The following is a 61,559-nucleotide window of genomic DNA, read 5'->3' on the forward strand; positions in this document are numbered from 1 at the left end:
TACATTATTGGGGCAATCAACTGCTCTTTGACTGGCTGTGAAGCATGCTTAGTGGGAAGGAATTCATGCCTGGTACTGAGAATCTAGTCAAATGCTATGGCTTGGAGGGTCACGGACCCTATAAGGAAGCTTCCACTGTTCTTTTGCTAAATAGAGATGTTAAATCCGTCAAAAAAAAATCCTCTGCATGTGTAATTTTAAGCCCTTGGATTAATGCCAATTTCACCCTTGGTTAGAGAACCTTCTTTTTACAGATGGTGGCAAATACTAGAGAGACTAAAGTCTCATCAAAAGGACAAGAAGAAGAGAGAGCCTGGGGGTCAGAATGGGACAAGTCGTCCTCGTCACACCTGCCACGGCTCGGGGACCACTGCAGAGGTCATCTCGGGAAGAATCTGAGTGGTGCCCTCACTGCCAGCCAGAGAACCGTCTCTGTGGAGGTGGTAGACACCAAGGAAACCCAGAACTCATCAAAGAAGAAAATAAGAGCCTGTCAAGAGCTCAACACGGAAGATTTCCACCCCAATCTTCAAGGCTCAGGGAACATAACAAAAGGGAGGGGGCTCATGGAAAGAATGTAAGGGCAAAAGCATACTGTAGAGCACTGTCCTCCCACCAAGAACCGACTGGTGCATTCGTGACCTCACAGTCAGTACCCATACTCCCGCAAGGCCAGCGTGACTCTGAGCTCATCAACACCCTGACACGGAGGGCAACGGAGGACAAAAGGAATGAGGCGACAAAACAGAAGGAGGACTACCTTGAGAAAGGAGAGTCCTTGGGTGTCTGGGATAGGGGAGAGGAGACAGAAAAGATCAAGGTGGGGGGCTGGAGAAAGCAGTTTAGGTGCTTGCTTGCAAAACCTGACAGCTCTGGTTCAATTCCCCAGTACCCATATAAAGCCAGGTGCACATGCATCTAGAGTTTGCTTGCAGTGTCAATGAACTGGCATGCTCTCTCTCTCTCTCTCTCTGTCTTTGCTTGCAAATAAAAAAAAAAAAATTAAAAGGACAATATATATGTACTTGCCTCATTGAAAAAGGATCAAGGGACTGAAGCATGATCAAATTACTGTATCTTCATATATTAAAATTCTCAATAAAAATACTAGCTAGTATGAACAGAACAAAGTCCGTGGCTTTGATATTAGCATGGTGATGGCTGGACAGATGGGAACTAAATGACGATAGACGGGCCTGGGAAGGTGAAGGTGGCCCTGTGTGGCCAGTTGACGGTTGGATGGGGAGAATCCACAGGGCAGACCAGGGAGGACGTCCCTGCGGCTGGAGTCGGCGGTCTCCAGGTGCGGGGAGAGACTTGTGGAGTCTTTGTTGACTCTTTTCCTTTCTTTTTCCCCTCCCATCACTCACATCCCTCTTACATTCTGATCTCCCCGTCTGCGCACTCAGCGAATTATGATGACTGATAAGTGGGGGAAGGACTGAGCAATTATATCTTCCTCCTCCTCATTTTTATACAAGTCTAAATAAGGTTATCACGACTGGAAAGGAATGCAAATGATGTTGTCCAGCCCTGAGGTCAAATGTATGACTGCCGTATAGTTCATCTAATTTCCCTGTGACGTACACTTCCTAGAAACCAAGGAGTTTCTCCTTGCTAAAGGACCACATCTGAAATCCATGAGGGTAGGGGAGGAGTGAGTCATGTTTTATTTTAGTAGCAAATTATTGATCAGCTTGCTGTTTTATCCATTCTTAAGAAGAGAAGGTATTGAAATACATATGAAGCTAAAATAAAAGTAATTGAAGGCTGGAGAGATGGCTTAGTGGTGAAGCGCTTGCCTGTGAAGCCTAAGGACCCCGGTTCGAGGCTCGGTTCTCCAGGTCCCATGTTAGCCAGATGCACAAGGGGGCGCACGCGTCTGGAGTTCGTTTGCAGTGGCTGGAAGCCCTGGCGCGCCCATTCTCTCTCTCTCCCTCTATCTGTCTTTCTCTTTGTCTGTCACTCTCAAATAAATAAATTAAAAAAAAAAAAACTAAAATAAAAGTAATTGATATTTAGATTTGGAATGTATACTGTGATCGATTGGCGAGACACTTCTAAGTATATTTTATGAAAGTTTACTTCAAAATGTGCTACTTTTCACAAAATAATATATAACAATGGCTGGAAGGGATCAGAATTGTGCTAGATAAGACAGAAAGTAAATTAAAATGTAGCTCATGAATATAAATAATCTGGTTACTCACAAATTATCCACAGGCATAGTGGAGGTAGGAGAATGGATGCAGTGAAGGCTATATGAATCTGGTATTATATCATCAGACCCTCTAAGCACACACAGAGTTACAGCATTGGACTTGGTCTACTACATGAGGCATGATTGACAATAGGTGCAGGCTGCTCTGAGAAAGCCTGATTTCTGCGTGCTTTTGGCGTGACAAGTCTTAGGAGGTTCAGGTAGCTGAATCATAGAAGATTAAGTCTTTTGTTTAGACACCTTACCAACCAGGCCACCTGTGTTGGAGGTTTTACTTGGTAACAAGATAAATACTTTGTCAGAGGTTGATACACTCCCTAACCAAGCTTGGTTCTTGTGTGAACTTTCTCATACTCATGGCTGGCCCGGGGCTATATCTTAAAGTACACAAGCTTTCTTTCTGTTGCCTTGGATTTAGGGACCTTCCCTTTTGCGGCCTGGGCTCACCCTCATTCAAAGCCATGCCATTACCTCACTTACTCCTCATACAGCCCGAAACTCCTTCCCTCACCACTTGCCACCCACCAAACCTCTGTGCAGGAGCTTAGCTACATGTCACATGTCGTCCAGAGCCATCAACATGCTATGTTTTATTGTTAATGGCAAAAGCAAACTTTTTTGCTTTAATAAAGATATTTTGTGAAATGTCTAGTGAAGGACGTTTTAACCGAAGTCACCCCAAATTCACACAATCAAGGCAACTGCTTTTGCATACTCTTGCTCACAGCAATAGCTACTTAAACCTCAAGAGAATATAAACCTGGCAGTGTAAATACTGTGGAAGATAATAATCATCATTTTAAATTATCAACATATCTAACCAAAAGTCATCAGTAAAAGAAAATTGCTGAGTGGAATCAGGTGTACTTGCATTTTAACTGGCAATTTTTGGACAATATTGACGTTCTTTCTGCCACTGTAGAAATGATCAATTTCCCTAGTCTGTATATTCTCCCCCTTATCAGGAAATAAAATAAGATAGGAAATGACGGGCACGTTAGCGGTTGCTCATTCAAAGCGAGAGAACGTAAGTGCATCACAGCTTACCTGGCCTGACTCAGCACTGAGCAAACACTTAGTGAACACCTAGTAGGAATGAAGCCCATGTCTTACCTGTTAGAGAAAGTCATGAAAGGTGAGGACCTCAAGGTCATTAACATCTAGCAGGGCAGATGGGCAGTGAACAGTGTATCCAATCACTGTCGGACCAGTAAGACAGTGTATGCATGCCTTCAAATTAACATGCCAGAACTTGACTGAAAATTTATTTCTACTTTTGGATATTATTTCTTTGTTTTGTAATGCTTATGGAGAGAGAAAACATTTTTTAAAATAACCTCCTTATTTTAAAAGTGGGCTGGAGAGATGGCTCAGCGGTTGAGACATTTGCTTGCAAAGTCTGATGGCCGTGGTTTGATTCCTCAGTACCCACATAAAACCAAATGCACAAAGTCGTGCATGTGTCTGGAGTTTGTTTGCAGTGGTGAGAGGCACTGGTACATCCATTCTCTTTCTCTCTTCTTCCTCCTGTCTTTCTCCTTGCAAATAAATAAATAAAAGTGTTATTATTTTTTAAATAGGGACTATGGGGATGGGGATATATCTTGGTGTTAGAGCATTTGCTTAGCAAGCAAGAGGTCCTATGTTCAATCTCCAGTGACACACACAGAAAAAGAGACAACACCAAACCAAAAATATCACCAAAAATTAGCACTGCAAGTAGGGGCTGGAGAGATGGCTTAGCAGGTAAGGTGATTGCCTGCAAAGCCTAAGGACCCATATTCAACGCTCCAGGTCCCACATAAGCCAGATGCACAAGGTTGCCCATGCTTCATGGCATGCCCTTTCTCTCTCTCTCTTTCTTTCTCTGTCTCAAATAAATAAAAACTTTTAAAATATCAAAAATAGGAATAAAATAAAAACAAAATCCACAGCTTTATGTCAATAAACACATAGGGATATTTTTAGAGTATAAAAAGTGACAAAAAAAAAACCCCATAGCAAACCAAAATCTACTACCAACAAAAAGTCCCACAAATAAAAACAAAATAAAGTAAGTAAAATTATTCATGTCCATGTATTAAGGAACAAGTTTAAATGTTTTCTAGTATAAAAAGTGGGAAATATCTAGTCACAACCCGTTGTTTATATTTTGACACATTTCTGCATGCATTTATTTCATTTACGTGGTAGAATCCCTATTTCACGTATAATTTTATACCCTTTCTCCATTTTGGGTCACTTCGTAGACATTTTCTCAGATGATAATAAGAGGTTCTCTTCGGCCATTCTCAGCATTCATACGCATGATCTGCCCTGGAATCGGCCCTGTATGGCTTCAGATTTTAAGAAATTTAATCATATTTATTTTGTAAATGTCTGCCATGAACCGAGTAGCCCTTTGCATTCCACCCCCAGATTTACAGATTTCCCTAAGGACTATTTTTTTTTTTAACAGTCCCATCCCTCCTCCAGAGTTTACAGTTGATCTCAGTTCTGTCTTGTGTTTAAGGCTCGCCTGTATGACCTGATCTCTTTACCTTCTCAATTCCTGCCTTCCAATCCCAGCCAGGCTCCAGCAATCCAGGGATTTTTCTTTCCTATCTTTGTAATTTTGGTGCTTGCCACTTTCTAGTCTTCCTTTCATTTTCACGTCTCCAACCTTAGCCTCAAGGTCCTAAGATGTATTGTTGATCTTTTCCTTTGCTTCCTAGGACACCATTGGCACCAGTCAGTTAGGCTTATTTCAATAGTGGATTTTACATTCTCCTAGTTGTTTGCCATGTGCAAGGCTTTCCTTCTTACACTGAGCTTTTGTTCTCATATAGATGAGAGGGTCACTCCCAATCCTGACCAACAGTCACTATGTTGTGACGGCTCACACTACAGAGACCTTATTGTAGAAGAAGGGGTAACACACTAAGTACTGGGAAAGACACTGTCTTATTAACTCTTCATGGAACCCCATGCATGGTGGTTTGAGTACAAAATGTCTCCCAGACCCTCATGTGGTTGTGATTAAGCCCCATAGTTAATCCTCAGCTGGTGGAGTCTTTGGGAGGTAAAGCCTTATTGCAGAGGATGTATTTTGGGGTGGGGGACCTTGGGAGGTTGCAGCCCAGCCTTGCTTGCCACACTGAGCTCACTCTCTATTTTTTCCCCGCTGTTTTAGAGATGTGATACCCAGCTGTCTGTGCCTGTCAGCTCCTCCCACACTGATGAAGCTTTCCCCTGAAACGGTAAGAGGAAATAAACCATTTCCTTCCGCACGCTGTTTCTGGTTTGTGTGTTTTGTCTAACTGCTGTACTGTGTCATTGAGGGATGCTTTTGGCTGAAAGTGGCAAAGGACCCGACGGAAGTGACAGTACTGAACAAGGACTCACGTTGTAAGTGGGTTCTGGCATCGGCTTAGGCACCCTCTAATGTTCGGGTCCTAGTTTGTCATTATACGTTTCTCAGCTCCGTGGTTGAGATATATCATGGTCGGAGAATTTTCTAAGATCACACTGTTACACAACCATTCTCAAAGTGACATGGGAGGGGATGGTGGAGGGGAAGGAGCTTCTCTTTGCATCCTCTCATCTTCTCAGAAACAAGAAAACCTTCACCAAAACTTCCCCAGTGGGGCTGGAGAGATGGTTAGTGGTTAAGGGGCCTGTGAAGCTAAGGACCTATGTTTGACTCTCCAGATCCCATGTAAGCCAAATGCACAAAGGGGAGACAAGTGCAAGATTGCACACGACCACTAGGTGGTACAATTGTCTGGAGTTTGATTACTATGGCTGAGGCCCTGGAGCACCAATTCTCTCTCTGTCTTTCTCTAAAACAAAATTTAAAAAATAAGAAAAAAAACCACAAAAAACTTCTCCAACAAAATTCTGCCAGGGCTCATTGCACACAACTGCTTTTATAAATCCACCCCTTGAGGCCAAGCAATGTCTAAATGATTCCCAATCTAAATCAGGAAAATGCGTTGCAGAATGGGGTTGCTTTTTTAAATCTAGTTAATCACCAGTATTAGCTATGTGGTATTACTAGGAAATCAAAGCTTACAAAAGGTGAGAAATATTTGCAAGATGATGTAAATGGCAAAAAGAGGGTTTGAACTTTATCACTCTAAATCGTTCAGAATCCTCTGCTTACTCACAAACACAGGCTCTCCAGAAAGATTTGGAACCTTACTCAATTCACCAAAAAAAAAAAAGATTTCGTAAGAAACCGCTTGATGCTTGACATTGTTTTCCTGCTGTGGGGCAGCCAAATCTACTACCTGCTTAGAGATACATGCCAGCTTAGGGAAAATGGCTAAGACATACCTGATTACTCTACAATAAGCTCAATTCCTAGGGCTGCATTACTAAGTATGACTTCGCTGAGGAGGGGTATGGGAGGTGGAATGGGCTTCACAGAGTGAAACAGCTCCAAAGCTTTTGACCAGCGGAGGGAAGGATGACGTCTCTTTTGAGAGGAATAGCTTGAGTGGTAGAAAACAGCCTAACCTGCCTGTGAGTGAAATAAAGGGAGGGTAAAATTCTAGGGAAATTCAGTGTCTGCAACAAATTGCTGAACTCTCAACACGTGGTTGAAGAACAGTTGGAGAAACATCTGATTAGGTATCACCAGAGGTCACCCCTAGTCTTAGGCTAGAGAGAGGAGAGAGAGCTCACAAAGCAATAACCTCTACTGATCACCCACGAGGGGGGAGAACTGAGCACCAAGGGAGGACAGAGATTCTAAAAGCAGTCTAAAACATCCCTTTGGTTTAATGGATTAATTAAGGAGTTGAAAGATCATTGTTAGCAGCACCGAACTTGCAATTACTTATTTTATGTAACTTAAAGCCTTATATCAATTTAAAAAACAAAACAACTTTGGGGCTGTAAAGATGTCTTAGCAGTAAAGGCACTTGCCTGTGAATCCTAAGGACCCACGTTGTGTCTCTCTCCAGATCCCACGTAAGCCAGACACACAAAGGTGAGACAAGCTCAAGGTCGCACATGTGCACCAGGTGGCACAAGCATCTGGAGTTCAATTGCAATGGCTGAGGCCCTGGCATGACAATTCTCTCTCTCTCTCTCTCTGTCTATCTCTAAAAAAATAACTGGGGGCTGGAGAGATGGCTCAACAGTTAAAGGTGCTTTGCTTGTAAAACCTGATGGCTTGGTTTGATACCCAAGGACCTATGAAAACACAGAAGCACAAAGTGGCACATGAGTCTGCAGAGCATTTGCAGTGGCAACCGGCTCTGGTGTGCCCATTCTCTCTCTCTCTCTCTCTCTCTCTCAGTAAATGAAATATCTAAGCAATAAAAACAAGAAATAACTTTGGTGTCTGACTGCTAGACAGATACAGGAGAACCCACCTCCTGCATTGATCTCCCTCTGACGAAGAGGGTTTGTCACCCCACAACCATAGGACCAGAAACTCAATTAGCAAGGCGAGGAAAGGGTGAAGTCGCTGGGGCTACAGGCCACAGCCAGGCAGAGCAGCATCTGCATGCCTCACACCCAGTCCCGGCCTGGCCGGCCCTTCCCACGGTCATCCCAGCTCTCCGGGCAAGGCTGTGGCGCTCTCCACACCTGCAGGGAGGAAGCATGGCTTGTCTCATGTCTGTCCTCTGAGACACAGGAATGCAGCAAAAGAAGCGGTCTGGGTGGTGTGTCTCAAGCTCTTCCCAATGAGTTCTAACCATATGAACATTTCCTATTCATGATTACGTCCAGTTATACATAATTTCAGTACTTTTGTTCTCAACATTCTTGTTACTGTGTTTAGAATTTTAGTGATTTCGGAGTCACAATTTCCAGTCAACATGAGTGCTTTGCCTAGAATCAACTTAAAGCAGTGGATGTCACTGTTTAAGGTAGGATACAATCTATGATGGAATCAGGACACACGAGAAGCTCGTCGGGCCTGTCCTGTGACAGTTGATTAGAGTGGAGCCCAGACTTAGTTCAGTTATTGTAGCTTGAGAAAATGTCAGAGTCCAAAATAATTTTTCAAGAGAGAAAAAGTCGTGTTTCTTCCTTTACTTATGTGAAGAGTCACTGGGTTCTGCTTAGACGGAAAAGAAAGAACATTTTATCCAGTCCCAAAACCCCCCAGGCGATGGCTGTCCAGAGGTGGAAGGATTACTGTGGGAACTCACGCTGTCATTGACTACAGGGGTAGAAGGAAGATGGGCGGTAGATTTGAGCTGATTTTTACAGGCTCCTCTGAATATTGCTAAATTCTTAAATTTCTGAGTGATGTCATACTCTCAACAAATTTCTTAAACTGTGCCTATTTATAAACAAGCCTTTCTTTTGTAATGATGTCTTTCTGAGTAAAAGGTTGAATCATACAAAGGATACAAATTAAAAAAAGGAAAAAAGAAGCTGTGTGGGAGGGGCCGAGCTTTATAAAACCAGTCATTACCTTGTCTAAACTGTGACAGCCAGGAGCCGCTCCTGTCAGGCAGCAGCTCGGCAGCAAGGTAATTCAGCATTTTCATGGCCATTTCGATGGGATCTAGGGTGTTTGTTTCTTCTTCCTTCATATTGACATTATCAATTTATTGTTGTAGGAAGTGTGTAGGCGGTGAGTACAATATATGCAAGTGTTTTCTCTTTTCGTTGTTTGTTCAATTAAAAATGCTTCAGCTTAATATTTGACTTAAACTTACAAGACTTAATTTTGAATCTCAGAAGCCAAAAATTCCTGTATGCCAGTGACGAAGCTGAAATGCATGTCCATTCACAATGCAACTTAATGTGATTGACAGGCAAGCATATTCACATTTTATACAAGCTATTGTTTTGATGCTGAATTGGACAATAGAAGAGGATTCAGTTTTTATCCAAAAGCAACAGTCAGAAGCTACAGGAATTAAGCAGCAGTTTGGGTTGGATCAATCCAATATCAGAATATGTTTACTGAATTTAGTTCAAAAACGGGTCAATTTTAGAAAGCAATATTAGTTAAATTAACTGATGGTTGACTCAATAGACAATATCATATAAGCAGATAATTATTTATTGTGAAAGCTATTAATTAAGATGCTTCCAATATGTGAAAAACACAAGTGGTTGAATATTTCATTGTGACTATTGTTTTTATTTCATTAAGTTTTATAATTAATTTCAAAATGTTTCACTATGTGGTCATATACCCAAAAAGTGTTCTAAATGCTAGAGCACACTCAAGTTTGAGATTCGGGCCATTGAGGAGAGGGACCGCCCCGGGTTGAGCACCTGGGGGCACCTCCCATTCATCCCCCTGCCAAGTTTCACTGCACACTGGCCAACCTGTGTTGCAGGAACTCACAGAGACATGAGGGAGCCCAGCCCAGCACACGACGTCCATGATTTCCATTCACTCATTTTAATGACGCTGCTAAGCATTAGGAGTATCACATTTGAAAGTGGATGACATCGTATAGCTTGCTACACTGTTAAGAAATTCACAGCAGGTGTGCCTATTCTGGGAGGCTGTGAAACTTACAACACTCCATGATGTCGATTGTGCATTGTTTGGGGAAAGTCATGTGTAAACATAAAAGGTGGGCTTTTGTGTTTTTTAGAGGATTTTTACCATTTTTTATTTATTTGAGAGAGAGAGAGAGAGAGAGAGAGAGAGGGAGGGAGGGAGAGAGAGAGGCAGATAGAAAGAGGGCACGCCATGGCCTCTAGTCTCTGTAAACGACTCTAGACACATGTGCCACCTTGTGCATCTGGCTTTATGTGGGTCCCAGGGAAGTGAATCTGGGTCCTTTGGCTTTGCAGGCAAGTGCCTTAACCATTAAGCTGTCTTCCCAGCACATGGGCTTTTATGGTTTTCCAAGAGTTACAGAACACTATGTGCCTATGCAGACGTGCTTGACCATTATTAGAGAAATTTGTGTGGAGAACACTGCATGTGAAATCAGTCACTGGGAATCCAGTCTAGGCAGTTCGGCACTGTCAGCCTCTCCATGTTTTAGTCAGTATAACAGGAATTCCTGGGTATCACGGGGCATGTGATTATTTATATTAAGCAAAAACTTAGTAGAAGTGATAGTAATATAGATGATGTAGAGACATCAACTATCATTTTTACATTAAATGCAGTTTACTTCAACCTCACTTAAAAAGAGAATTCAGTATTTTTTTTCTTTCCTTTTTTTGGTACTAAACATAGGACCTTACACAAGCTAGGCAAGCTCTGTATCACTAAGCTAAATCCTGAGGCCAAGATGATTATTTACAAGAAGTTAATGCACCTGGGACAATTTCATTGTTCTATCAAATTACCTTAAATCCTAACTTAGTTTTAAAAGCTCTTTTTCATGATTATCTTGACACTTAAATCTCATAATGTCACTGAGACCTGAGACTGACTTTACAGATTGTTACAAGAAAATATAAATAGAAGACAATGAAATTTATTTTCTTGGTTTTAATCACTTATTTGCATTTTCACATGGGAACTGACGACTGTTTTATTTATAGTTTTAAATCTCAATTTGTTTCCAGGAGGTGTTAGGATAATTTATTTAGAAAACCCAGGCATGAAGTCTAGGTAATTATAAGGAATTTTAAATCCTTGGAAAGAGGAAGTTAACTTTTGAGACACCTTTCTTAATCTGGAATGGGTGATGAATAGAGAAGGAAAAAAAATCTTTGGTTAAAGTTAATAAACTCTCTAGGAATATTACAGGCTTGCTGCTTTTTGTTTCTTCTTTCTATTCCTTAACCCATAAACCCTTCGCTCTGACACATTGTAGAGAAGGAAGGCACCAAAAGAGGAGGCAGTGAGTGAGGACATTGGACAAGGTGGGTTTCCTCTGCAGGCCTACATTTTCGATCCCTGTACTGATGCGTGAGCGGCGGGACCTTGCCCAAGTCTCTGAACTCCTAAAAAACATCAGGAGGTACTCTCTGAGACAGAGACAATCAGGATCGCTACGTGAATCAGATGAGGAACAAAGGGAAGGGAGAGAATTTCAGGAACAATTTTAATTTAATTCATTATTTTTGTCTTCATAAAATGCAATGGGATTACATTTTCAGTGGCAAATTCTGGTGCAATTTCCTTTCATTTCCTTGAAAAAGGAGAGTCCATCAGGTGAGGGCTCACACCAGACACTCATGAATGAGAGAGAGTGGAGGAGAGTGATATTGGTGAGGGATCTCAGATAGGTAAGACTGCATATAATCAAGGAGACAGTGATAGACTCGCTGCTCCTCCTCAGTCCTAGGAAGCTATTGTCACAGAGCATTTCCAGAGTGTTGATATGTATTGGTATTGTTATTGTTGGGTATGTTTACACATTTTGGTAATGACATAGTATTTTAAACTATGTTGAAATAAAAACATAAAACTAGGAGGAGGGTGATATCCCAATATTCCCTCCCATATATCACCCTTTGGGTGTGTCCATTCAGTTACACACAGGACCTTAGGTCATGGAGGGTGTGCCGGTCAATTATTTATTTATCTTAGGTGGGTGGTAATGAATGCATGCATATGTTTCATGTGCTTGGGATTATCTTTGAATTCTTGTGAAGTACTGACTTCTCACGTGTGTGTGTGTGTTAAAGACAAGGGATTACTGGAGTAAACTCAGTATAGGCAGTTCTTTCATATCCAGGCTGTGGCATGGGTGGTGTGTGTAAGGTGGAGTTGGTAGGAACTGGGTGAAAGTACCAACACTCAAACAAGTCCGAGCACTTCCAGAGCAAGAGAACTTGACAGAAACTTGATCCTCCTCTCTCTGGAGCCAACAAGAACATGGGTGCACGTGACACTTGTTTTGTATGTGTGTCTTTTGCCTGTGTGTGGTGCAGGTGTGGGTGCAGGGGACATGAGTACAGCATGGAGGTTGAGAATGACCCTGGAAGTCACCTACCTTGATTACCCTTACAGAGTGACCATCACCTCTTACCCTTTGTGTAGCAATGCCTTTCTTTGCAAACATATGTACTCATAGGGTTTCAGTGAGGATTAAGTCATTAGTACAAATAAAGCGGTAGACCTTATTGTTAAAATTAAATTAAATGGATGTAAGGCATACAAACTCCGTGCATGTTGTTACTATGACTCTTTTATGGCTGTTATAAAGTGTCACTACTCATCATAAGACTGTTCATTGTTTCCCAGGAATGACTACCTAACTTACAGACTCCGGTGATACATCTAAATACATGGCATCTTGTTTAAAATTATCAAGTGATTCACAATAGTGATAGGAGAATGTCGTACCAAGTGTGGGCTCCTTCTGGCTGCATGGCGTGCGCATTCCTAAAGTTGACCCCGCCCTCCATCCTTTCATTTCATGGAGGAAGAGCAGAGAGGGGAAAACCCTACGCTAGCCACAGCTAGAGGATGCCGCTTCGCTTGCCTTACCCACGATGCTGTGCCCTCTTCCCAAGATGTCTTCTCCTTTTCACCTAGATTGGAGCAATGGAAGACCTTTACGTGGCAAACACCATCTTTGCCCTCAATTTCTTCAAGCATCTGGTTAAAACAAGCCCCACCCAGAGCCTCTTCTTCTCGCCCTGGAGCATCTCCTCCAGCATGGCCATGGTGTACCTGGGCTCCAGGGGTGACACTGAAGACCAGATGGCCCGGGTAAGTTTGCAATAAACTTCACTTTAAGCCCCCAGTGGTTCCTGACTGGATTGCATAAACACTCTTGTCTTCTGTTCCTCCCCAGTGAGGCAGACATCACGGCATGCTAATACAGAACCAGTCCTTACAGCGTGGGTTCTGTCCACTTAGCTACACCAAGCAACTCACCCAGGAGACTGTTCAGCTATAGGGAGCAGAAGGAATATGAGGGTCTATTAGTCTGCAGGGCTCAAAGTAGTGACTCGCGCTCCATTCATTTTAACGACATAATGCTCATGCTCTTCTAAGCGAGTGTGTTGTGCACATGACGTCACTTTAAGCCACATATCATTCTCGAGATGAAAACACGGGCCCAGTGAGTGGAGCACCCATTTCTTGTCCTCTCATGGCTCCCCAGCTGCTAGCTCTGGCTCCTTCCACTATGCAGCCTCTATGGTGTACTTGTTACCCCTTTCCTGAAGAGAATTCCTCCTGATGGCTTCAAGCCAGTGTCACCAATAGGAAAACAGAAATCACTGGGAGTGTGGTCACTCCCCTCAGTGACATGCTTCAGAGAATTTGGCCCTATTATCCTACCGATGAGGAGGGATACACAGTGGAGATAGACATGATGGCTAGCTAATCTTCAAAAACAAGGTGCTCGGGGTGTGGGGCAGTATTGAGAGGTGTTTCCGTGTTTCTGTCTGCTGGCCTTAGCAGACACTGATTCAGGCACAGCAACCCCTTTACCCGGGTGGCAGAAGCATGTCCCACTATTCCCAAGGGGCTAATTTGGCACATTTAACATTGTTGCGACGCTGTTGCTTCTCAGGTCAATGACCCGGGTGGGTGCATCATCTGCTTGAAATCCCATTGCCTCCACATATGTGTGTACACACACACACACGTACACACACACACACACACACACATTAAGAACGAGTTTCTGAGGGCAAGTGTGTCCTGTGCTGTGAGCTATGCCACAGTGCAGTAGGCTGGCATCTGCTTTCCCATGGTAATTGCACCTGAACCTAAACACATCCTTCTCAGGAACATGCTGACCCATTTAAGGTGGGCCTCCAACAAAGTGCGAGGTTTACAGGGAGAGCATTGGCCAATCTCACTGTAACAGGTCAAGAGACGGATGGATCACGCTCTGTTCTGGTGACTGTTTGAACATCAAGACTTACAGCAAAAACTCAGTTGCTCAACTCTGATAGCAGAAACATTTGGTAACACCCCTTCCCTTTTATTTTCATTCCTCTGAACAAAACATTGCAAACCACATCCATAACGTTAGAAAGTACCAGGGTTTAAACTTCAATGGAAATAGCTAGACATAACACATTTTGAGGGTAAATGCCAAATGAGGCATCCTAGGTTGTTAAAAACTCAAGTTTGATCCTAGAAAAAATAAACTGATTGGTCACTGTAGATAGGGGAAAAATTTGTATCTCAAGAAAATACTTTTAGAACTTGGGGCCACTCAAGAATTTAATATAATCTTACAACGTTTTGCATGAATAGGTTTTAAAATTCAAAGCTAACATGATATGATTGGTGCCTCAGTACAAACAAAGAGAAGTTGCAAGGATTAGGGGAGAATCCTGGGCTTTAGACAAGATCTGACTCTGTTTGAGTCATGGCTTTGCACTTTCTTCCTGGATTAAAACAGAAGACCTTTATATGGTAAATGCTCTCATTGCTCTCAAATGTATGAGGTCATTGGAATCCTCTGAGTCTCAGCTTTCTGATCTGTAAAATGGGAAGGATGCTGCACCTTGCAAGACAACTGTGCACATTACAGATGATGGAAAGTGTCTAGGAGCAGTCAGTGTTGTAATCACTAATCCTTGCTGGTGCCATAGCCAAGAACCTTTCTAAACCCTTTCAGGAACTTACATAATACAAAGTCCTGTGAGGTAGCTGCTATGATTATCAGACTCACTTGTTTATCAGGAAATTAGGCCACACATTTTGGAATTGGTGCAGCTGGGAGAAGCAGTAGAGTTAAAATAGAAGAAAGTATTGAGACTAGAACGCAGTAACCTCTACAGAGCATAGGTATATGTGAGATCAGTGTGGAGGCAAGGGACGTTTTGACACTCTGCGTTTAGGGTGAGGTTCTGGGTGAACCTATCACGGTCATGGCGTGTCTTTGGACCTCAGCCTGGGCCAGGGTTACATTATTTCCTTACTCTAGCCAGAAGAACCCCGATGAAAGGGAGGAAAACCAGAGGTGCTATTACAGGATAATTTCCTCCCAGACATGGGACAAAGTGAAGTGCTTTGCAGACAGTATAGCAAGTCCTATGACATATGACTTAGGGGCATTCTGAGTCTCCTGACATGCTAACACCTGCCTCTCCCACCCAAAACTTCACGCATTGGCTGGGCAGAGCCGCCTCCCCAAACAGCTCACTGAACAAGTCCCATTCCTCCTCACCACTGTCGTCACAAGGAAGTGTTGCAGGGCCAGAGGTTCCTGAGGATGCTGGAGGTGGGGGTCCGTGGGTGGTAAGTCTGGCTGACCAAACTGGCCTGGTGGCAGGGTTGAGGGAAGGAAGTCTGATGCAGCTTCAGAGAAGCTGATTTTGATCCACAGGTTTTCCCTGGTTGTCTGTAACTTCCCACTTACAATGAAAGGGATTCATACAGTCATCAGACCCTTGCAATTCGTCTCCCACATGGACTCTATGTTCTTCTGATGTGTGAACATAACATGTGTACATATCTTGGATTATCCTACTTACTACTGAATGACTTGTTTTTCATTTTATTTTTTATTTTTGTTTCTTCGAGGTAGAGTCTGACTCTAGCTCAGGCTGATCTGGAATTTACTATGTATTCTCAGGGTGGCCTTGAACTCATGGCAACCCTCCTACCTCTGCCTCCTGAGTGCCTTTTATTATTATTATTATTATTATTATTATTTTATTATTATTATTATTATTATTATTTTGGATGACTTGTTTTTATGCTAAAGTCAACTTTGGTTTGTAGTATTTGGCCACTTCAAGTGAATTTGATACAGAAGACCATGGGAAAAGGAGAGTAAGTAACAGGTCAGAATTAGTTGTTACAATTTTCTTTAAAGTCCTGGCATTATCTTTTGAAAGATAATTTTAGCCTGAGTGCTAATATTGATAATTGGTTATAAATATCATGATAACAAATAGTTTTCCAAAATTGCCAGTGTACGAGTTAGTATAAAATGCATTAAGGACTCCCAGGAAAGGTATTTAGATTGACTGATGCCAGTTTTCCACAAGCACATACTAAGAAACATGCATAGAACCACATAGTACGGTCATTTTTTGAGAAGAGGAGATATATATTTTAATATTTATTTATTTACAAGCAGACAGAGAGAGAGAGAGAGAGAGAATGGGTGTACCAGAGCCTCCAGCATCTGCAGACAAACTTCAGATGCATGTGTCCCTGTGCATCTAGCCTTTTTTGGGTACTGAAGAATCAAATTCAGGTCATTAGGCTTTGCAGGGAAGAGCCTTAGACACAGAACCATCTCCTGAGAGCCCTACCACCACATTTTAATTTATTTTTTGTGGCCATTTTTTTGTTAAAATATTTTAATTTTTTAGTTATTTGAGAGAGAGGCAGACAAAGAGAGGGGGCCTCCAGCCACTCTAAATAAACTCTGGATGCATGCGCCACATTGGATGTCTGGGCTTATGTGGGTACTGAGGAATTGAACCTGGGTCCTTTGGCTTTGCAGGCAAGCACCTTAAGCACTAAGCAATCTCTCCAGGCCCTGTGGAAATTCCTTTTGAGTGAAGTCATTCACCAGGACTGTGTCCCTGTTGTCCTGGTTCTGCTTGCAGGTGCTTCAGTTTAACAAAGTTGGTGGCTATGACCTCACCCCAAGGACACCAGAGAATGTCACTGGCTGTGAATTCACACAGCAGATACAGAAGGAAACTTACCCTGATGCCATGTTGCAGGTATTTAGCTTTGGTTCATTTTTTCATATTTCTCTTCCTTTCTGTTTCTAGAATCTTCGTGTTTCCAGGTTATGGTGTTAATCTAAGAAGAAATCTAGTGAAAACTCCCATCATTCATAGAAATAGTAAAAGTAGGAGACATGCAGTAAATATCTTATGGTCACCCGATTAGCATGGGGCAGAGCCAGGCAGAACCCAGACTTGATGACCTCTAGGTTGAGATTATATCTCAATAGTATCATATCCCTCTGCTGTGAGACACCTGCTGTTATGGTTGAGACCCCCAGCTGCATTTTAAAACTCTGCTGTGGTTGAGTCCGCTAGCATTGACACATAAGGATAGAGGAAAACTCCAGAAGCAGAGAGTGGGAATGACAGACAATTAAGGGATAGTGAAGGCCAGATCCAATGACTGCATGATATCTACAGCTCTCTGTCCATCAGTGATCTACATAGTTATCATCTACTTTTCTACTATATGTTATCTCTCTTCTATTCCTCACAGATCTGTTGAACACCCCATGCCCATCCGTTCATTGTTTATCATCCACGTGCCTATCATGTGTTTATGTACTGGTCATCTGTTTATCTACTATCTTTCATCGACCACCTATCAGTCATCTATCAATCTAACGTCTCTCTGTTATATATTACATATAGTTATGTCTTCTCTCTCTGCTTCATTCCTTTAAAAATTAGTCCTCCAGTTATATTCCAGGAACCAGGTATGGAAGTGCTGCTACCGGTAACCAGCTTCCAGATATGGGTACACGTCTCTTTCTGCTTCCATCCTGGACACGCTGAGGGTCTATCCACTTGTCACTTGGCATGCTGTGGTCTAGGGGAGATAGAGAAAACCTCTGTCATATATTTGCTGGATCACAGGCATGAACCGCCACACTCAGCTTTTTGTGCCACGTTCTTATCACATCCCTTCCTCAGAGCCTCTGAAGGGCAAGGAGAGAACACGCACGGGTGTAGCACTTCATTCTTGTGCTGAGAAACACTTATTGCTGCTTAAGGAGTGCTTGGCTGGTAACCCTGTGTTGTAAAACAGGACCCCGTCTTTCTGTTTAAGGTACAAGCGAGAGATAAAGTCCACTCAGCCTTCCAGTCTCTGAGCTCTGTAATCAACACACCGGCTGGCGGTTATGTATTGGCAAGTGCCAATAAGCTATTTGGAGAGAAGTCTGCCAGATTCAAAGAAGTAAGTAAAGCCTGTATCTGGAATGGCTGGATGCCAAACCAGCAGTGAGGTCAATACCAATTCATTCTCTCCACCCATTCTCTCCAGCCCAGTGAGGATTCCAAGCAGGCTCCTTAAGGCTGCCCTTATGCAGCCACCATCCCCGTGCTGGCTCTGTTAATTCTCCCCCTCATGATGAAAATGCCCCACTAGCAGAATAATAAACTAGGACAGCAACTGCAACTAAATGCTTCCCACAGCTTCTGTCCATCAAGTTGGACCTATTTCCTCTTACTCAGTGCCTATAATACCAGAATGAAAAGTGGCAGAGAGTTGGGGCTGAAGTGTGTGGCTGGGTGTCAACAGAGAATTTACAATCTGTACTAGGGACCATTTCCTCATTCTGCACCCAACCGACCCCAGACAACTTCCACCCAACTCAGGACCCATGTCTCTCAGTCTTGATCAGAACTTGTAATTTACAGTCATACCATGCCTTATTCAGTATATGTAATATTTGTCATTTTCTTGCTCTAAGGAATACATGCAACTCTGCAAGAAATATTACTCTACAGAACCTGATGCAATGGATTTTCTTCAATGTGCAGAGGAAGCCAGACAAAAGATTAATTCCTGGGTCAAGACTCAAACCGAGGGTAAAAACAAATGAAATACTTTCTTCCATCCACATCAAAAGACTCTGAGGTGTCTTTTTAAGCCATCCTTGAATGTAATCACCATTCTTTTAAAACTTATCCAACTAATTTCCTTTCACTTCCCTCTGAATTGAATAACTGTCACATTACTAAAAGACTTTGAGCAATTAATATGGAAGGAAGTGAAAGTCTCCTTTCTAAATGACAATAACCTGGCTCATCAGCTCAGTTGATTAGAGTGTGGTGCTAATATCACAGTGATTCCAAACACAGTATTTATTTTGTTCCTTTTGGCTTTGACAAACCTCCTAAAAATTGTATTCTAGTTTATCTTTGAAGTGCTGGAAAAAATATTTGGGCTTGAAAGTCATCATCTTTCCATATTTGGACAAATGTAGACACAGGCTTGATGTCTAGTTGAAAGGTTCAAGAATCACAACATGAGAGCTCTTCATCACAATCCCTAAGTATACATTCTGTTTCTTGTAGGCAAAATACCAAGCCTGTTACCTAAAGGTTCTATAGATGGGGAAACCAGGATGGTGCTCGTGAACGCTGTCTACTTCAAAGGAAAGTGGAAAACTCCATTTCAGAAGACACTGGCCGGGCTTTATCCTTTCCATGTGGACTCGGTATGAGATGAGATGCATGTTGCTAACATCAGGTTTAGGACCATAAGACAAAGACAGGAAGCTTAGAGACCATCCATTGAGTTTCCTACATTCTTACTAGGTTTAATTCATGCATGCTGCAATTGATTCTTTTGAGCTATTGAACATCATTCAATAATTTCCTATGAGTCAAAATGAGTAGGACAGAAAATCATGGCTTTAAAATTCCACCTGCCTGGACTCAATGGCTGTATATCTTCTATGTATTCCATATTTTATCTTTTTTGGGGGAGGTTTGAGATAGGGTTTCTCTCTCTAGCTCAGGCTGACCTGGAATTCACTATGTAGTCTCAGGCTGGCCTCGAACTCACAGCGATCCTTCTACCTCTGTCTCCCGAGTGCTGGGATTAAAGGCGTGTGCCACTACGCCTGGCTTTCTGTGTTTGATCTTTAAAGTGAGAATATCTAACTGAACAGGTTGTTGTGGACAGGCAACAGGATTTCCCAAAATTCCTGACCCATGATAAGCACCACATGGATGTTTTATGATTGCTGTCTTACTAAACAGTGCATGGAAACGTGAAAAAGCCAGTACATAAGAAGTGCCCACTGTAAGGATATGCAACTAGTTTGTAGTTCCTAACAAACACACTTCAAAGAAAAATAAATAAAAATAATGAAAGACATATTTATTCAGCACAAAACAGGAAACAATTCTCTTTTATGTCTAGTAAATGCCTTAACATGTGAGAACTGACTTTCTCATTTTACTTTTCAATAATTGAAGACTCAGAGCATCCCTGTCCAGATGATGTACTTGCATGAAAAGCTGAACATCGGGCATATAGAGGACGTAAAGGCTCAGATCCTGGAACTCCCGTATGCTGGAGACATCAGCATGTTCCTGCTGCTTCCCGATGAAATGGCAGAGGGGTCCACCGGCCTACAGCTGGTAAGCATGGCAACTTCAACTCTTTTTAATGCCTGTAGCTCAACCTAAATTGCTTTTAAAAAATATTTTATTTATTTATTTTCAAGCAAACAGAGAGAGAGAGAGAGAGAGAAGAAGAAGAAGAAGAAGAAGAAGAAGAAGGGTAGAGAGAATGAGTGCAACAGGACCTCTAGCCACTGCAAGGAAACTCCAGATGCATGTGCCACTTTGCGTATCTGGCTTTATGTGGGCACTGGGTAATTGAACCAGGGTTCTCAGGCTTTGCAGGCAAACCTCTTAACTACTAATCCATCTCTTCTGCCCTAAACTTATTTTTCTTAAGATGAATATCTACACTTCAGGAAATGGTCATTTCTCACAGAAATGTGTGAATTAGTTGATAGTACATGTGGCATGTCACAGAATTTTCAAAGACTTTAACATGCTGTGCATGATACCTTGCAAAATTTGAACAATCCATTCATGCTTCTGAAAAATGCCTGCGAAGCCTAAGGACCCATGTTCAACTGTCCAGATCCCTCGTAAGCCAGATGCATATAGGTGAGGCGAGCACAAGGTTTCATGTGCCCACTAGATGGTGCAAATGTCTGGAGTTTGATGGCAGTGGCTGAGGCCCTGGTGTGCCAGTTCTCTCTGTCTCTCTAAAATAAAAAGAAAAAAAAACATTATTTGAGAGGACAGATAGATATATAGATTGTAGATAAATGGGTAGGTAGATAGATGGATGGATAGATGGATAGACAGAGAGAGAGAGAGAGAGAGAGTGAGAGAGAGAGAGAGAGAGAGAGAGAGAGAGAGAGAGAGAGAGAATAGCTATGCTAGGGCCTTCTGCCAGTGACTGCAAAGTCCAGTGCATCTGGTTACATGGGTAATGGGGAATCAAACCTACACCAGCAGGTTTTGGAAGCAAGTACCTTTAACTGTAGAGTCATCTCCCCAGCAACCATTCAATTTTTATATCACCTAAAACATAGTAAAATCACTGATTTTTTTTTTTTTTAAACATAGACTTGTTTTTCTTCCTTTCGCCAATTCACCTTTTCTGGTTTGGTTTGATTTGGTAGCTGGAGAATGAAATAAATTATGACAAATTGAACAAGTGGATCAGCAAAGACACTGTGGCTGAAGATGACGTGGAGGTCTACCTCCCCCAGTTCAAGTTAGAGGAGCGCTATGAACTCAAACCCATTCTGCGAACCCTGGGCATGGAGGATGCCTTCCACAGGGGCAAGGCCAACTTCTTAGGAATGTCAGATGGAAACGACCTGTTTCTATCTGAGGTGTTCCACCAAGCCACGGTGGATGTTAACGAGGAGGGCACGGTAGCAGCTGGCGGCACTGGGGCCGTCATGACAGGGAGAACTGGCCACGGAGGCCCACAGTTCGTGGCGGATCACCCTTTCCTCTTCTTGATCATGCACAAGACAACCAAAGTCATTCTATTTTTTGGTCGATTTTCCTCACCCTGAAATGGAAAGATTCTATTTATCCATGGTATTTTTTTTTTTTTTTTTTTTTTTTTTTTAGTATGAGCTATATACTTCAGAATTGTTATCACAAGGGGCAACACTTTACAGACTTTGCCCACATATTTCTGTCATTCTGAACAACTCCTGCTACACTCCAAGTATAAACTCAGAAATAGCTAGGTGAGTGTCAACCATCCCTAACGCATGTTTATCAATCAAGTTGTTCTCCTACAACGTGTTGATGCCTGGTTAGGTTTTACCTACTCATATTTTATAGCGTTAGTTTTTACTGTGTTATTTATTATTTTATATAATGGTGAGTTTTATAAATTATTGTTCACTGTCTACTTAATGTAACATTGCAGAAGCAGGCAATGAATTAATTTGATCTCTAAAGAAATGCCTTCATGGGTTGGAGAGATGGCTTAGCAGTTAAGGTGCCTGCCTGCTAAGCCAAAGGAACCAGGTTCAATCCCCAGGACCCACGTAAGCCAGATGCACAAGGTGATGCATATGTCTGAGTTCATTTTCAGTGGCTAAAGACCCTGGCATGCCTATATTTTTCTCTCTCCCTCTCTGTCTCTTTCAAATAAATAAAAATAAAAGTTTAATAAAAGAAATGTATTCAATTGGTCTTATATTGAAGAATGTGCAGGCACCCTTCCATGCTTTTCCATACTTCATACTTTGAAGAAAGCATCAAGCCACTGGCGAGCATACGTTGTACCTCTAGCCTTGTGCGTCAGTATGCACCAGCAACAACTGCATAAAGGCAAATCCATAAAAAACATGTTTAGGGCTGGAGAGATGGCTTAGCGGTTAAGTGCTTGCCTGTGAAGCCTAAGGACCCCAGTTCGAGGCTCAATTCCCCAGGACCCATGTAAGCCAGATGCACAAGGGGGTGCACACGTCTGGAGTTCGTTTGCAGTGGCTGGAGGCCTTGGTGCGCCCATTCTCTCTCTCTCTCTATCTGCCTCTCTCTCTCTCTCTGTCACTCTCAAATAAATAAAAAATAAATAAACAAAAAAACATGTTTACACACAACTATTTATTCGTCATTCCTTCAGGTATACAAAACATAGTGTCTATTACGCCTTATCTTTTAGTCATCTTCCCATTGCTGTAATGAAATACCCACGAGAGTGAAATTAGAAAGGGGGGATTTGTTTGGGCTGGCTGCTTGGGGGATCTTTCAGTCCATGGTGGGTTGGCTCTGTTGATTTGGGGCCTATCGTGAGGCAGGGCAACTTGGCAGGAAATGCATAGGGAAATAATACTGCTCAGCTCCTGGGCAGGATATGGAAAGGAGACCAGTATCCCATAATCCCATTGGGGCATATGCCCAATGATCTGAAATGTCCCATGAGGCCCATTCTCTGAAAAATTTCCAGTACCTTCCATTAGAGGACCAAGGTTTTAACACATGGATATTTGGAAGGTATTCCATGTCTAAACTATACAGCCTGAATCCCAGAAATTGAACAACACAGCTTACTGTGGTAGTCGGAAAAAATAAAAATGACAAGATGGGGGGAAGCCAAGGGCATAACCATCTGTATTGCACAAAGATCCAGTTTTGAGGGTGGGCGGGATGAGGTGACTTAAAATGTGCACTGGAGTTGTTTCTTATAGCTGCCAGGGAAGAGCAGCTCAGAATCATCCAGGTCAGAGCTCCTGAATTGGACAGGGCCTCTGGGAGCAAATTAAGGTTGCAGCTGGGCCGAAAGCAGAGCCTCCAGGAGTACCGTAGTTCCCTTACGGAGAGATCAGAGGAGCTGAGCTTTCCCTCTGTGAGCACGCGGAGGTACAAGAAGGCCGGCACTGCGGGACAGAAGGAAGCCCTCCCCAGACTGGACGAGCTGTGCTGGATTCAGAGACTTCTGTCACCCACAGCTACTGAGAACAAAGGCTTATTGCTTAAGCCACCAATTTGCGGTGTCCATGTGTAGCAATCCGATGGACTAAGACGCCCATTATCTACTCTGTTGCCCCTGCTCCGTTCTGCTTCCTTCTTCTGCATTATCTAGAGAAATAATTTTGATATACCTGTGGGTAATTTCTGTGTTTCCAAAATTTTTGAAAAACCTCATACATTCACACTGTCCAAGCATGTCTATCACAAAAAAGAATGGAAGATAATCTCTTGTCTCCTCTTTCGTATTCCTATTTTTCACGACCTTGTCATATCATTTTATCCTCACTAGTAATATATCTTCATAATGTTGTATGTACAGATGGGCAGACTATACACAGCAATTCCAGCACACAAAGTTACACTAATGATACTGTATTGCCAATGTATGAATGATTACCTCATCTCTTCTTTCTTCTCTCTTTCTCTGTACTGTGGATGGAACCTAGTGTCTCACACATGCTAGGAAAATGCTCTACAAATGAGATTCTTCCCCAGCTTATTTATTTCTTTGTTTATCATATATGTATTTATTTATTTTTGAGACAGGGTCTCATTGATTTTCCCAGGCTGGCTTTGAACTTGGGGTCCACCTGCCTCAGCCACCTGAGTAGTTATCATGGTAGACCTGCACCCCCACACCCAGCTCCTCATTTTCTTTCTGCTTTCTTGCCCCTAATGAATAACAAAATAATGTACGAACATGGCTGTACTGGTATAGGCAGTGCATCTGTCAAGAGGTAGTTTAATCAAGAAGTAAATGGGAAGGGGACATAGAGAATTGTTAAGCCACCAATTTGCGGTGTCCACGTGTAGCAATCCGATGGACTAAGACGCCCATTATCTAGTCTGTTGAGCATTTGTAGAGCAGAATGTAGAGCATTTTCCTAGCATGTGTGAGTATAGTTTAATCTCCTGACTTTAGAGAAAATAAAACAAGTTGGTTGATTATAGAATCTTCTAGAAGAAGGCGTGTTTAATGTGACAGAAGTAACTAGAGTCAGTGTTATTGTTGAAAGTGGTATAACCCAAGTCATTCTGCTGAATTGTTTGCTATCAGTCAAAGCTAGTGGTCCTTCTTTCCGGAGCCTGCACATGACACTCTCAGGAAGGATGGTGCTGGGGACATCCGGAGCTAATAATATCAACTCTGTTTAGGCCAAGGAGGTGTCGTGGAATTTCCTACCCGAGTGTCACTGACTTGTGAAATCCAGACCAACACCCCACGGTGGGCTCCACGCCAGCTTGCCAATATTTAACTCCAAGATGCACATGCGCCTGGGGAAAGAGAAGGGCAACACCAGCAGCCGCATTGTAAGCAGTCCTTTCTGGAACCTTCCTGGTATTCAAATACCTCTCTGTACTCCTCCTACCATGCTGCCACGTTCTTAGGGATGAGAAAATTGTTTTGCCCTTGCAGTCAATAAGGAGGAGTGGGACTCTTAGTAGGGATGATAAGGGAACTAGAAGATGGTGACCAGTGCTCCACGTGGCACCTGTGCCTCAGACCGTGATGCAAGCACATCCCTGTGAGGGGACTCGACGTCCCACAGGCTCAGGGCACACTCTGGCTTTGTGACCAGTGCTGCAAACCAGACCAGAGACATCCCCGTGTGCCTCACACATGAAACTCTTTTTTTTTTTTTTTCATTTTTTCCCCACTTTTTTGGTTTTTTTGTGGTAGTGTCTTGCTCTAGCCCAGACCATCCTGGAATTAAGAACAACTTTACTGGGGCGACTGTAAATGACGAAGTGAAAGTATTTCCCTTTCATTTCATGTATTGTTCCTCTTGAAGCTTTTTTTTTTTTTTCTTAAAGCCTACCAAAAGCAGCTACACTAACTGTTGTCAATTGGACAACAGACAAGGGATTAAGTTTGAAAAGTGTGCGTTACAGTGTGTCAGAATTCACGTCTCCACATGCCGGCTTATGCGGAAAATGTGCCTAATTAATTAGGCAGTTCAGCCGGGAGCTCAGCTGTCTGCTTCTCTGTTCTATTTGAACTTCTGGCCAAGCGAAGCGGGAAAGGAAAAGCATCCTGGCTGTGAAAGCCAGTGGAGGGCGGGGCTCAGAACAGGGAGGGGCTGCATACACGCACACATATATATTTTTTTAAGTTTCTTCAGTTAAAAGTTGCCTAACTCTTCGGCCACAGACTCTCACTAAAGGAACAAATTTCCAATTTTACTCCAGCAGAAAGAAACAAGGTATTGTAAATATTTATTTGGTGAAAAATGTTTGTTTTTATTTTTTCTTGTAGTGCTTATCTAAATTGCAAAGGATTAAGATCCCTTCCCCAAACTAAGAAATTATAAATAAGGCTGCATTCCCCTAAACACTCTTGTATACAAGCCAGAGACTAATGTTTGTATTGAAGGCTCAGAGATTTGTGTCAATGGTGTCTCAGAAATTGTTTCAACAGGAATTGTGAAAATGCAAGTGATTTTTTTTCCTTCCAGTCATGTCTGAATTTGCTGTCTCCATATCTGCCAACTTAAGCAAAGAGCAATTTAACATTGTCAGAATAATTGAACCCAAACCCTGCAAGCCTTGAGATGAGTGGGCTTGGCAGCGTGGATGGTGATACGTGGAATTAAAGGCTTTGGTTCTCTCCGTAGGCCCATCACACAGCACTCCCTCCTGTCTGCTCGCACTCCGTGCACCTCCGGCGCGCTCCCCTCCCGTGGCGTGACTAGTCCCCTATGCCCACGTCGCCCAGGTGCTTTTCCAAACCACCCACGCTAACACCTCCCTCCGAAAAGGGCCCTCAGTGACTAGAGAACTGCCAAGAGACAGGGGTGCTGTCGCCTTCTGATGTATCTGCTTCATGAGCACGGTACCCTCATTGCCGGCTTTGTCAGCAATAAGGCAACTAACAGGTCCTTATTCAACCTCTGTGGTCCCGAGTCTCTTAGCAGACTAAATAGGAGTGTTGGGTAAGAGGAACCCTGAAATGGTTTGCAACGTGATATGCTTCTCCGATGATATGTTGATGAATAACATGGGCCTTTTCTGATTTCTTAGCCCTCCTTAGCTTGTATTTGTATGTTAATTAACTAATTAATTAAGGTTAATTGTATTATATATTATGTTATGTACTATATTATATATTAATTATGTTAATTAATATATACACAAACTCAGCTTGGAACAATGGAAAATTTCAAATCAGAAATTCTTTTTAGAAAACAAGACCATAAGCCTCTGTGCTTTCAGTGCTGACAGGTAAATCATTTCCTACAAAAATAACATCCTAGAATTCTGCACCCGTCAAAAATCATTTTGTAGTGGCTTAATACTTCATACCATTTGTTTTTATTTTATTTAGTTATTTCTTTTTGAGGCAAGCCCAACAGACTGCCTTTTTCTTTAATACAAGAGTGAGAGAGTAAGGGGGGGCAGGCACTGGCACCCCAGGGCCTTCAGCCGTGCTGCTGAGCTCCAGACGTGCGCTTCCCTTTGTGCACCTTGCCGTGTTGTGCATCTGGCTTACATGGGACCTGGAGAGTAGAACATGAGTCCTTAGGCTTCGCAGGCAAGCGCCTGAACTGCTAAACCATCTCTCCAGCACTTGGCAGTTGTTTTTAAAAGGAGAGGGTCAGAGATAGTTCTTGTTGACCTAGGTTATCCTTCACAAGTCAGTGGTGACATAAATCAGAATATTAATGAGGCTCAACTCGGATGTTAACTTTTCACAAGAACCTGACTCTTTCATCAGAGAGATTTACTACATCAGGAACTTAGTATCAGGGAATTAAGCTTCAAAGTAACCACAGAATACAGGTAGAAATAAAAAAATTCCCAGGTGCTAAGATGTTACTCTCTGCCCACCTTCATGATCAATGTAGTTTGACCACTGAGCTGAACATTTTCCTTGAGAATATAATTTACAAGTTTTGAAAGGATAAGGCCTCATATAAATGTGGCAACCAAAATATCACTGGGTGAATAAAATCTTACAGGAAGTTCAGAAGTTATTTTCAAGAATGGATTGTGTGAAAAAATAATACAGGCAAAGTTCCAAGATTTTATGAAGGGGATAGAATTACTTGAAGACAGGAAGGGTTTTATTTCTTTTAAGATCAAGTAATAACATCCTGGGTGCACTGTGAGCATTTGTCGTTGGTGGAAGTCACAGCCAGGGTGCGGTCCAGAAACCGAGGGGCTGTTTGGTCAAGTGTGATCACTGTGTGTTTGGAAGGGATTTCAACAGTATCACTGTTCAGTCAAGTCATGACACAACCAAAACTCGACACACGCCTCTCCCTGATTCTCTTTGACCGCGGAGAAGCCCTGGCTTTCCCAAAACCACGGGTGTAGGTTCTCAGAGGACAGGTGATGTCTGGGCAAGACCAACCTCCACACAGCACAGGCACTAGCTGTAGTTCCTAGACCAAGGGATTTAATTTGGTGTTCAGTTGTTTATCCATAGATACGTTGAATTAAATATGTCCTTAATACACTTAGTTTCAAAGGCATTTAAAATAAGGCAACTAGAGACGGAATTTAGAAATTGAATGCAATATAAAAAGAGATGAGAAAAAAACTGAGACCTCTTGTATAAGACAACAAAGAAAACAAAAATACATAGTAGTCTCCACTTCTGCCTAAAAATTCCCCACGTAATTGTGCAGGATTTCCAATGAAAGTGTGTAAGGGCATGATGTCTATAACTCAGGCAGTGAACACTGTTAACAAGTGATGGATGAGTGTGTCTGAGCTGGCTCCAGTGCTGGGCTACGTGTTGCTGGGCACAGAAGGGTGTGAAGACATGTCAGTCCTGATGCGCTCGGTAAAAGTAGATAAAGGTGTAATGCTAGTGGTGTGATGGATGGATGGTAAGGGTGTGTCAAAAACCGTGTCATGGCATTCATTTGCTGGCAGGTGAGAATCCATGTGCACTCCAGGACACTTTCGCACTAAAATCTGAGGCAATTCGCTCTAATTCTCTGGACTTAAAGTGTCATATAAAACAATGGAGGACCATTCAGCTCTCAGCAGTAGCTGTACATAGCTGAAGTATCCGTGCATGGATGGATTCTCATACAAGAGTAAAATAAGTGGGAAGAACTTAGCGATAACACACTTTCTCTGTCCTCAGCTCTCCTCAGGTCTTCCCAATGGACTCTCTTGCAGCATCCGTGAACCAGTTTGCCCTGGAGTTTTACAAAAAGTTATCTGAATCTGCAGAGGGTAAAAACATCTTCTTTTCTCCCTGGGGAATTTCCACATCCCTGGCCATGGTGTACTTAGGCACCAAAGGAAATACTGCAGCTCAGATGGCTCAGGTAAGGGGGAATAGCTAACCATGCCCGGGCATCTTGAAGTAAGTGTATCCTTTGCCTGTGATTTCTATTTGCTTCTGAAGAGCCAATCCTCCCCATTTGATTGTTGTTTTGTGTTCCCAGGTAGGGTCTTGCTCTAGCTCAGGCTGACCTGGAATTCACTGTGTAGTCTCAGGGTGGTCTCGAACTCACAGCGATCCCCCTACCGCTGCCTCCCGAGTGCTGGGACTAAAGGTTTGCGCCACCATGCCTGGCATCATGCCCATTTTGCAATGCTATCTTCCAAAACAAATAGACACTTAAAAAAAATACTAAATCACAAAATGAAGTCCAGTGAAGGAAACCAATTTAAAATTGTGTGGAAAATCCTGTAAGAACCTATCTTTTTTTTTTTTTTTCCTACAAAGTAAGTAGAGAATTCCACAAAGTAAGTAGAGACTATTGATTTTAGTTAGACAACAAACACAATTTGATTTAATTTTATGCAAACTTATTTATTTGTGTGTGAAGACAGTGACAGAGAGAGAAGAGAGAATAGGTGTCCCAAGGCCTCTTGCCACTGCAAATAAACTCCATACTCATGCCTCACTTTGTGCATCTGATTTTATGTGTTTCCTGGGGACTTGAACTTGAGCCAGCAGGCTTTGCAAGCAAGCATGTTTAACCATTGAGCCATCTCTCCAGCTCCACACTTTTGTTTTTGTGATTAAAATGTTTTAAGAAATGAGCTAAAAGGATGGTTTCATGGTTAAAAAGACCCCGGTTCAATTCCCCAGGAAAACGTAAGCCAGATGCACAAGGTGGCTCATGCATCTGAAGTTAGTTTGCAGTGACCAGAGGCCCCAGCGTGTCATCCTCTCTGTTTATCTGTCTGCCTCTTTCTTTCTCTCTCAAATAAGTAAATAAAAATAACATATTTTTAAAAATGTTTTAAGAAGTAATGAGTCAAACTTTAAATAATAGGATTATTCAGTATTATTCTAATCTTAGGATGAGTTTCTTCACAAATTAGAGAAATCTGTTCACTATGCTCTGTTTTTTTCTTTGTTTAAAAATCCCTGGTTGCCCGGTTGAATCCAGAGAACGGAGTAATAGCATTAAGTATCAAAATAATACTACTGTATAAAATTATTGATTTGTTTTAGGTAGTCTCATAGTGTAAATACAAATATACATATAGAGAGATATGGATAAATAGATAGTAAAATATTAAAATAGTCATATGTGTGTGTGTAATCATATATATGAATGCATGTATTTGTGAGGCAATATGTGCAAAACATCTGGGTTTTCAAATAAAAATAAGACCATAAAAAGAATAAATTCAGCTCTAACTCTTGTATCAAACCAAAGGCCAGTGGGATAATTCCCACCCAAGATAGAGCCGTCTGTGCCTCATGGGTGCCCAGCTAGAGATATCAAGGTAGGTAGGCTGTTACGTTTCTATGAATGTGCACCTGGGATACCCTACAACTTGATTAGCTCACAAGATACTACTGTGTGACTTAAAAACATAACAAAAGGCTGGGCGTGGTGGCGCGCACTTTTAATCCCAGCACTGGGAAGCAGAGGTAGAAGGATCTCCAAGAGTTTGAGACCACCCTGAGACTCCATAGTGAATTCCAGGCCAGCCTGGGTTAGAGTGAAACCTTACCTTGAAAAACAAAACAAACAACAACAACAAAAAAATAAAAAAACACAGAACAATGACAGCAATAACAACAATTCCTGGTTCGCAAATATATAACGATTGACTGATTCATTAGCAAGGCTTAACCAGAAGTCTGATAGAATTTTTCTTAAATTCTTCACTTCACTTAGGTCTAGTTTATATATGTATGTATATATGTGCATGCATATATATGTATATGTACGTGTATATATGTATGCATTTACATGAATGTACATATATACACATATATGTATCCCTAGGTATTATTTGTCCTTGCCTTAACTACTAATAAACCAGTGTAAATGACCCTTATGAACTTCCGCTCGCCTCGTTTTCCTTGTTCTGTTTGTATGGGTCTGTGTAGACTGTGGAAGGATTTCATTATTCATTCCTGTGACTTCGGTCTGGGATGTGTGGGACAGAGTCACCTATCACCTCCTGTTCATCTGTGGCCAACTTCGGGGGGAAGCAGGGATAACCACATCCTCCCCGTTCAGCTTCCAGAACTAGCTTCACCCTACTGTGACACGGAACACTCAAGCTTCTTCGGATGAGTGCTATTTATCCAGCCTTCCTCCATCTCTTCCCTATTTCAATCTATCTCACTAATCACTGATCATAAAAACAAAGCAAGAATTCTCACAACACACATCACTTCTGACACTGCAAAAATGGGCACTTTCCACACGCCAAGTCCTCAATTCTGTGTGGAAACTGAGTGTGTGTCCTCTAGTCCAGTTTTGGCACTACGCAGAGCATACGTAGTATTAGGACCCACCGCTGAGGGCTCAGGGCCCCAGGTTTCTCCTTCCTGTTCTCAGACGCCAGGTTGTTTTATCTGTGCTTCTGGCAAAACCCGTATCCATCGAGGTTCCCACGGTACTTTAATTAGGTTCCATTAGTTTGCCAGTGTGGCTCGTAGAACTCAGGGACACACTTGTTTATTGGTTTGTTATAAAGACACTACAAAGGTCACAGATGAAAAGATGTGTGGGGCAAGGAATGGAGGGCAGATGCTGACAGATGCCAAGCCCTTTCCCAGGGTGCTGCACTGTAATGGCCTCCGTGCATCCAGCTAGCAGGCATTCTTTGAACCATGTCTTACAGGTTTTTATGGAGACTTCACGGCATGGTTCAAGGATAGATAACCATAGAGAAAGATGATTTGGCAATGGGTGACTCATGCTAACAGTGAAACTGAGGAAACCTAGCAAGGCCGGCTATTTGGATTCTCCCTGGCTTCTTTGTACAGAGTCCATTCCTCCTATAGGCGTGGGGTAAGGGATCTCTTTGGAATGGAGGTCTTAAGACTTTCCATCAGATAAGAAATATCAGAGGCTAGATCAAAGACAGAAAGGTAAGGTGAAATCATATTTTTAGATTTTATGACTCATCTTTGGAAAGAGAAATTCAGTTCTCCATGGCTTCAGTTTAAAAAGTAAGGAGCAGGTGGGGACTGAAGAAATGGTTCAGTGGTTAAAGCACTTGCCTGCAATGCCTAACAACCTGGGTTCAATTCCCCAGTATCCATGCAAGCTAGATGCACAGGGTGGCGTATGTGTCTGGAGTTTGTTTGCAGTGGCTGGAGGCACTGGCATGCCCATATTCTCTCTCTCTCTTTCTCCCCTTCTCACTCTGTCTGTATCTCTCTGGTTGCAAATAAATAAATAAAATATTGCTTTGAAAACAGGAGTAGGTGAAGAGACCAAGAGAAAATCAGTGTATGAGATGTTTGTTGCCTTGTGAGGTACAACTATTATTCTATTTTGTGCCTGACATGGCTGTAGCCACTTGGGAAATAACTAAGTTTATGGAAACTAGGAGGCAGGGAGCATGGATAAATAAATAAAAATAATATGTGTCATAGCATGAAATCTACTCAACTTCTGTGAAACCTACTTTTGGGGCTTTTACATGTGAAGGCTTCCATATATATTGCATTTTATTTTTCTTTCAGTGTTAATCTTAGCTGATCCCATACTTTGACCCACCTTGACTTTCAAAACAAGCATTGATAAAAGTGAAATATGGAAAACGTTACATCAGAGTTTTCCCAACATCATCTCAAATTTATAGTAAAATCTAGTCATATAAAGACGCTAGTAATTTAAAATACTTTTAAAAGCTCACTTAAAACAGCCTTGGGGTTCTTCGGCTTAGTGAAGACAACTTGTCAGTCAAGTTGGAGTCTCTTTGTTTAGTTGCTCTGTGGCTGTAGGAATGGCTGATTTGCATTGACACAGGTGTTATTTGCTATGGCTTCCCTGACTCATCTTTTCACTTATATTCCAGGTACTTCAGTTTAACAAAGGGCAGGACCTCAAATCAGGTCCTGAGAGTGAAAAGAAGAGAAAAATGGTATTTATTCATTTAAATATCTTTTTAAAAATAAAAGAGTAATCATTTTTAGTATATGTATTTTAGTGGTTAATTTGAGCAATCCACATTACTGAACTTTTCTTAGCACTAAAATAAGAGGAGTGTTTCTCAGAAAAAAAAAAAAATGTCTATACTTTTTAGGAGTCATCTTTTCCTCTTACCTATATGTACTTTTTCAAGATTTTTTTTTCACTTTCAGATTTGTGCTTGTCTGTCTTTTCAAGCTAAGTATAAAGAAAGGGATGCCTTCATGGACATGTAAAATTTTTTACTGATAACATTAAAGAAAACATTTTATCCAGTTCAGAATTGTTTTTAACTTTGGGTTCCAAAACAATGAATAACTTCATTTAGCTTGAACAAATGTTTCATTTAGCTCATGTGATTACATGTATAGATACGTATTTTTCAACTTTTCTTCTCTCTCTGATCCCTGTTCTCTTAAAGGAATTTGGCTCTGGCAGGCTTGGAGAAATACACTCTGATTTCCAGACACTCACCGAAGAGCTTCTTAAGCCTGGCAGCTCTTACATACTTAAGACTGCCAATAGGATCTACGGGGAGAGAACGTACGCGTTCCATAATGTGAGTGCAAATGTCTCCGGTCAGTTAGTGGAAGAGAAAAAAAGTCATGCAAGAACAATCAGTAAGCAATAAGTATTTCTCCAGGGGCCCCAGGGATACTCTTACTATGGTTAGGAATTCCTGGTAAGCTATCATTTAGATAATCAATAAAGTGCTGCCTTCTGAGAGAAACTGGTAATGGGTCTCCATTCAGGCGTATCAATCAGATCAATATGTGTAAAATAAAGGGGTATATCCAAGGATAATCTATGAACACATATAGAAATGGGAGTCCTGGGCCAACATTCCTTTCTTTTTTAAAATTTTTTTGTTGTTGTTCATTATTGATTTATTTATTTGAGAGCGACAGACAGAGAGAGAAAGAGGCAGAAGAGAGACACAGAGAGAGAATGGGCACGCCAAGGCCTTCGGCCACTGTAAATGAACTCCAGATGCATGTGCCCCCTTGCACATCTGGCTAACGTGGGTCCTGGGGAAATAAGCCTTGAACTGGAGTCCTTAGGCTTCACAGGCAAGTGCTTAACCGCTAAGCCATCTCTCCAGCCCCCAACATTCCTCTCACAAGGAAACAGAGAGTGACAATATAGGATGGTGTAATAGGTTAAGTGACAGGCAAGTGCGGCGTTGATCATAAGGCTGTGGCTGCAATCTGTGCATGAGAACAAAGTTGATCTTGGGGTAAGATATGGGAAAATCTTTCACGTTAGAACTTTAGAGATATTTGGGACATGGAACATGAAGTAATGCCAACTTCCTTCCTTTGCTAATGTTACAATCTCACCAATGGAAGCATGATGACCTTGCCTCATTAAGCCTCAAGTGAACCTCAGAGGGGTTCAGTCAGTCAAACCTTTGCCTTTTTCAACTGTAGGCATCACATCATTTGGCAAGGATCAAAAGGAGGAGGAAGGATCAGACATCCAAGGGATCGAGGAGCTAGGAAGTTGGGGTTGAAGGATGTTAGTGTAGCAAATGAAATACAGCTATGTTGTGGTTTCCCTGGATTGCCCCTGCCTGTATGCAGTGAATTCTTGGAGGTTTATAGTTTCCTCTTTGTAAATCCTAAAGTCATAAAACCAACCAAATGAAGCATTAAGGACAGCCTCATTACTGGCAGGTTCTTGAGTCCTGCTTGACTCAGAACTAAGCAAGATGGTTGAGCTGAGTTCACACTGGGAAATAAAAGAGCCACAGCCATTCACACATCCCTTTATGAATGCAAACACTCCAGATTAGCACAGGGAGTGGTGCCTTGTAGTATTACATTTGCTTTTTGCTGGATTCCACAGAATTTGGACTTCCTGTGAACAGTCAACTGACCACTTTTCACTTCTGACAAACCATCCATGAAGTAAACGCACAAACACCATGCCTGTCTTGGAGAAGGAACCATTCTTCCCAGAAAGGCTTTTCCTAGGCAGCAAACTTTGTTACTTGCCATGTCTGTCATACTGGGAACATCAAAGGACCAGAGGAGGAGGCCATGTTTGCCTGGTGACACCTTAACCTCTGCTTAGAGTCACTTTTCATGATGCAATGTAGATTTCTTCTGGACTTTGCCAAGTTCTTGGAAGTTTAGAGACCACAGTAGGCCTCACCGTGGTCCTATGCCTTTCTCAGAAAGCCAGACTCACCTCTCAATACCACTCAGCCAATAGAGTCCACCTGTGATTTGTGGACTCTTCCCTATCTGGTCTGCTCTCCATTTGCAGCAAGAAGAGGATGCGGGACCTCCCCACAACTGTGGGTGGAGATCTTCCTTCTATACCTGTAGTGGGCTAATTGGTTTGAAGAGAGGAATTTTGGCACTTTGACCAAAATCAGGAGTGATGAAAGAAAGTTGGGAGTGATTAGGTGAAAGGTTGCCACTGTCCGTCTCCATACTTTATGACTTTTAATACTCTAGATAATTTTCATTACTCAGTTTTGAAGCAACTTTACAGAGGAGAACTTTACCTGTGCCTTTCAGAAATACTTAGAGGACATGAGGACCTATTTTGGTGCAGAGCCACAGTCTGTTAACTTCATAGAAGCTTCTGACCAGATCCGGAAAGAGATCAACTCTTGGGTGGAGAACAGCACTGAGGGTAAGCTGTCACTGAGGGACTCCAGGACCCAGAATTTGTCATATTTGTTTGAAATTGGGCTATGAGTGGCTGTGTATTTTTTGAATGGAACTGTGGACACATTCTACATTATTCTGAACTTTTATTTCTATTTATGCCCATAAATTGTAGATTCTCAGCATTCTCTGTAAATCTTATTAAAAAAAATGTAGCAGTTAGGTGACCACTTTACCTGATAGACACAAAAGTTATCATGGCCTACCAATACCAAGACATAGTCCAGGTTAAAAGGAGAAAAAAGGAAACTTGAAATACTATTGTGCCTATAATTTTATAGAAAAATAGTTATGGAGTGGTAACAAAAATGTGTTAATACATGTGCTATGTGAGTTTAAGTGTCTTTCAAAATGAGATCATGTATTAGAGGTTGGGCTCATATTTATTCTGCCATGGTTCTGGAAGCCACAGAGATTCTTGGATTAGGGTAGGACTCCTCATGCTTCTCCTTGGTCCCTGGTGATTGCTTACAATTTGGGCATTCCTTGAGGTATAGATGCATATTTACATCTTTGCCCCTGTTAGTACAGGGACATTTCTGGGTCTGTGTCTTTTCCACACGGTTTTCTTTCTAGAACTGTGTCTCAATTTCCTTCTTATAAGGGCACCAAACATTGGACCCAATATGGCATGATCTTACCTTGAATAAATTTGCAAAGTCAATTTCCAAATAAGATTATATTATCAGGTACTGGAGATTACAACTTGAACACGTCTTATGGGAGGGGTGCAAAATTAAACCTGTGAACAGTGGTAGCCTCACAAAGATGGATCACTTGAATGTTATCTTGAGGAAACGTCAGATAAACACTAACAGAATTTCGAGCCATAGGAGCAAATAAAAACTCCCTCAAAACACAAAAAAACAATAAGTGAGAAACTGTAGATAAAAATTACTACAAAGAAATTGCAAGCCGGGCATGATGGTGCACGCCTTTAATCCCAGCACTCGGGAGGCAGAGGTAGGAGGATTGCCATGAGTTTGAGGCCACCCTGAGACTACATAGTGAGTTCCAGGAAAGCCTGAACTAGAGTGAAACCCTACCTCAAAACAACAACAACAAAAATTGCAACTAAAAGCAATTTGAGACCTTGATTAATTCAAGGCCCAGGAAAAGGGACTTCATTGGGACAGCCCATGAAATTTAAATACAACTTGTTATCAATATTTTATTAATACTAATTTTCTCATTTGACTCCTTGGCACATAACAAAGTTTTATTGTTTAACAATATTTAAGTAAGCTGGGTGTGATCAAAAGTATTTTAAATATCATCCATGATGATGTTTCTCCTCTAACCCACTAAAGCGATTGTGTTGGTTTGTTTAGGCTGCTGTAATAAAATACATTAGGCTGTGTAATTTATACATAGTATAAAGTTATTGTTCATAGTTTGGGAGCCTGGGAAAGTCCAGAATCAAGATGTCAATAGATTGTCTGGTGACGGCTTATTCATTGCTTCTGGGAGGAGGCCTTCTGCTATGTTCTCACATGGTGGAAAGGAGAAACAGACTTCCTCAGTCCCATTCACGAAAACAGTAAGCCCATTCATGTGGGCAGAACCCTTGTGACTTCATCATCTCTCCAAGGACTTATCTCTTAATACTATCAGATCAAGGATTTGGTCCCAGACCACGGCAGCAATACTTTATATTTGTGCATTTCGTAATACATCCACATGTCAATCAGAATCATTTGCCAAACCTAATTTGGGTTTCTTTGATTGCTTCTATCACAGGAGGCATAGGTTTATAGTTTGAGGTTTTGTGCTTTTTAAATTATGTTTTTATTTTGATGATGTGCTAGCTTAACCAATCAGTGGTCTTATTATGAGCATGAGAGAGAGAGAGTTCTTGCATGTGTGCATGAGAACTCCTGGCCGCTGCAAATGGGCTCCAGGTACATGCATTGCTTTGTGCATCTGGCTTTACCTGTGTGCTGGGGAAGAGAACCTTAGGATGGCTGGCTTTACAGGCAAGTGCCTTAACTACTGAGACATCTCCCCAGTCCCAACCAGTGTTCTAGCTTATACTTTGGAAAAGGTTTAATACTATCGAGTTTCATCAATACATCCCAGGTTTGAAATAAGTCACCTGTCTAAATATCTGAGGGATGCCTGGTCTCAAAGGAGGTAGTCACATGATTTTTTAAAAAAATTGTTTTTATTTTTAATTATTTATTTGAAAGTGACAGCCAGAGAAAGGGGGGAGAGAGAGAGAGAGAGAGAGAGAGAGAGAGAAAGAAAGGACGCGCCAGGGCCTCCAGCCACTGCAAACGAACTCCAGACACATGCGCCCCCTTATGCATCTGGCTAACGTGGGTCCTGGGGAATTGAGCCTTGAACTGGGGTCCTTAGGCTTCACAGGCAAGCGCTTAACTGCTAAGCCATCTCTTCAGCCCACGTGATGGTTTTAAACCTGCATGGAAGGAGATACTCACTTGAGAGTTTGCACCTTTCCTTGTTATTTTTTCCCTTTGTTTTATATAATTCACAAGTTTCTGTAAATATTTTACTTGGGATTCATCTACTTCATCTTGAAAAGTAAGTGATATCAGCTACACATTATGATTTTAAAATCTTTTATGCATCTGTTTTGACAATTTAAAAGATTCACCCTTTATTTTGAGTGATGTATGTGTTGGGAGAAGTTGAGTTGGTTGAGGGCTTTTAATGTTATTTGCTTTTTAAAAAAAAACACAAAAAAGTGATTTATTTATATTTGCACATGCGTATGCGTGAACCTGGGCCTCTTGCCACTGTGAACAAACATCAGGTTCTTGTGCTACTTTTTGAGCTACTTTTTGCTTAGGAATTAAACTCCTGCCAGTAGGCTTTGCAAGCAAGTGCCTTCAATTGCTGAGCCACCTCCCCATCCTTGTTTATTTGATTTTTTTCTCTCAGTGCAGTTCCTCCTATACTGAGTTATATATTTTTTTATTAATTAGTGTTGTACTCTGTGAATACATTGAGTTATTCTGGAAAACACTTAAGAATGGGTAGCACACACACACACACACACACACACACACACACACACACTGCCATATTTTGTTATTAATTAAATTAACTTTTCAAAATCACAAAACTTTTCTTTTTGCTTTCTTGTGGCTACCTTCTCTTTGCTGGGATGAAACACCCAGCTAAGAGCAGCTGACGGGAGAAAGATGGGAGATCAGAGGTTGGACATCACCTCTGCCACAGCAGGTGGGAAACAGCAGCAGGAGAGTGAGCCAGGCTAACAATGGCAACCCAGGGGCTAATTCACCTCAAGGTCCACCCCCAGTGACACACCTCCTCCAGCAAGGCTCCGGCTCCCAGATTACTAGCTGGGAACCATGCTTTCAAAACACATGCGCATGGGGGACATCCAGTTGAGCCACTACCACGTTGTTCCCTTCCTTGCACCCTAACTCCTTCTTGGAACTGATGGGCTATGAAAATTTTCGTGACTGCCTGGCTAAGTGGTCACTTGATTTCTATATTTCAGATGACACTTATTGGGGAAGGTGAATATCTAAAACTCAAGGGCACATGTAAGACTGGCAAGCTGAGAGAATAGCTCGGATGCCCAGGACACTGTGGCTTGTGCACTAACACCCCCTTATTTTTGATCAAATTTGTCCATATAGCAAACCTTTGGTACCGTATTTGATGCAATGGTACAAAATGTTCATAGTGCTTTACTGGGGGAGTTTCGACAGAGCCCATTGGAGATTGCCAATCAACTATCACTTTAAACAGTAGCTGGGACAATGTGATACTGCTAATGCATCGAGCAGTACTTTGGACAAAGGACCAGGGAAGAGGCACAAACTTTTCCATGTGGGTCATTCAACCTATAGTGTGTGTCTGCAAAGACTTCGACGTGAAAGGAAAGGGGGCATCGGAGCATTTCCATTTCCTCTAGACTGGAGGTTCACATCTATACTTATTGAAGGAAGCTTTTACAACTGAGATGCAGATTAAATCTTAATATGGAAGGATGTTTACTGACCAATTAGCATAATCCTTTTTTCCAGTATTTCCCTCTTTCCTCCTCGCTATTCTGAATAGGTAAATTGCTTATTAACTTATTTTTTCCTGTAATACCTAAATTCCAGAAGCTTTAGAGAAAACTGTGGGGCTGGAGAGATGAGTAAGCAGTTAGAGGTGCTTGTTTTCAAAGCCCCATGGCATGGCTTTGATTCCCCAGTGCCCACATAAATCATGTGTGTAATGGCAGGAGGCCCTGGGAGCTCATATTTGCTCTCTGTGTGTGCCTCTTTCTCTCTCTCTTGTTCTCTCTCTCAAATAAAGTAAAAGAAGGAAAGAGAGAGAGAGGAGTTAAGGAAGAAAGAAAGAAGAAAGAAAACTGTAGTTCCAGAAAAATCTGTTTGAATGTGTTGTTAAAACACACCTATTTCCACCTTTTGAAACTGGTCCTTCTGCTTTTGTAGGTAAAATTCCAAATCTCCTACCTGAAGATGCAGTGGATTCCATGACCAGGATGGTTTTGGTGAATGCCCTGTACTTTAAAGGAATCTGGGAGCATCAGTTCTTGGCAAAAAACACCACAGAACGGCCTTTCAGAATAAACAAGGTGGGAACAGGTTAAAAGTCACTTAGAATTTTTATATGATACTGTAAAACAAATTCTACATTAAATTCACTCGGCTTTCTGATTATAGTTTTCTGTGATAAGGTGCTTTCTAGAGAGGGGAAGGTTGGGCTAGGAGCTCTTGTTTCTCTTGTGAAAATTCTTTTTTGTTGTTGTTGTTTTTGTTTTGTTTTTTGAGGTCTCACTCTGGCTCAGGCTGACCTGGAATTAACTATGTAGTCCCAGGGTGGCCTCGAACTCACAGTGATCCTCCTACCTCTGCCTCCTGAGTGCTGGGATTAAAGGCATGCGCCACCACGCTGGGCTTTCATGTGAAAATTCTTAATGCAGTGTTTTTCTCTGAATAAAGACTATTTCACATATTTTGTCACCTAGCCTTGCTAAAGCCGTGTGAGCTAGACATGGGAGATTTAATATTTATTTCCCAGTTGGAAAATGGTAACCAAGCTTAGAAGTAGAACCAGAGATTACACAAAACCTTCAAACTAAACCAATACTATATTTTCCAAGTTATTACCCTTCCATAGTAACAAATAAGCAACAAAACAAACAAAACAAAATAACAATACGCAGCAAAAATGTTAAGCCTTAATTAAACTTTCTTCCTGCATCAGGACACAATATATTTGTCACTATCATAAAAAAAAAAGAAAAAGAAAAAAAGAGAAAAGAAAAACAGGAACCAACAACAAAATGGAAGACTAGTGTTAAGTCACGAGTGTATCTGAGGGCTGCTATTCTGGTCAGCTTTGTATCTGTGACAAAAGTCCTGAGATATAGACCATGTGATGGGAAGAAAGACTTATTCTGCTTTATGGTACCAGAGATCCAAACTGTGGTTGCTTGGCTCTGTCAACTGGGCCTGTGGAGCACCAGAACATCATGGAAGTAAGGCAGAAAAAATGAGAGCAAAGAAGATGGAGGGAGGAAAGAGAAAAAGGGAAGAAGAAAGAGAACAGTGTGCTAAAAATATCCCTAGCCGTCTAACTTCCTCCCACTAAGGCCCAACTCCTTCTGATCACACTAATTCCCCCTGGACCACCAACTGAAAACAGACTTCAACACACGACCTTCATGAGACAAAGATCCAACCATAACAGGCTTGAATGTGCCTGGGTCTCAGGATCTGCATGGAGACAAGGAATCAGCACTGTCATGACTTCTTGTTTTCTTTTTTGAGGCAAAGTCTTGCTCTAGCCCAGGCTGACCTGGAATTCACTATATAGTCTCAGGCTGACCTCAGACTCACAGTGATCTTCCTACTTATGCCTCCCAAGTGCTGGGATTAAAGGTATGTGCCACAACACTGGGCTAGGATTTATTTTTTCATTCTTTTTTTATTTGCTGCATTTCTTCCATCGTGTGTCTTCCCTCTTGATGAATTCTAGCCTTTTGTCCTTCTAATTTATAATATCCACACATGGCCATCCATGGCACCTTCTCCATTTTGCCTTATCAACAGGTCTCTAAGCCCCATCCTAAGTTCTAGGAGAACTTTCTGGTTACAAACCTAGTTGACATAGCATACCTTGGCCTTAACAGCATGACTGAGGAGAGCTCTGGGTGTGTTTTGTGCACTGCAGTATCCACCATAGCATTCTTTTATTAATATTTTATTTTATTTTATTCATTTATTTGAGAGAGCGAGTGAGAGAGAAAGACACACACACACACACAAACACACACACACACACACAGAGAGAGAGAGAGAGAAAGAGAGAGAGAGAGAGAGAGAGAGAGTGATACAGAAATAGGCAGATAGAGAGAGAGAGAGAATGAGCACACCAGGGCCTCCAGCTACTGCAGATGAACTCCAAATGTGTGCACCCCCTTGTACATCTGGCTTAAGTGTGTCCTGGAGAGGCAAACTGAGGCTTTGGCTTTGCAGGCAAGCACCTTAACTGCTAAGCCACCTCTCCAGCCCCATCATAACATTCTTTAGCTGTCCTAACCAATGGTTTTGCCACAAGGCCACCTTGGCATAAGGATGATTGATTGACTTTCTCACTGAACTCAGCTCAACAAACGGATAAATAACAGGTCTACTGCTTTGGATTGCAAAAAGCTTCTGTTTTTGGTTTTATTTTGTGCTTGACCTTATTTAAAAATATGTATTTTGCTGGGCATGGTGGCGCACATTTTTAATCCCAGCACTCGGGAGGCAGAGGTAGGAGGATTGCCGTGAGTTTGAGGCCACCCTGAGACTGCATAGTGAATTCCAGGTCAGCCTGGGCTAGAGTGAGACCCTACCTAGAAAAATAAAACAAAACAAAACAAAACAAAACAAAACAAAACAAAACAAAACAAAACAAAACAAAACAAAACAAAACAAAACAAAACCGTATTTTTCCAGGTGTGGTGGCGCATGCCTTTAATCCCAGTACTCAGGAGGCAGAGGTAGGAGGATCGCCGTGAATTCGAGGCCACCCTGAGATTACATAGTGAATTCCAGGTCAGCCTAAGCCAGAGTGAGACCCTACCTCAAAAAAACAAAAAAAAAAAAAATGTATTTTTTAGATAATTTTTATGCTTTTAGAAAAAATTGCACAGAAGGTGCAGAGTTCCCAGATGCATCCTCTTTAAAATATATAAGCTGTTCCTTCCTATTAACATCTTGTGTTAGTGTGAGACATCTGTTGTGAATGAATACCTAATATTGAAACGTTCTTATTGATTAACATTTTTGGTTCCCATTCAGGTTCATTCTTGAACTGCGACTTTTGACAAATGTCTTACAGTCCCCTGAGGAGGGCAAACATGATGACATCAAAGTACAGAGACAGTAGTGGGAAATAAGAAGGATTCAGAATGGGGGTCTTTGGGGGAGGAAAGGGAGGGAGGCAGGAGGGGTATATGGTTTATATTTATGGAAGTTGTCAATTAAAAAGTTGAAAAATTGCAATCAGAAAAGAGAAACACTTATCTATGAAAAATGCTTTGTCATATGTCATTGGGGAATTGCGCATTAAATACACTTAGTGGCTAAGCGCTTGTCTGTGAAGCCTAAGGACCCCAGTTCGAGGCTCGGTTCCCCAGGACCCACGTTAGCCAGATGCACAAGGGGGTGCACGCGTCTGGAGTTCGTTTGCAGTGGCTGGAGCCATGGCGCGCCCATTCTCTCTCTCTATCTGCCTCTTTCTTTCTCTCTCTGTCTGTAACTCTCACATAAATAAATAAATAATAATTAAAAAATACACCCGCTATCAGAATGGCAACAACACAAAACACTAGCACCAGCAAGCTCGCGGAAAGGTGGAATAAACCCAGAGTCACTCTTTTGACCAGTGTACCGGACAACAGGAAACCCATCTGGTGACGTATGAAATACCTCTTCTCTGAGTTTACTGTCTGCTTATTTATTTATTTATTTTTTATAGAATACAAGCAAGCCAGTGCAAATGATGTCAATGAAAGAGAAACTTCAAGTTTTTTACATCGAGAGGCCACAAGCCAGAGGTCTTCAGCTCCACTACCAAAGCCGTGACCTCAGCCTGCTGGTCCTCCTGCCGGAAGAGGACAGCAGCCTGGACCAGGTAGATAAATCAGTCTGTCGGATATAAATAGGGATCTTGTGTTTAACAGGGGAAAACCTCAGGATGTGGCCACCCTGTTTCTTTATTTCGACAGAGGAATTAATTAGCGAACTTACTGAGAGCCCTAGCTATGTGCTTTCAAAGAGAATTTATATTTTATAAAACTCTACAAATTTAAAATACAATTCCTCGGAATGACCAGGCAATCTATGGATATCTCTAATAACGGGTGAGCATATGAGCAACAGTTACGAATGCTCATTACCACTCATAAAGCTGTGATCATAAGAATAGTTCAGTTGGCACGGGTCTCCTTGTGCATGTAGACCCTATGGCATTTATGGTTAACTTCCTTTTTTCATGTTGTTTGGGATCAAACCCAGGTCCTCAGGTAGGTAGGCTAAATGAACATTCAACTACAGAGCTATACGCTTAGCCCAAGATTACTTTCTCAATTTATTTATGAGAGAGAGACAGAGAGAGAGAGAGAGAATGGGCACACCAGGGCCTCCTGTCACTGCAAACAAACTCCAGACAGTTGCTTCATTTTGATCATCTGGCTTTACATGGGTACTGGGGAATCAAACCTGGGCAATCAGACTTTGCCAATAAACACCTTTAACTTACCTGCTGAGCCATCTCTCCAGTCCCCAAGATTTTTTTTTTTTTTTTGATACAAGTCCAACAGACTAACCTCTTATTTCCTGTTATGCAAGAGAGCGAGACTTGGTGCTCTAAGCCCCCAGCCACTGGACTCGAACTGCAGACACATGCGTCCCTTTGTGGACACGTGCAGCCTTGCACTCTTGAGTCACTGCACATGTGGCTTATGTGGGACCTGGAGAGTCAAACATGAGTCCTTAGGCTTCACAGGCAAGTGCCTTAACCACTAAGCCATCCCTCCAGTCCAAGATTTAATTAGTCCATTAATTTTTTAATCACTTGCATGTATATATGTGTGTATAAATATATATCTTCCAAGTTCACTTGAAGGTGGGGAGAAGGCAGGAAGGAACAACTGCTGGAGTTCCAATGGGGGCCCTGTGACCTCACCCCCCATCTATTAAGTTGCCCGTAGCTCTGTTACTTTTGCCACAGACTTGGTAATATCATCGTATTGTTCAGCTCCAAATTTGCCATAGCTGTTGGGCCAAGGCAGTCTTTTAAAAATATTTTATTTTTATTTATTTATGACAGAGAGAGAGAATGGGCATGCCAGGGCCTCTAGCCATTGTAAATGGACTCCAGATATACGCGCTACCTTGTGCATCTGGCTTATGTGGGTCCTGGGGAGTTGAACCTAGGTCCTTAGACTTTGCAAGCCAGCACCTTAACCATTAAGCCATTTCTCCAGCACCCCTCCAAATTTTTTTTTTTTATTTCAAGATGGCATCATGTTATGGTTGGAGGAAAAATGTCATGCAGCACTCTTTCATGAGAGCTTTTAATTTGTAAAGCTTTCATTCTGTAGATCGACAATATGAAGATTTGCTTTTTTTTCATTTTCACTTTTTAAAATTTATATATGTATTTCTTTTTACATAGGTTATAGTCATGTATCCCCCTCACCTCATGGTCTCCATTTCTCTGAGGACCCTCCTCGGTAGGGTCCTTGGTGTTCATGGTAGGGTAATTGGGGCCTCTGTTAGTTTCTTAGGGGGCTGTACCTCAGGATATTTCTAGCCACCCTGTGGCTCTCACAATCCCCCTGGCCCCTCTTCCGCAGCCACCCCTGAGCCTTGGGCATGTTAGCAGTTATCTTTTCGCCGCTGAGCTCTCTGTAGCCTCCGAGTTTCTGTTAGGGCGCGTTTCAGTTCACCCCGTGTTTGTGGCCGCTTCCCTGGAAGCGGTTATCAGCGGGTGTCCAAATCCAAATGCGTGCTTGGCGAGCCCCGGCGGGGAGTGCTCAGAGGTCCCTCCTCACCAGGGCTTCTCTCGCTGACCACTGGCCCTGGGCTCTGGTCCCGCAGCTGGAGGCGGCCCTCACCTGCCAGAAGCTGAGCCAGTGGACCAGTCCAGACATGATGGAGACCTATGAGGTGCAGCTGCATCTGCCCAAGTTCAAGGTGGAGGAGCGCTACGATCTCAAGTCGACCCTGACCAGCATGGGCATGGGCGACGCCTTCAGCCCGAGCGAAGCCGACTTCTCGGGCATGACTTTGGAAAGAGACCTGTTTCTGTCCGACGTCTTCCACCAGGCCTTTGTGGAAATCAATGAGCAAGGCGCGGAGGCGGCGGCTGGCTCTGGGAGTGAGGTCAGCTTTCGGATCCAGCTCCCGTGCATTGAATTCAACGCAGATCATCCTTTCCTTTTCTTCATCAGGCACAACAAAACCAACAGCATTCTCTTTTATGGGAGGTTCTGCTCCCCCTAAACCCACAATCTCTTCTCTAATAAAAGTGCCTTGCACGTCAAAAGTTTGCTATAAAGTGGAGAAGCACAATTGTCACAAAGATAAAGTCTGTAAGCCAAGAAATGTTTCACTCTTGAATATTTGTAAATAAATCTTAAAACACTGAATACTAGTGACTGTGTCATGACTTTAGCTAGAGACAATGGCAGTTTTTTTAAATTTAATTTAATTTGTTTTATTTATTTACTTATTTTTGGTTTTTTGAGGTAGGGTCTGGCTCTAACTCAGGCTGACCTGAATTTATCTGTAGTCTCAGGGTGGCCTTGAACTCACAGCGATCCTCCTACCTCTCTCTGCCTCCCGAGTGCTGGGATTAAAGGCATGCGCCACCACGCATAGCTAGTTTTTTTTTTAAATCACATATATAAGCAATACTTGGTTTTAATTATGACTTATTCATGTTGAAGAAATCCTATTTTTCAATTGAATGCCTTGTTTCTTGAGTTGGCTGATCATTGTATTAAAGTTTTACTCATATTTCATATTCATATTAGTGTAGAAAATCCTTATAAATGTAATATATTTATAAGAAATTTCTCAAGAATGCCATTTAATCAAACATAAAAATTAATTTCTCTTTCTGCTACTAAAAAAAATAACACCTTACATTTCTATCACACTCTCCAAGGCTCAGGAACGATAGCGGAATAAGTGGTGGGAAGAATGAATGAGCCAAAGGATGGGGAGGAATGCTTTGCAATGCTGTCTTCCAGACACAGTGGTTGCATTCATGGTCTCAGAGTGGTTGTAGTTACCTGCATAATATTGGCCCATAGACAGATTGCCATGTTGTGCTGGAGGAGGGCAAAAAAATACAACAACGAACAAGAAAGAGGGAGCAGTACAAACAAATGTGGGTTCAGTAGAGCGGGGTTGAGGAGGGCAAAGGAAGGTGGTGAGAGGCGAGTATATATATATATTTTTTAATAAAGCTTTTTTATTACTTTAAAAAGAACAACAGTCAACAGCTATAAAATAGTAGTTCAATTCTCCTACAAGGCCTAAAAGGTACCCACTTTGATATCAGTAGGGAAATTAACATGCAGTTTAGTCTGTAGTAACATATCTGTCTAGTTGTTGCTCTATCTCGTTAAATGTCCCATGACAACATAGGATATTCGCATTCAGAAAAACTGAAGTGTAGATTTACGGGAATTCTCTTTATTGCTTTTCTAACTATTCTGTGAATCTAGTTTTCTTTCCAAAATAAAATTTAAAAATAATCATGCGAAAAATTTGCAACACTCACGTTTCTTACTGTTAGAAAAACAAATCTCTCATTGATAGAAACATGCTAAATATAATAACCTATTTTCTCTTCTTAAAATATTTTATTTATTTATTTGAGAGAGAGAATGAGTCAGAGGAAAACAGAGAGAGAGAGAGAGAGTGAGAGAAAGGATGGACGCACCAGGGCCTGCAGTTACTGCAAACGAACGCACCACCTTGTGCATCTGGCTTATGTGGGTCCTGGGGAGTTGAACCAAGGCTCTTTGGCTTGCAGGAAAGTGCCTTAACCACTAAGCCATCTCTCCAGCCCAAGAAACTGTTTTCAATAATATGAAATATTCAGAAAACGGCTTTTTAAATTTCTGTCTTTCTCTCTGCCACCCCTGGGCAGTACTAGAGTCTGAGCCTGGTTCCTGGTGTGCACAGCAAGCACTTTCCACTGAGCTGTATCTTCACCCTATAATTCGTTTTACATCTTACTAGTCTTTGAAACACAACTACCTTTGGTGTTCTCATTAGTTGTCAAGTTAGTTTCAGGAAGCAATTTTTATCATCCAGGTTAATAAAATGAAGGAAGACTCAATCGAACGTGGATAATATATAAATTAGAACAAAAACATATCTTTGTAAATTTTTAGTCTTCTGTAGGATAAAAGAATGATTCCATGCTTTGTAGTGAAAGATAAAACCATAATAGCATGACATTCTATCATATCTTTATGAAACATTTTGCTTTATCCATTATGTCCCACATTTAACATCAATAAAAGAAATCCCATGTGTTGGAGTAAATTAAATATACTTAACTGTTATGTGCCGTAGTGAACTCAGGAAAGAATCATTCAATAAATTAATTTTGGGTTTGGGAATCAAATCAAATAAAAAAATACACCAACATATGATTCTTAAAGGATGTCAATCAGAAAGCCATAAACAATATATTTGAAACGAAAATGGTGGGAAATGATTGATCCTCAAAACCTCAGGTGAGCAAGCTCCACTCAGGCAGTGATTAATCCAAAAAGTGTGAACTGAGCTCGGCCTGAACGGAAGCAGGCTCTGGTTCCCAGTCTCCTTACAAGAGGGACCTTGCACAGCAGCAGGGAAAGCAGACTAGGCGAGATTAGCCGCGAGACCCCTGGCGGTATTTTGGAGGCGCGTGCTCGTGTGTGTGTGTGTGTGTGTGTGTGTGTGTGTGTATTTAACTCTTCAAAAGAGAGTTTAACTTGGGAATGTCACCAATATAACATGTTTTATCTTAGTGCTAATATATATGCGACCTGTTGTTTTAGAAGGATCACAGACTTTAGGAATAGCAGGCAATAATTATGTTCCGTTAAAACTCATTTATTCCTGAGCAAAACGCAAGCCAATTTAGAAAAGCACCAGAGGAGGTCTTAGTTTCTGTGGGGAACTATCTACGTCTTTTGAGGAAATCAGTTTGTAGGTAATACGCACATGCATGTAACATGTAGGTGTTAACGTAGTTTAATGTGAACAAAGGCACGTGGCCGAGAAGGAAGCGTGTTTTGCTTTGTTATAACTGCGTTGTTTCGTCCTGGTACGTGGGCATCTGTTCCTCTTACACTTCTACAACATAGTGTAGGAGAATTGTCCTGCGGGCTGAGCTGTGGGCGTGAGCAGGAAGTGGACATTTACAGAATCAAAGCCTCCCTGTGAACATTCCCTCGTGCATGGTGGAGGAGCGCAAGAGGCACCAGTTCCTCCTGGAGAGTTACTGACAATTAACCTCTGCTGGGGGAAGGAGGAGACATTGTCTTCAATGGAGTAGCCCCTCCTAAGTTGCTTGTGCTCTGGCAAATAGAGCACGTAAGAATGGCTACCCCCTGAAATGCCCTTCCAACCATGCTGATGCAAATATCTCTAACAATCCTAATCTCCTCCTCTCTCCCTCTTGAAGTTTATGAGAGGGGGTTATGATCAAAACATTATTATTATTTTATTTATTTTGTGATTTTTTTTTTCAAGGTAGGGTCTCACCCTAGCCCAGGTTGACCTGGAATTCACTATGTAGTGTCAGGGTGGCCTTGAACTCACGGCAATCCTCCTACCTCTGCCTCCCCAGGGCTGGGATTAAAGGCATGTGCCACCACGCCCGGCAAAACATTATTATTAATTGTCAGTAATTAAAAGCAGCCTGAAAAGGCACAAGGAATATCATTGCCAGAGTAGTGGAGTAGAAGCAATGGTTTTGCCTCTGTCACACAAATCCAGTAACACCCAGTTGGTGGCAAAATCACCACAAGGGTTGTTCTAGACTTCAAAGACTGAGGCACTCTTGGATGGCACAATGCTGCAAAGCCACCAATTCCCCAATTCAGCAGCTCTCAAAGAACCCTTCAAGTCACCAAGTCAGTGGGCTCCACGATTAACAAAGAATTGAGAATTGTTAATGCAAAGGGTAAATGAGAACAAGGTTTACTAAGGGAGAATTGAGATGAGAGGGAAAGGCAGAAAAGCTCTCAGGCTGGGACTTATTGCCTGAAATACTGTCTTCTGGGAGCATGGGGATTTCTTTATAACCTTGGCAGTGTAAGCCAGGCACCTAAATAGGATGAGCTTTGCTGTCCAAGCGTTCAGGAGGGACTGACTGTTGGTGGGGGCTCAGGCAGGCAGCACAGGGTTAAGAAGAGCCCATCAGCCTGGGAGGCGTAGAAACGCAGGCTTGGGGAAATCTTCCAGGGCGAAGGACCAGGTAGCTCCGGATGGCCGTGTTCTCTTAGACTGGATGTCTTTCGAGTTTGGCCAGCACAGTTTAGCACCTGTGCTATGCCTGTGTCCCCTGACTGCCTAAAGATAATTGAAAACTACCTTGTTCCTTTTCTCCACCCCTGGTGCTGAAGGAAGGGGCAGTTGAAGGTGAGGGTGTCCGGCCCTCAGTCGCACCATGCCTAGAGCAGAAGTGTAAGGAACGTGTAAGAGAAAATCCAAAGAGAACACGGGACTTGAGCTCTACAGACAAGACTGTTTATTGAGAGAAGCAGCGAGGGGCTTCAGCTTTCCCACCGGGGGTGAAGGCTGAAGCACTGGGCCAGGCTGGGGCGTGTGTTTATAAGGAGGATCGTAAGAAAAACAGACTGGACAAGGTACAGTTGATAAGAAAATCTTAGCGGTTTGTGTCCTTGCTCAGAATAGGCTTCTTCAGCCAGGAATGTCTAAAGGAGGAAACTCAGATGGTCTCTGGCCCTTCAAGGCCATCTAGGTTAAGGGGAGTACATCAATCAGGGATGGTGCCAAACTTCTTTATTGCCCACAAACTTTAGGGATAGTTATTAACTCTTTAGTTTCCAGGGAAGGCTATTAACCCTTCAAGAAGGCCGATCAGGACACAGTGGTCAGTATATCTCAGGCCTCAAAGCCCTCCTGTCCACAGAAGAGGCAACTGGGTTCTACAGCTGCCAGGAAATGAAGACACCCCAACCTCCCTCCCAGCCCCCCCCACGCCCCAGGCTGGAGGCTTCAACCAACCAGGCAGCTGCAAGACAGGGCTGCAGGATTCTGGAGCGGGGTCCCAAGCCACACTCCCACACTTCCAGCTGAGAGGTTCCCTTCAGGCCCGATTGACTGAGACAAATTGTTCAAGTCAAATTTAGTTTTTGCAAGACTGTGAAGCAACCTAGGCTTGGGCGCCATCATGTGGCAGGAAGGAAACATTACTTCAGTTAAGAGACCATATATGTATATATATATATATATATATGTGTGTGTGTGTGTGTGTGTACATATACATATATATACATATACATATATATATATATGTTTTTTAACTATTTTTTGTTCATTATTTATTTATTTATTTGAGAGCGACAGACACAGGGAGAAAGACAGATAGAGGGAGAGAGAATGGGCACGCCAGGGCTTCCAGCCACTGCAAACGAACTCCAGACATGTGTGCCCTCTTGTGCATCTGGCTAACGTGGGACCTGGAGAACCGAGCCTCGAACCGGGGTCCTTAGGCTTCACAGGCAAGCGCTTAACCGCTAAGCCATCTCTCCAGCCCATATTTATTTGTTTGTTTGTTTGTTTGTTTACTTCTTCTTTTTTCTCATGGGAGCAAAGGGTTTATTTCAGGCTTACAGAAGGGAGGGGAAGCACCATCAATGGCCAAAGAAGCTGGCCTGTTTCCATAGATCATAACAGCCAGCTAATACCAAAAGCACTAATAGCCAGAGCTCTACAAGGCTTTCCATAGGTCTCAGGTCTGGACTCCAAGGTCTCCCCCCTCCCCTGCCCTAGTGACACACCTTCTACCTTTTTTTTTTTTTTTTTTTTTTTTTTTTTACAACAGATGCAAACAGGCTAGATGGCAAAGGCTGGGGAAAGTCCCAGGCTCCTCTGTGGAAGGGTGCTTGCTTGACACCGGAAGAATCAAGAGCAAAGAGGGAACCCTGCTTCTTCAAGTGGAACAAAGAAGCCAGGGACTGACTGGTTCTCACAGGTGGGGTTTGGAGGCCTTTGGGAATCAAGAATTCAAAAATGGGCTTCTCCAGGAAACTAAGTGAAGCTGAAGGGATACCAGAAAAGCAACTTGTGAAATAAGCATCTTCTAAAACCTCAAAGAGATGGAAAGTGGAGGAAGTGAACTTTAGAGCCTGAAGATTCGATGTGATCAAACAGCTTAAGACCAGATATGATCAAACAAGAATCTATGAGCTTTAAGATGTCTGGTTAGTTAAAAACACAGTCACTGCAGAGTTAAAAGAAAAAAACAGTGAACTGAAGATTGTGTGTGAGATATTTAGGGCACTATCCAAAAAGTAAATCTTAGGGCTATCTAAGTTCAAAGAGACTTAAAAATCATAAAGGGGGGTGAATGGAGAGATGGTTCAGAGGTCAAAGTTGTGTGTTTGCAAAGCCGGTCAGTCTGGGTTGGACTTCCCACGACCCACGTAAAGCCAGATGTACAAAGTGACTTGAATTTGGAGTTCATTTGCTGTGGCAATAAACCCTGGCACACCCATTCTCTCTTTCTGTGCAAACATATATGTTTATTTGTTTGTTTGTTTTGAGGTAGAGTTTCACTCTAGACCAGGCAGATCTGGAATTCACTATGTAGTCATAGGCTGGCCTCGAACTCACCGAGATCCCCCTACTTCTGCCCCCTAGTGCTGGGATTAAAGGTGTGTGCCACCACTGTTGGCAACAAAAATATTTTAAAATGATAAAGTGGTAAACAATCTATTTAATGAATTAGCACACTACTTTCCAAATCGCACCAACTCCACCTAGGTTGGTGTGCTATTCCGCATTATGTTACTATAGTAAATATCCAAATAACCAGCTTCTAATGGTAAATGCTTGTCTTAAATGACAGTTTTAGAGGTGTTTGCTTGTGATCGGTGGGTTGGCTCTGTTGCTTCAGGCCTGTGGTTTCACATCAGGGCAGGAGCATGGGGTTAAGCACCACCCCTGACTTCACTTCATAAGTAGGATGTGGAAGAGGCGAAGAGAAGACAATTAATGGCAGGCGCTCGTGCGCGTGCGTGCGTGTGTGTGTGTGTGTGTGTGTGTGTGTGTAATAATGGGACCACCAGGTCCTCTTACTGCTGAAAACAAACTGCACAGGTGTGTGCCACATTGTCCTTTATGTGGTACAGGGGAATTGAACTTGAGTCTGCAGCCTTTCCAAGAAAGTGCCTTTTAACTACAGTGCCGTATCACCAGCTGTATTTTTTTTTTCATTTTTATAATAAGACCACACAATACAAATTTGAGAATCATTTAGCTGGTCACATATACCTATGTAGACACTGAACAAAAGTATCTATGGTTGCTATCATAACTATTAATAAGCTAAGCAAAACTCTAGCAGGCATAGGTATCTATATTTCGGCAAGACTGTCTTAAATGCCTTGCTTTTAGTCTACCATCATGGATGCTCTGTCTGAAGTAAATGGCACCCTTGCCTGGAATGTTTTGGCAAAGCTAGGTAAAGACTTATTGGAAACAAACAAACAAACAAACAAAACATGTCTTTACCATGACCATCCCTCAGCTTTAGCCATTAGCCCCTTGTCTTCAGCCATTTAGCAAAAGGCAACCTGGCTGCCCAGTTTCTCTAGGTAGCTAAAGCCATTCTTGTACAACCATAGTTGCTGCTAGAAATGTGCGGACCAAAATGATCTACACAACCCCAAAGAAATAGGTGTCAGAGGGCTGGGAATAAGGACTTGGCAAACTGGAGCATGTTGCCACTACATTGCCATCCTGGGTGGCACCTGGGCTCACTCATGTGGATGCTGCACCAGGAAGCTGGGCTGGGAGGTCCCAGATGACGTCCTGCATCTGTTGGGAGGGGGTCTCGGTGCCGGCTGACAGCTGGGGTCTCAGTCCTGCGAGGAGGAACAAAGATGTAGCTCAGTCCTTCCTTTCGTGCATCTTCCTAGGTCAGCATGGACTCCGCGTCCTTGGTTGATGAGCCATATGATAGTGGGAGTGAAGATTCCATGATTTAAGATTGTTATTTATGGTGTGTGTGTGTGTGTGTGTGTGTGTGTGTGTGTGTGTTGACAAGGTGAGTTGCTACTGCAAACAAACGCTACTTATAGCTTGTTTGAGAGCTAGACTCATCTTGTCTCTGCACCTCATAGCTCAGAGCTGGTTACAAGGCTACCCCAGATCCCAGGGGAGGAAAGACTATCTTTTTTAAAAAATTTCTTTTCATGTGTGTACAGTATGTGTGTGGTTTGGTGTGTGTGATGTGTGCCATTCGCATGTGTTTGTGCCGATGTGTATGCCCCACACGTGCGCATGCAGAGGCCAGGCAAGAAGGTCGTGTGTCCCATTCTTATTGCTCATCAGCGTGTTTCCTTGACACGGGGTCTGTCCCTCAACCTAGGAGCCTCTGCCGGTCAGCTGGCTCCGGTGTCTCTCCGGTCTCCACTACATTATGGAGTCTTACTTCAATGTGGTTCTGGAGACTTGACCTTGGCAGCCTCCCATCTGAGAGGCCCTCATGTTGAAGTCCACCCCTGAGCCATCTCTTCAGCCTGACTCTCTTTTGATGTTAGGGACACTGTGTGTAAGATGAAATGAGAATTTAACCTGGAAGGTGTGGTGGTTTGATCCAGGTGTCTCCCATAAATTTAGGTGTGCCAAATGTTAGGTCTCTAGCTGATAGCAATTTGGAAATTAACGTCTCCTGGAGGCAGTGTATTGTTGGGGGCGAGCTTATGGGTACTATAGCAAGTTTCCCCATGCCAGTGTTTGGCACACTCTCCTGTTCCTGTTGTCTACTGATGTTGGCCAGGAGGTGAAGTCCACCCTCTGCTCGTGCCATCATTTTCCCCTGCCAAGGTGGAGCTTCCCCTCGAATCTGTAAGCCAAAATAAATTTGTTTTTCCCACAAGCTGCTCTTGGTCAGGTGATTTCTTCCAGCAATGTGAACCTGACTGCAACAGAAGTCAAGTTTGCAGAGTGAATTATCATCAACAGGAAGCATTTATAACCTGAATCATTTGCACATGTTTGGGAAAAAAAAAAGCCTTTCCACTGTTGCCAGTACTTTATAAGATCCTAGTTTTCTGTCAGTAGATAACAGGAAGACCTTAGGAGAGTTCTAGGGGGAAAGTCTGGGCGTTTGTTCAGGTTTGGATGTGCCCCTTCCCGTATTGAGGTGGTGTCAATGTTATGGTATTAAGAATTAAGTAAAGGGCTGGAGAGATTGCCAAAAAGCACTTGCTTGCACAGCCTAACAGCCTGAGTTCAATTCCCAGTACCCACGTAAAGCCAGAAGCACAATGTGGGACATGCATCTGGACTTTTTTGCAGTGGCAAGAGGCCCTGGCACACCCATTCTCATTCTCTCTCTTTCCTTCTCCTTGCAAATAAATAAAATAGATTTAAAAAGTATTGAGAGAGGCATGATGGCTCCTTCCCTGTGTGTTGACATAACAGGCTTCTGGAGATGTAGGTCAGTTTACCCTTGTGTCAGGTGAGGATGCAGTCTTCCTCCTCCTCAGAGGATGAAGCCCTCCCCTCCACACACACACCTGAGCTAATGATACCTTGATCTTGGACTTCCCTGCCTCCCAAACTGTGACAAATAGTTTGCATTCTTTATAAGTTATCCGGCCCTAGGTATTGTCTCATAATAGCAAACAACAGATCAAGCCGGTGGCTTTCAAGACAATCCTCTCTCTAATTAGACTAGTTCTCTTTTATTATTATTCATTTTTTTAAAAATTCTTGTTTATTTGCAAGCAGAAAGTGATAGAAGTGAGGCAGACAGAGAGAATGGGCATGCCAAAGCCTCCAGCCGATGCAAACAAACTAACTCGAGACACATGCACCACTTTGTGCATCTGGCTTTCACATGGGTACTGGGGATTCAAACCATGATTGTCATGCTTTATAGGTAAGTGCCTTAACCACTGAACAATCTCTCCAGCACTCGATTCCTTATCTCTTAAATAGAAGTAAATTTTTGTAATGTTCTTACTGCGGAGTTATGTGTCGGTATCTGGGAATTCCAACAATATGCTTTTGTTTGTCCAAGTGAATTTCTATAGTTTGTAGGGGGTTAATTTTTATTCCAGGCACTTTTGTTTGAGTCAAGTCTGACATGAAGCAGTGTTCTCCATGGTTTCCAGCTGTTTCTGCTAACGTGAACAAAACTGGCCTTCAGTCCTGGCTGAGAATTGCCAACAGGCTCTTTGGAGAAACAGCTTATGACTTTCTATCTGGAAGTCACATGTGTTTTTCACTAAAGAAGCTGGCAGGATATGGCGGAGAGTGGTAGAAAGAACCAGTGAAGCCGGGCATGGGTGGTGGTGCACACCTTTAATCCCAGATCTTGGGAGGCAGAAGTAGGAGGATTGACTGGCATGAGTTTGAGGCCACCCTGAAACTACATAGTGCATTCCAAATCAGTCTGGGCTATAATGAAACCCTACCTCAAAAAAATAAACAAAAGGAAGAAAGAAACAAAAGAAAAGAAAGAAAGAAAAAATAAACAAAAGGAAGGAAGGAAGGATTGAAGGAAGGGAAGGGAAGGAAGGAAGGAAGGAAGGAAAGAAGGAAGAAAGAAGGAAAATAAAGAAAGAAAAGAAAAGGAAAAAAGAGCGAGAGAACCAGTGAGCATGAGTTCACACAGGGATTACCAGCACACAGAGCTCTATGCACTCACTGATCCTGTTTTGGTTTCCTTGTCTGTAAATAGGACTTTGAACAAAGTCCATCTGGGCTACCGGCAGGCTTCGAGGGGATGCCATTGCTAGTGGAGCTAACACAGACCTGAGGCAGTTGGTAGGCTTCAGCACAGCCAAAGTGGTCAGGTAGAATGTTTAGTCCTCCCTTGACAAACACTGCTGTTTTACACATTGTGACCCTTGTTAAGTTTTACACAAGTTAATATTACAGTTGTTTTTATTTTATTTATTTGTAAGCAGAAACAGAGAAAGAAGGAAGGGGAGGAAGGGGAGAGAGGGGGGGAGGGAAGGAAAGAATGGCAAACGAGGGCCGCTCACCACTCCAAACAAACTCCAGACACATGTACTACTTTGTGCATCTGGCTTTATGTGGATACTGGGGAATTGAACCTGAACCTTCAGGCTTTGCAAGCAAGTGCTTTTAACCACTGAGCCATCTCTCCAGCCCTCTTACAATTATTTTTTTAGATACTGACAATCTTTCAAGTTTATTTAGTGTTTTTTTGAGGAAGAGTTTCACTCTAGCTCAGGTTGACCTGGAATTCATGTCTCAGGGCGGGCTTGAACTCATGGCAATCCTACTTCTGCCTCGCAAGTGCTGGGATTAAAGGCATGCACCACCACTCCTGGATGCTTCTTGCATTTTTAAAAAGTAAACAAAAGTACTCAAATAATGTCCTGCTATATGAAAATCCAGCACATAAAGCACCCATCTCCATCAGCTTCTTCCCAATACCATGACTCCAGCTACCAGTAGACTTCCTTTCAAATAGAAATTTTGACTGGTGGGGTTTTCTTTATTATCATCATCATTACTACTACTACTACTATTATTATTATTATTTTCGTTTTTCAAGGTAGGGTCTCGCTCTAGCCCAGGCTGACCTGGAATTCACTATGTAGTTTCAGGGTGGCCACGAACTCACATAGATCCTCCTACCTCTGCCTCCCAAGTGCTGGGATTAAAGGTGTGCACCATCATGGCCAGCAGGGTTCTTCTTTTTTAATTGCTTTGCATGTGTGTGTGAGTGTACGTAGTATATGTTGGGTGGTGTATGGTGTATGTGGTGTGGTGTGTGTACACATCTGTGTGTGCATGAAGATGCACACGCGTGAAGACACCAGAGGAGGCTGTGGGGTGTGCTTCCTTTCCATTCACCTGTGCGTTTCCTCGAGCTGCAGTGTTTCACTGAACTCAGAACTGATTTTTTTTGGCTAGACTCTCCTGTGAAGTGCAGCAGTTCTGCAGTGACCATTCCCCACAGTGCTGGGGCTACAGGCATTTGGGTCCGTCATGTCAGACTCCGGATAAATCAGGCCCTATCAGGCCTCAGGCTCTTGTGGTAAGCACGTTTACCTGATCCACCATCTCCCCAACCCTATGGGGTTATTCATTACATAACATGGCATGCCATATAGATTGTTTTGTGATTTATTTCCTTCCACCTCACAGTCTATCTTTAATTTTATCCATCTCAATATTTATGGATCTATATCACTCATTTTGCTATTATCTGAAGTTTCTAAGGATGAATGTCCCCTAATGCACAGCAAAGCATTCCTGCATCGATGGCTGTGCAGGTTGTGACCAATATGACCATGACAAATGGTCATATTCTTGCACACATTTTCGTGTGTGTGTGCATATGTTATTGTCTAAGATGGATATGTGGGATGGAGGAAGGGAATGAAGCTTTTAAATTTTAATAAACTTAGTGAGATTGCTTTTCACAACTTATCTGCCTGCCATGGCATATGTAAAATGTTCATCTGCAGCCCCATCATCAGTACAGCCTGCCCTTAATCCTTTCTGAATTTTCACTCCTTATGGGTTTGAAAAGCTTTTCTCATGTTTATCATAGGCTCCTTTGCATTGCCTGTTTATATGCATGTTACTTTTTCCCACTATCACATTTCATTTTCTTATTTTATTTTTTGGTTCTTTCAAGGTAAGGCCTCACTGTAGTCCAGGCTGACATGGAACTCACTCAGTAGTCCCAGGCTGGCCTCAAACACAACGATTCTCCTACCTCTGCCTCTCAAGTGCCTGGAATTAAAGATGTGCGCCACCATGCCTGTCTTGCATGACTTTTACTTTTTGACTTATGAGAATTTGTTGTGTTTGAGATGCCAATATTATTGCTTTGCATGACTTTTCAAAGCTTCTCAAACTCTAATTGTTTTAAGACAAATTGGTATAATCTGAAAGTCACTAGGCAGAGGTTAAATGTTGGTACAATGGTATACCATATGGTGTGACTTTACAATTTTATTTTTATCAATTTTAGGTACTTTAAATGTTTCGCTAATTGTCCAGTTAGCAGAAAAGAATAACTGATTTTCTCTTGGGTGGATATCTTAAGAAAGATAATGACACTCAGGATATTATTTTTAAAGCCAGCTGTGATGGCACATGCCTTTAACCCCAGTATTCAGGAGGCAGAGGTAGGAGGAAGTTCGAGGCCACCTTGAGGCTACAGACAGAATTCCAGGTCAGCTTGGGCTACATTGAAAACCTACCTCAAAAAAACTCTCTCTCACACACACAAAAGTTATTTTTATATTTGAACATGTGAGAAAGAGAAGAGAAATGGTTCTTAGTTACTTCTGATTAACTTAATGTTCCAAGAATCCAACTGTAGTATATAACTGGATGTGAATTTAATTTTACTTGTCATGACTCATAAAGTAGTGACTTAAAACAGAAGATGAGAGAAGATAAAACATATTTAAAATATGAAAATGTGGAAAGTTTCATGAAGTGATCAATATATAAGAAGTCAATATTATTTCAAATTATCTTCCTAGGCTGAAATTTTAAGAGTTCCAACTCACCAGTAAACAAGCAATTTTGGACCAACAAAATTTGCCAAGCATGAATGATGGGAGGCCAAAATGGAATGACATAAAATGGAATGATAGCTCTAGATTCATTAGTATAGTGCCTGAAACATCCTGAGAATTCAGCCATTTTCCTCAACGTCGGAGTAGTGATCATCCTTCACCAGAACGCACAGGTACCTGGTGAACCGCAGCTGTTACTACCTCCTTGTGTTACTGTAAACAGCGTGGAGACGTAGGAAGACTAAGCAATGCTTTGCAGGTCACATGCCAGTGAATCTTAGAATGTGATAACGAGTGGGTCACGATATTTTTCTCGAATGCTATAAAGGAAGTATTATGTCCTGTAATTAAAAAAAAAAAAAAAAAAGAGGGCTGGAGAGATGACTTAATGGTTAAGGCATTTGCCTGCAAAGCCAAAGGACCTCAGTTTGATTCCCCAGGACCCATGTAAGGCAGATGCATAAGGGGATAAATAATAAAGTTAAAAAAAAAAGAATTCTGAAAATGGTAATTAAGTATTGAATGTTTAGTTATAGGCAGTTTACGAGAAAGACTAGAAAACTATCCCATGGCCTATATAAGTTTTTGTTACTTTTTGTTCTTTTTGTGACCAAATATCTGACAAAAAAAAAACTTTAAGAAGGAGAAGTTTATCTAGTTCACAGTATTTTAAAATAACTCTCATAGTTTTTTTTATTGACCCATGTATTATTTAGAACCATACTGCCTAATTTATTTCTCTTTTTAAAAAAATTTTCAGCCATCTTTCTCTTACTAATTTCTAGTTTAATTTCTGCGTGGCCCTAGAGTAGGCATTTCATATTTTTTTGGCAAGAATTTCAAACTATAACATGCAACCTTAAAGACAATAATATGTATTTTATAGGAAAATAGATAATATGCAGAGGAAAAACTACACTGTTCAGCATAACTCCAGTGCTTTTATTAGAGGGAGAAACTGGTCAGCTGTGTGAATATATACTAGAAGTAATGAGTGTGAGTATATGGCTTTTAAGTATTCAGATATTTTATTCAAAGATGACATTTTTATTTGCTTTAGTGATCACAAGTATTTTCATTTTGAGTAGGTTTTAAGCAAATCTACTTTGTAGAATCTTAGATAAGATAAAGCAATTTGATGGTTAGCAAGTATCTTAGAAGATTTTAAGTCTAATGATGTCTTCGTACCTCTCCAAGCCATTCAAGTTTAGATTGTAAGTTACAGGGAAAAAAAGTGAATGTCTGTTCTATGACAAGGATGAGAACTCAGCAAATAGAGTAATTTCTTTCCCCTTTGCCCATGATCATGATTAGAGGATTCATTTCCCTTGTAAGTACTCAGTGTAACATCATATACTTTGTTATATTAATTTGCTAAGCTATATTTTATGATCCAGAATATGGTCTAATTGGGCAGCACGTGAAACTATGAGGACATTTCCTTCAAACAACCACCACGCACTTCCTCCCCGTCTTCATTTCTCATAGGCGTCTACGAGCTCCGTTATAATGATCTGTGTCCCCCGTGGGAAACCTTCTCTGACTATCCATCTCCCATCTTTATGCTCCTTTTTCGAGCTGCCATTGTGACTTACGTCTGTCTCTGCGGTCGTATTGCAGCTGTTAAATGAAACGTCGTTTCTTCCTCTTGGCTTATCACTATTTGATGGCAGCAAATGCCGTTTTCCAAGTGCTGACTGTGAATTGGTGTTCAAGAGAAAGCCACTAGGCTCCTCTGTTTAGTTTTCTTTTTATAATAAAGTCAAATAAATTGCTCATTTAAAGACTAGATAATTAGGTGAGCAGGACAGGTATGAAAGAGTTTAGCTGCCTCTGCCTATTTTTTTTTTAATAAAAATATTTATTTATTTGAGAGACAGAGAATCGGTGTGCTAGGGCCTCCAGCCACTGCAAATGCATGCATCCCCTTGTGCGTTGTTGCAGACAGTGCCACGTTGCAGGGACGAGCCTCCCAGCCAGACACAGTTTATGGAGGAAGGGTTTATTTCAAGCTCACAGATCCAGGGGACATCCCTTCAGGGGAAGAAGAAGCTGCTTCCACACATCCCAGCAGAAAGACAACCAAGCAGACTGCAAACCCCCCCAAACAGCAAGCACAAACCAGCCGCAAGCAGGACCCCAGAAAGCACACTGCTCTGCCCACCTTTGGGCTGGAAATCTAACCC

The 61,559-nt window shown here is 42.1% G+C and overlaps 2 protein-coding genes across 2 annotated transcripts; both read left to right on the forward strand.

The window, feature by feature from the left end:
• The first annotated feature begins 8,673 nt into the window (after window positions 1-8,673).
• Serpinb2 (serpin family B member 2) lies at window positions 8,674-21,627 on the forward strand. The gene is made up of 8 exons (XM_004654802.2): window positions 8,674-8,697; window positions 12,636-12,812; window positions 16,634-16,753; window positions 17,832-17,960; window positions 18,478-18,595; window positions 19,085-19,227; window positions 19,994-20,158; window positions 21,223-21,627. The coding sequence occupies exons 2-8, from the start codon at window positions 12,645-12,647 to the stop codon at window positions 21,625-21,627; spliced, it is 1,248 nt and encodes a 415-aa protein (XP_004654859.2). The 5' UTR covers window positions 8,674-8,697; window positions 12,636-12,644.
• Window positions 21,628-25,621: 3,994 nt separating this feature from the next.
• Window positions 25,622-46,236, forward strand: Serpinb10 (serpin family B member 10). Its single transcript, XM_004654803.2, has 8 exons — window positions 25,622-25,746; window positions 28,641-28,827; window positions 32,789-32,854; window positions 33,323-33,460; window positions 35,430-35,547; window positions 40,022-40,164; window positions 43,560-43,715; window positions 45,686-46,236. The coding sequence occupies exons 2-8, from the start codon at window positions 28,660-28,662 to the stop codon at window positions 46,088-46,090; spliced, it is 1,194 nt and encodes a 397-aa protein (XP_004654860.1). The 5' UTR covers window positions 25,622-25,746; window positions 28,641-28,659; the 3' UTR covers window positions 46,091-46,236.
• The last annotated feature ends 15,323 nt before the right edge of the window (window positions 46,237-61,559 follow it).

Source organism: Jaculus jaculus, chromosome 15, assembly GCF_020740685.1.
Source record: "Jaculus jaculus isolate mJacJac1 chromosome 15, mJacJac1.mat.Y.cur, whole genome shotgun sequence".
Classification (NCBI taxonomy): Eukaryota; Metazoa; Chordata; class Mammalia; order Rodentia; family Dipodidae; genus Jaculus; species Jaculus jaculus.

Bases quoted from the DNA above. Each gene is read 5' to 3' on its own strand.
- Serpinb10 (XM_004654803.2), top strand. From the start codon at position 28,660: ATGGACTCTCTTGCAGCATCCGTGAACCAGTTTGCCCTGGAGTTTTAC. The intron at 33,461-35,429 runs GTGAGTGCAAAT...TGTGCCTTTCAG, and splicing joins GAACGTACGCGTTCCATAAT to AAATACTTAGAGGACATGAG. The intron at 43,716-45,685 runs GTAGATAAATCA...CTGGTCCCGCAG, and splicing joins AGGACAGCAGCCTGGACCAG to CTGGAGGCGGCCCTCACCTG.
- Serpinb2 (XM_004654802.2), top strand. From the start codon at position 12,645: ATGGAAGACCTTTACGTGGCAAACACCATCTTTGCCCTCAATTTCTTC. The intron at 17,961-18,477 runs GTAAGTAAAGCC...TCTTGCTCTAAG, and splicing joins AGTCTGCCAGATTCAAAGAA to GAATACATGCAACTCTGCAA. The intron at 20,159-21,222 runs GTAAGCATGGCA...TTGATTTGGTAG, and splicing joins GGTCCACCGGCCTACAGCTG to CTGGAGAATGAAATAAATTA.